Source organism: Erythrolamprus reginae, chromosome 1 (genome assembly GCF_031021105.1).
Source record: "Erythrolamprus reginae isolate rEryReg1 chromosome 1, rEryReg1.hap1, whole genome shotgun sequence".
NCBI lineage: Eukaryota > Metazoa > Chordata > Lepidosauria > Squamata > Dipsadidae > Erythrolamprus > Erythrolamprus reginae.
This window is the reverse complement of record NC_091950.1, coordinates 149231085-149291488: the sequence shown is the minus strand read 5'-3', so window position 1 is coordinate 149291488 and position 60404 is coordinate 149231085. Positions and strand designations below refer to the sequence as shown.

Here is a 60404-nt window from a genome sequence, read left to right as displayed (position 1 = left end):
AATAATAATAATAATAATAATAAAGAACCCTCCTCCTGTCTGGGACAGTTGCTCTCCAACAAAATCTTATTAATGTACTTCATAGTATGATAGAATAAGATGAGTAAAGTTTCTTGACTTCCTTCAGTTATATAAGCCCTATTCCAAAAATAGATCAAAGCACACCATTTCCAAAAGCCTTCTTTATCTACTCAGTCACAAGAAAAGAATTATTAAAGGAGCAAGTGAGTTTAGAAAAAAACAAAATCATTAGTCTCTCACCATCTATGGATAGCCACTTTTTTAGAGGAATTCAATTCTTATCGACATGCTGTGTAATGCAAATAATTTTGTGCAGAACTAAATTATGTATTTTCAGGAGAAAAGACTCGTTTCTTTTCCAGTTTCAGACTGTGTGTGATGTTACAGCAATGACAACCCAAAAGAACATCGACAAGATGCACAATATTCTTAGAAACATAGAAACATTGACGGCAGAAAAAGACCTCATGGTCCATCTAGTCTGCCCTTATACTATTTTATTCTTGTATTATGTACAGTTAGACATATTTTATAATGAACGAACCTGGTTGGTCAATGGAGAAAAAGGAGGCATCAAATATCAGGACAATCTCAAAGACCAGGATTGTTCGTCGTAAGGTTAATCGATATTCATCGATCTGAGCCGTTGTTTCACCTCTTCCAACTTCCCATGCAAGTCAGATCAATTTTACCAAACATCCGAGTGACAAATGAGCATCTTGCTCTGTGCCTTTAAGGGAAGAGGTAAGGCCCTGGGCACGGCTGAGCTGCTGTGAGCTTTTTTGTGTGTGCAAATGCAATTGCTGCGTCAGTAGCGGCTTCAAGTACCGACAGGATGAGGTAGTAGGGCAAACTCAGGATACTTGAAGCAGAAGCCATCATGCTATCCCAGGGCATAGAGACCCTTTGACACAATACTCACCCAAGCTGGGATTCTCTGTCCGCTGGTAAGAGTTTTCATGGAAAGACTGGTGTGTTTAGAGAACAGCGAGACTTTTGCTGCAGTGTGCTATTTTTTTTGAAAAAAGAAAGCGGGAGATCAGGAAAAACAAGTGCTTGAAGACAAATCAGGGCAGTGAGCCTTACGTTACTAAAATAAGAGATGCTGAGCAAGAGTATGCATGAATGTGCTGGAGGGATTTAAACCTAATAAGAGAGAGAGAGAGACAGAGAGAGAAAGAGAGAGATCGAGAGAGAGAATGTGTATATACATGCACAGTTTGGTTAAGGAAAAGAACTTTGCGTGTCTTCAGAGGCACAAATTTATTTCATTTCCTATGGCTTAGTAACAGCACAGGAAAAAAAATATTCTGGAAATGTAAATCAAAATCAGAAGAGGAAAGTTAAATGCTAATGGTGAGCTTATGAGCCTGTGTGTAAGTATAATTGCAGATGCAAATCTCAAGTGTACCAAATGTTTACAACGAGGTGGAAGAGTGCGTTGTGAGTCTTGGATTAGAGCAGGATGTTGTACATCTCATCTCTGCTGCACGTCCAATCGGATTTCTGATTCTCAAGGACAATCCTGGATAAACCAAAGCTGCAGCTATATATTTGGAGAGATTAAATGGTTTCTTGAAAGAAAGTCCTTACTAACACCCGAGCATTAAAATTTCAAAAAGGGTGAGAGACACTGAAGCACTCTGTAAAGGGACAGTCAGTTAATTTAAATATATATTTTTTTAATTGCAAGGAATTGGACAGCCATCATTCTGAAAAACTGTTTGGCTATCTTCTTGTTCTGCTTGTTTTTATGCATTTTGTAGCGTGCATGCATATATCTGATATTTGATCGTAAAGTGGAAAACGAGTCTTCATTCTTTCCCACCAATCCCCACTAGAGATATTTTAGAAACCTTCCTGGGTTTTATTTTAAAAATGTTCTAAAATGTTGAAGTATGTTTACCTAGTTGCTGATCATGACATTGTTTTGCATATGCCTGCAAGTTTAAAGAAAATAGATCTTAAGCAGAAAAGAAATTGGTGATGATGACCGAAAAAGAAATATTTCATGAATGGAAGAGTAAGAAGTAAAAAAAACAAGGGAGGTTTGATTTTATTGTTTGTTGAGAGTGGCCAACTCCAAGAAAACTAATTGAATTTTCCTTGAGAATTCAGTTTATATATTCAAGGAAGGAGACTTAATGAGAGTTGTTTTTTAAAGGTGAATGATGATTTATAAATAACAGCTAAGATTTTCAAAGAAAGTATAGTGGTTTTTTATATAAAGAGAGGTTGAGGAACTTCTAACCCAGTCTCCATCCTGGATATCTTTAGCCCTTTATTGCAGGGGTGGGTTCCAAAATTTTTACTACAATTCTATGGTCATTGCTTAATTTTGTGGGAGTGGCATCATAGTCATGTTACCGGGTGGGAGTGGCTCGATGGTCATGTGACTGGGCAGGAGTGGTTTGGCAGTCATGTGACTGGGCGAGGGTGGCTTGGTGATCTTGTGACTGGGTGGGTTACTTTGTCTCTTTCTTTCTTCTCTCTCTCTTTCTTAATACTCTATATGAGCCCTGCTGATAGATATAAGTGGATTTGATTCATATGTATCATGTGATCTACCTCTGCTATAAAGAGTATGCCAGCAAAGGATTTAGAAGTCTTGGATACCTTAACAGTTGTATGGTTAATATCATGGAGGTAATAAAAATGATGCAGCAGGCACATTAAATCATTTGATTTGGGGGTTTGTTTGTTTTTAGTTTAGGTTAGAGATCAACAACCTTAAACACTCAAAGAGCCATTTGGACCCATTTTCCACGGAAAACAAAATACTGAGAGCCACAAAACCTGTGTGGGTATGACCAACCCAGCATCAAGCACTCCCACCCAGTCAGGTGAACCCCCTTCACGTCCTTATTCCTTCCTTCTTTCCATCCTCTCTCCTGATTTTATCTTCCTTCTTTTCTTTCCCCTTCTCTGATTTTATCTTCTTTCCCCCTCCTTCCATCTTCCTTCCATCCTCCCTCTGATTTTACTTTCCTTCCTTCCTCCTCCTCTGATTTTTTCCTTCCTTCCCACTCCTTCCTTCCCCTCCTGACTTTACCTTCCTTCCTTCCTCCCCTTTCATCTTCCTTCCTTCCCCCTCCCGTGATTTTACCTTCCTTCCTCCTCCTTTCACCTTCTTCTCTTCCCTCTGCTCTATGTTTTACCTTCCTTCCTCCTCCCCTCCTCTAATTTTACCTTCCTCCCTCCCTCCTCTTTCTCTCCCTCCCTTCCTTTGTTAAATAAATAATTGCTGCTTTCTGAGTTCTACTAGTTGCGTTGCTGAAGCAACAGGAACTAGATAGTAACAACTCTGTCAGATCTCAAATGAAAGGCCACTTCAAAAAACTAAAATACTTAGAGATTTTTAAAGTTCAGTTTAAGTTTTCAAGTTTCAAGTTTAATTGGATTTGTATGCCGTCCCTCTCCAAGGACTCGGGGGAGCTCACAACATATACAAAAAGACAAGAGTGGGTCAATCCAATTAATATACATTAAAAAAACCAATCCTTAAAATTCTGATTAAAAAAAAAGTTTAACTAGTTAAGTTTAACTTAACCATTAACATCAGAAGACTATCTCTTTGCCTTAGGTGGTCATTTCTGCTGTTAATATTTAACCTAACAACAACCTGGAGTATTCCGAGTTCTTATTTTACAGACATTAGACTGATCATGTAGCATTAGATCAGGGATGAAATGCTACCAGGTCGGCTCTGTTTGGGCATACCGGCAACGGCAGCTGCCGGTAGTTTGGAGCAGTGTTTTTCAACCAGTGTGCCGCGAGACATGGTCAGGTGTGCTGCGAAGCTCAGCTTCCGAGACCAGAAGCTGAGCTTCCTTCTTTGCGCCTCCAAAGAGAAATAAAGAAAGAGAGAGAAAGAGAGAAAGAAAGCGAGGGAGAGAGAGAAAGAAAGCAAGATAGAGAGAAAGTGAGAAAGAAAGCGAGAGAGAGAAAGCAAGAGAGAAAGAGAGAAAGAGAGAGAGAGAAAGCAAGAGAGCGAGAGAAAGGAAAAAAGACAGAGAGAAAAAGAAAGCATGAGAGAGAGAGAAAGAGAGGGAGGGAGGGAAGGAGGGAGAGAGAAAGAGATAGAGGGAGGGAGGGAGAGAGGAAGAGAGCAAAAAGAGAGAGGAAGGAAGGAAGAGAGAAAGAAAGAGGGATGGAGAGAGAAATAGAGCAAAAGGGATGAAGAGAAAGAGAATTCTTTTGTCCAAACTTTTTTTAGCCCCCCCCCCCCCTGCTCAATGTGCCCCAGGATTTTGTAAATGTAAAAAATGTGCCGTGGCTCAAAAAATGTTGAAAATCACTGGTTTGGAGAACCAGTAATGGTTGCAGCTCAAGGCTACTCCCACCTGCCCTGACATCGCCATTTTCTTTCTTTTTAATCCTCTGTGCATGCACAAAGCCATCTGTGCATGCGCAGAGGGTGAAAAAGCATGTGACGATGGAAAGAGAGTGTATGCAAAGCATGCGCTTTTGAACTGGTAGAGAAGATTTCACACTGATGACAATAAGTGTCGTCCCTTAATTTGTTATCTTTCAGATTTATTATGCAGTGGAGAGATGTTTTTAGGATGCTGAAATTTTTTGAGTACCTTCTAATATTTTCTGCCTTTTTGTTGACAGTCTGCCTTGTGAATAGACACAGTGTGATCCACAGCTCCATCAAAAATCAAACATAGCCATGGGTGCAGTTTCTATTCCCTTAAAACACTCTTGGAGGGCAACTCTATAACATCTTTCAAACCATGTTTCGATAGAGCTTTTTAATTAGGCATGTTCCCAAACGTGTTCTTGCCAAAATTCCATTTCATTCAACCAAAATTCTATCTTCCATCACTGACATATACTTATCATTGCAATGACAACACTATTGTGCAATAATTCAAAATGTGGCTGCAGCTTAGCTGCCTTTTAGTGTCATTCAAAAGCAAAAATGCAATATATTGCTACTTTTACTTGGATGAAAATTCATTTAAGCCCTTTCTATACTAATTACAGTCTTAGACCTTATCTTTAAGTCAGCAGAAAATTGTATCAATTTGATATTTCTGTTCCCATTGCCAATCCATACCATGCCTCAGTGGCCTCTGTTTCAAGTCATTGCAAACACCTGACTTCACTACAAAGTTAAGTGTGAACTAAACAAATTTGATATCTGAATGAATTTGGAATAAGGGGGAAAAGATGCTCAGTAAAGTGAAGGATAACTTAGGGCTACATCAGTTGTGGGCTGAGGGCAAAGCTGCGAGAGCAATCATGGGATTTCCCAAATATGCCCATGTTACACCAACACTTAGAAAACTAAGTATTCTAAAATTAGATGTCTACAAAGCCTTTGACAAAGTTAATCATGATTACCTATTTCAATTATGTAAAGATTTAAATATGGGAGATCCATTTTGTAAAATTATAGAAACAATATACAGTGGTACCTCGAGATACGAGTTTAATTCGTTCCGGACCTGGGCTCTTAAGTCGATTTAAACTTTTAAATTTAAACTTTTAAATTTACATATGTTCAACTTCTCTGCCACCCAATCCTGTAGGACAGAGGTCCCCAACCCTTTTTGCACCAGGGACCGGCTTTAAGCGATCAAGAGAGGAATGGGTGAATGAATGGACGGAGGGTGGGAAGGAAGGAAGGAAAGAGGGAAGGGACAGGAACAGAGGAAGGAAGCAAGGAAACTTATGAAAGGGGAGAGTAAGAGAGGAATGAGTGAAGGGAGGGAGGGAGGGAAGAAGGTGGGAAGGAGAAAGAAAAGAAGAAATAGAGGAAGGGAAGGTAAAAGAGAGAAAGAAAAAGAGAAAGAAAGAAAGAAAGGGGGAAGGGACAGGAACAGAGGAAGGAAGCAAGGAAACTTATGAAAGGGGAGAGTAAGAGAGGAATGAGTGAAGGGAGGGAGGGAGGGAAGAAGGTGGGAAGGAGAAAGAAAAGAAGAAGTTAATCATGATTACCTATTTCAATTATGTAAAGATTTAAATATGGGAGATCCATTTTGTAAAATTATAGAAACAATATACTGTATAAGGATAATACAGCACAAGTCAGAGTAAATGGTAACAGAACAGAAACGATTAAAATTCAGAATGGAACTAAGCAGGGTTGCCCACTATCCCCAATGTTATTTGTATTAGCAATTGAGACTTTAGCAAACAAAATTAGAAATGATAAGGAATGGAGAGGTTATCAAATAGGGAAATTTGAATTGAAATTAAATTTGTTTGCAGACGACGCTATAGTGCTGTCTGAAACCCCAATTGAAATGATGAAAAGAATAATGATATTGCTCCAGGAATTTAAAGACCAATCCGGACTTATGGTTAATATAGAGAAATCAGAGATAATATGTGTAAATACTGGCCCCAAAGAGCAAATTGAGATACAAAAAATATCAGGATTGAAGTTAGGTTGTAAAAAAATGAAATACCTGGGAATTTGGTTGTTCAAGAATCCAATAAAAATAGTAATGGCCAACTATAAATTAATATGGAAAAAAATCCAGAAGCAGATAAAAAACTGGAAGGGTAAAAAGTTAGGAAGAATTGCCAAGATTAGGGCCCTTAAAACGGTGATAATACCAAAAATGATGTATCTGTTTCAGGTTCTACCAGGCATCTTCCCTGAAGCAAAATTAAGAGAATGGGACAGCAAATTAAATTTCTGGATTGAAGGAAACAAAAAACTTAGAATAAGGAAACATTGGCAGTTTGCACAAGAGAAAGAAGGGGGGTGGGGCAGCCCGTGCCTAGTACTATATAGAGAGGCATTTCAAATAGAAAGGTTAATGGAATTAAAATTATGGGGGGGGGGGGAAGAAATGGGTAGAGTTAGAAAAGGAAATCAATAATATAAATAATAAAGAGTTATTATTTAAAAATTGGAGTAGAACAGAAATTAGCAACTTAATTGACCCTCTTAAAGCATGTTTAGAAATATGGTCTAAATGGCAGAGGAAAAGTGGAATTAGGATCTCCAGGCTATCAACGCTATATGTATTGAATAGAGGGGATGACGTTAACTTAAGTAGAATTATCAAAGTATTAAATAGTAAAGGGATAACGAGAATTGAACAATTATATGAGAAAGATGGAAGAATCAGTAGAACTCGATTGGAATGGTGGATTGGTAAACAGAAATGGTTGCATATCAATGCAATAAGCACATATTTAAATAAAAGTGAGAATAAAAAAGCCTTCCTACGAGAAGAAAATTGCTTAGAAAAAATAATAAGAGAAAAGATAAATGAGAGTAAAGCACAAGCCGGTAACATATACAGAATGCTATTGCAGATGGAAGAGGAAGTAACAAAAAGTTTGACAAGATGCTGGCAAAACGACTTACAAATAGATAAAGGGAAATGAAAGAAATAATAGAAAATATATATAAGATTAAAAACACGAGAGTTAGAGAGATGAGAAGAAAAAATTTACATAAATGGTACTATACACCAGTACAAATTGCACACTTCCAGGGGAAAGAGAAGGGTAAATGTTGGCATGGGTGCCAAGAAAAGGGAATCTTTATGCATATGCTCTGGGAGTGCGCAAAAATTCAGGAATTTTGAAATGAAGTACAGAAAGAAATTAATAAAATGCTAAACATTAACTGGATAATTACAAAAGAAGCAGCAATTTTAATTAAATACAGGGAACTAGGAGAATTCAAGGAAATTAAAGCCGCAGCATTGGAAAGTGCCCAAGCGGTGATAGTATTAGGTTGGAAAGACTCTACAAAATGGACACTACAAAATTGGTACTGGTACATGGTGGACCACATACATTTTGAAATTATGGAAACAAGATTAAACAATTTTGATGAGAACAAATTGGAGAAGCTGATGGTGCGATGGAATAAGGTAAAAGAATATATGTTGAGTAGAATCTGTGATGTAAATATGAAAAATAAATTGCAATCACTCTTTTAGTAATATTCGATGCAAGATAGAGCCAAGGAACAATAGATAAACAAATTAAATTCTTTGAATCCTCCTGTATGGGTGGTAGGGGTGATGGGGGGTGTTTTGTTGTGAGGTGATGGGCACATGCACTGTGCACCGTTTTATGTTTGTTTTATGTAACTATTTTATAAAATAAATAAAAAAATTATTAACTAAAAAAAAAAAGCCCTTTCTATATTGATTACAGTCTTAGACATTATCTTTAAGTCAGCAGAAAATCGTATCAATTTGATATTTCTGTTCCCATTGCCAATCCATACCATGCCTCAGTGGCCTCTGTTTCAAGTCATTGCAAATACCTAACTTCACTACAAAGTAACTAAACAAATTTGATATCTGAATGAATTTGGAATAAGGGGGAAAAGATGCTCAGTAAAGTGAAGGATAACTTAGGGCTACATCAGTTGTGGGCTGAGGGCAAAGCTGCGAGAGCAATCATGGGATTTCCCAAATATGCCCATGTTACACCAACACTCCGCAGTCTGCATTGGTTGCCGATCAATTTCCAGTCACAATTCAAAGTGTTGGTTATGACCTATAAAGCTCTTCATGGCATTGGACCAGAATATCTCCGGGACTGCCTTCTGCCGCACAAATCCCAGTGACCAGTTAGGTCCCACAGAGTTGGCCTTCTCCAGGTCCCGTCGACTAAACAATGTCATTTGGCGGGTCCCAGGGGAAGAGCCTTCTCTGTGGTGGCCCTGACCCTCTGGAACCAGCTCCCCCCTGAGATTAGAACTGCCCCCACCCTCCTTGCCTTTCGTAAACTCTTTAAAACTTACCTCTGCCGTCAGGCACGGGGGAACTGAGACATCTCCCCCGGGCCTATACAATTCATGTATGGTATGTTTGTGAGTATGTCTGGTTTAATCGCGGTTTTTAAAAATGTTTTTAAATTATTAGATTTGTCTTGAATTGTTCTATTGTTGTTGTGAGCCGCCCCAAGTCTACGGAGTGGGGCGGCATACAAATCAAATAAGTAAGTAAGTAAGTAAGTAAGTAAGTAAGTAAGTAAGTAAGTAAGTAAGTAAGTAAGTAAGTAAGTAAATAGGTAAATAGGTAAATAGGTAAGTAAGTAAGTTAAGAGAAATTGCTATGTACTACAAAGCAGCTTTTGAAATATATCTGAAAAATATCCTATCATGGTCCTTTGCCAAACCTAACACATGCAAGATCAGGTGATCTACATGCCTTCCCTTTCCTGTGTTTCCACAGCAGCAACAAGCAGTTCATTCTTGTGGCGCTGAGATGAGAGATTATATTTCACTGCTACCCCAGACGGGAACTAAATATATGCTCTGGCAATTTAACCTTCAGCTTAGTATGAGACACATTAGAGAAAATCTCAATTTTTAACGAGGGGATCCCATACATCTGAATATGGGTTTTTCCCCAAGTTTTTAATTTTGTTAGATAAGGATTTTAGACCTTACTGTGCATTGTCAGTTAAATAATGAAACAGGGTTCTGGAATCCAATGTAACAAAGTACAATAGAATCCCTGATCATGAACACTTCTGACCACGACCAAATCGGGTTCCAACCCAAAAATTCACAATTTTGTTTTTCTTCTGCAGCCAATTTCCTCTTCTGCGCCATTTTTTTTTCTAGGTGTCATATTTCCCAAATTAGATTCAGTTCACAGCCAAATTAGTTTGTGACCAAAGTTATGGAATGTATTTAGAATAGAATAGAATAGAATAGAATAGAATTCTTTATTGGCCAAGTGTGATTGGACACAAAAGGAATTTGTCTTTGATGAATATGGTTGTAACCAGAGGTTCTACTGTAGTAGAAACCTGTACTAAAACTCCATCATACCTTGCTGATGTAAAATAAGTCCAGTTATTTGGTATCTGTTTATATCTCAGCAAAATGCAAGATGCATTTTTTATTTTGTAGAAATTGCACAATTACCGTAGTGAAGATGTGAATTCAGCTGGTCTATTTGTATTCATGATAATGTAAATAAATTTCTACTGTTTTGTTTAGTGGGAGTAAACTGTAGCTAAAGGGCCCCCTGGACCAGTGATGGTGAACCTTTTTTGACTCAGCTGCCAAGAGGAGACATGTGTGCATGATAGGGTGTGTGTCCATGCCCACACCCATATGCAATGCAAGTGCACAACCCCTCCACACTGCCCCCCTCCGCCCCCCACATGCACACAGGCCTCACTGAAGCTTCCGGACTTCCAGTAGGCCTATTTGGCTGTTTTTCACTGTCTCCAGGGTTCAGGAAAGCCTCCTGAAGCCTGGAGAGAGCAAAAAACGGCCAAACAGGCCAAACAGAAGTTTGGAAATGAACTTCCAGTTGGCCCATTGGCCCATTTTTCACCATACCCAGGCTTTAGGAGGCCTTCTTGAATCCTGGGGAGAGCGAAAACGGCCAAAAAGAAGGCCGAAAATCAGCTGGCCAGCAGACACATGTGCACTGGAGCTGACATAGGGCATCTTATGTGCCTTCAGATATGGCCCCATGTGCCACCTGCATGCATGCCATAGGTTCGCCATCACTGCTCTTGACTATATACCATATCTTCCCTTTCAACAAAGCAGAGTGAGCCCATTTGTATCAGGTAACAGAGGTAATGAGTCTGAAAGCCGTAAGAAAAAGTACTTGAGGATACAACTATGACTGCCATTCATCCTGTTCTGTGGCCACTTTGTGGCATCCTGGCTTTAAATTTAGTCCGAAATTCTGTTCCAATACTATAGTGTTAGTAATTTTTTTCTGCCGGGCTAGCTGACTTTAGAGATGAAATGTTGATGGCATCTTGTTTCAGGAGGAAGCAAAATGTTGTGGCTGATCTTGACCTGGTGTAATGCATTTATTTTAATTGGAGTGATAACCATATTGATGAGAGAAAGGAATTTGTGGCCTTAGAAATATATCATTTTTATTTCTGATGTGATGGCTCTTTTAAAAATATCTCTATTAATTCATAAATTGCAAGGTAACCAGGGTATCAAACCACTGTACATGTATTTGTTTTAGATCTTGTTTTGGCCAACTTGATTAAAGAAAACATCTTCTAATATCCAGATGGAAATATTAGACTATCTACTGTTGAGTCAACCTTACCCCATTCCTAAGAAGGCTTTGGGGGGGGGGGGGTTTTACATGCATGCACCTGCATGCCTGTCCTAATGTTCCCTTTTACTTTTATTCATTTCATGTGTTCAAATTAGGTATATACTTATATGTATTATCTAAAATGAGATTGAATGAATGAATGAACGAACCAATCAATCAATCAATCAATCAATACCGTATTCTTATATATTAAATATTAGTAATGATTCCAGTAAGCCTCAGAATCTGATGGTTTCTTTAAATCTAAATATGTTTATTATATCATAGATTTAAGAGTTGAATATGATGGCCTACTTGTTCCTTTTATCTATACATATAAAAGCCAACTGCCACTCATGCATCATCACTAAATCTCCAGAACCATAAAGCCTACAAACTTGAAACTTGGCACATATGTTCCTCTTGGTGTCTAGGTGCTTGCTAAGAAAGGATTTTTGAAAATGACCATCAGATCATTAGTTGTTTCTTATATTATTATTAACACGTTTTGGCCGACCAGGAAGGACGTCTTCGTGACGTCAAAGCTCCGTCCATGGAATTCCCTATTGGGATTCCCCACCTCCATTTCAGCCTCCAGATCGGCCGAAAACGCCGCTGCTGATTGTAAAAATGGCGCTCCGCCAGGCGGCACCACTCAGCTGTAACCTTCTGAAACAGCCGGCGCTTCTCCGCGGCCTCCAGAACCCGAACCCGAACTTTTGCCAAACTTCTGGGTTCGGCGTTTGGGAGAATGCCGAGAAGCCCCCCGGCTATTTCAGAAGGTGACAGCCGGGCGGCAGCGCTTCTCGGCGGCCTCCCGAACCCAAAAATTCGGGTTCGGGTTCGGGAGAACGCCGAGAAGCCCCCCAGATGTTTTAAAAGCTGACAGCCGGGTGGCAGCCAGCGGAGCGCCATTTTGCAATTCCCCCCCTGCACGCATTAATCGCTTTTACATTGTTTCCTATGGGAAACATTGTTTCGTGTTACGAACTTTTTGCCTTACGAACCTCCTTCCGGAACCAATTAGGTTCATAAGACGAGTTATTACTGTATTTGAAGAAAGTATAATTGTTGTACATGGAAATAATGATACCGCAGTAGTAAGAAATTCTTGAAAGGATTCACAGTTTGTCTGGTTATGCTGGTTTGTGATGACAACTACTGTACAGTATATAATAAATGTTCTTTTTTTTTTGTTCAGCAATAAATGTGAATTCTTCTTCATTGAAAAAAAAATAAGACATTCCCTGAAAATAAGACGTAGCACATCTTTGGGAGCAAAAATTAATATAAGACGCTGTCTTATTTTCAGGGAAACAGGGTAGGGAAAAAGGAGTTTAGATGAAAATATAATTTCTTAAAGTACTGCATGTATTTTGAGCAGTTGTGCCAAAAAGAAATAAAACCTTTTGTTCCAAAAGCTCGGAGCTCTTCCCAGAAATCTACCGCATCACTCCATTAAATGCATGCCACGTGATGTTTCTTAATCCAAATTCTTGCCTCCGAGCAGGTACAAAATATTCCAAAGAGCATTAAAGAAGAATAGTTTTAAAGATACGATACCATTAAGCATCTCTTTCACTTCCAGAAATAGAATGCCATCCTTCTCCACCTCTACTGTCAATTGGAAAAGGGAGCATTCAATTGGGATAGATTAACGTATATAGATGTGTGATCATTTTAACACTGCAGACAGCTGACGCCTCTGTGCAACTTGGAATGAAAGAGGTCCATTATCAATAATGAGATATGTTAAATTAGCAATATGTGCCCAGATTTGTTCTCCATGGATGGCCATTGGAATCTAATCTTGCTTTTGTTATACAAAGAGTCCTCAACTTACAATCCCAATTGAGCCCAAAATTTCTGTTGCTAAGTGAGACAGTTTTTAAGTGAATTTTGTCTCATTTTATGAGCTCTCGGCAATTGTTAAATTTATAATCCACTTGTTAAGTAAATCCGGTTTCCCCATCAACTTTCTCGTCAGAATGTCACAAAAAGTGATCACATGACCATAGAACATTGCAAATAAAAACCAGTTATCAAATTTTGATTATGTGCTCATGGTGTGTGTGTGTGTGTGTGTTGCAATGATCCTAACTGTGAAAAATGGTCACATGTTATTTTTCTTTTATTTCAGCAAAAAGTTCATAAGGAATTTCCAGTTACTGACAACTGTAATCGTTGTCTTTCTTCTGGTCAAGTAAGTTAATTTTGTTGTCTCTGCAAATTGTGTCATCCTCACCAACCATTCCTCTGGTGTGGGTATCTCAGCATCTTTCTATCTTTGTGCATATAGTGTAATTGGAGGGAGGGAAACAAACCACCCATTGCTTTCTTTAGCCTGTCAGTTCAACATCTACTGCCAGACGCATTCCTATGATAGAGAAGAAATTGGCAATGAGGTGGTTGTAATTTGTACCCACTCCAGGAGTGGGAAAGGGCACTTTAATGTGCTTTGAAGCAGAGTCCTGAAGCTACTGCTTTGAAATTCGCCTTGGATGCATTACTTTCAGAGCGACAGGCACTTTGGATATCTGCATTGATTTTCTCTGTACAGAAGTTCCTATTATTAACAGTGAGATGAGTGAGATAATGTTCGCCCAGGTTCGCCTTGTGCACCAGTTGCGACCCTACTTGGACCGGGAGTCACTACTCATGGTCACTCATGCCCTCATCACCTCGAGGCTTGACTACTGTAACGCTCTCTACATAGAGCTACCTTTGAAGAGTGTTCGGAAACTTCAGAATGCAGCTGCGAGAGCAATCATGGGCTTCCCCAAATATGCCCATGTTACACCAACACTCCGCAGTCTGCATTGGTGGCCGATCAGTTTCCGGTCACAATTCAAAGTGTTGGTTATGACCTATAAAGCCCTTCATGGCACCGGACCAGATTACCTCAGGGACCGCCTTCTGCCGCAGGAATCCCAGCGACCAGTTAGGTCCCACAGAGTGGATCTTCCCCGGGTCCCGTCAACTAAGCAATGTCGTCTGGCGGGACCCAGGGGAAGAGCCTTCTCTGTGGTGGCCCTGGCCCTCTGGAACCAACTCCCCCCAGAGATTAGAACTGCCCCCACCCTCCTTGCCTTTTGTAAACAACTTAAAACCCACCTCTGCTGCCAGGCATGGGGGAATTGAGATCCTCTTTCCCCCTAGGTCTTTACAGTTCTATGCATGGTATGTATGTATGTATGTTTGGTTTTTATATTAATGGGTTTTTAATCATTTCTAATACCAAATTACTATTGTACACTGTTTTATTGTTGCTGTTAGCCGCCCCGAGTCTCCGGAGAGGGGCGGCATACAAATCCAATGAATGAATAAATAAATAAATAATAATAATAATTTAAAAAAACTTTCTCCAGTGGGATAGCCACACTGGAGAAAGTCTTTCTAGAACATCTAGAAGATATTGGGATTACAGATCTCAGAATTTTCAGCCAGGGTTGCCTATTCTGGGAATTGTAATCTCAATACAGCTGGAGAATAACCAGTGTGGAAAAGGGAGAATGTTAAGGATCAAAGGTCACTTAAGAGCAGCTGGTGATGGGGCTATCACAAATAGGCCATTAGTGTTGACACTGCTCCAAAATATCTGTCCTTTTAGCTTTTACATGCATTTTACAAGCAGCTGGAGATTATCATACTTAAATCTCTCTCTCTCTCACACACACACACACACACACACACACTTCCTCCTCCATAAAATAATTGTCTACCCTTACGTAATTGTATTTAATCCAGCCTGTAGAATGATCTCTATTTTATTGCCGAAGCAGGGTTGGGTTCCACTTACCTTCACCACCGGTTACATCGCCACATTTCACACGGGTCCCCTCCTGCAATTCTGCTTCTACACATGATCAGTAGCTATAATCAGCCCGAAACACATCTGAGGAGCTGATCAGCTGTGCTTCGGGCAAAGGAATAAAGGTGAGTATAAAACCGGAAGGTGGGTGGGTGGGCCTTTTTCAAGCAGCAGCAGAGGAAAAATACTTCCAAACAGTAAAAATTCAGAAAAAAATTAGAAAAAAAAGATGGTGGCACCCACAACTGAAACTGGATCTGTGACACCAGCAGATTGTTACCAGTTTGGGCGATCTGATCTGACCCAGCAGGAACCATCTCCGGGACCGCCTTCTGCTGCACGAATCCCAGCGACCAGTTAGGTCCCACAGAGTGGGTCTTCTCCGGGTCCCGTCAACTAAACAATGCCGCTTGGCGGGACCCAGGGGAAGAGCCTTCTCTGTGGTGGCCCCGGCCCTCTGGAACCAACTCCCCCCAGGGATTAGAATTGCCCCCACCCTCCTTGCCTTTCGTAAGCTACTTAAAACCCACCTCTGCCGCCAGGCATGGGGGAATTGAGATACTCTTTCCCCCTAGGCCTTTACAATTTTATGCATGGTATGTCTGTATGTCTGTTTGGTTTTTATTATAATGGGTTTTTAATTGTTTTTAGTATTGGATTATTATTATATGCTGTCTTATTGCTGTTAGCCGCCCCGAGTCTCCGGAGAGTGGCGGCATACAAATCCAATAAATAAATAAATAAACAAACCCCTGTACAGAAGATATAATACAATACAATATTCTTTATTGGCCAAGCGTGCTTGGACACACAACGAATTTGTCTCCAATGCAGAAGCTCTCAGTGAACATATAAACAACAAAATAATAAAATCGTAAGATACCAATAGTAGAAGGTAATAGGAAAGATGAGAAGGATATGATAAATATCCCTAGACATAAGTAAGTGCTATGGGAATTAGGTGTTCAGCTGAGTGATGCAGAAGGTATGATCATGCCTTGAGTTTAAAATGCCATTATTTATTTTATGTGTTACTTAAATAGATTTATCTGTTCACCCACCTTGCACACAGTGACTCCAGGTGGCAAGCCACATTGAACAACACTTTACTCAAGTGTTGTTTGCAGGAAAACAGATTTGTATGCATGGGATATAGAAGCACTTGTAAATCATGCAGTGCCTTTGTGGATATAGAAAAATTGCACCACTTGTTTTGTTTATAACAGTATTGTGTAAGAGCTACTATTAAGAAAATCAGTAAGCACCCATGAGACCATTAGATTTTAAATTTAAAATTTCCTAGCCATTCCAGTCAAACAGCTTCGGTTATCTGAAAGCTTCATAATCTTATTCAACAGTCTCTGGTGAATACTGCTAACCACAGGAATTTGTGATAGGACAGTTGTAATTACTGAATTATAATTAATGGCTGAAGGAATAAACTATGTTAATTTAGAGCAAGCTGGACCTTTTGAGCTTTGGTTTGATTTAGTTTTGGTATGATGCTATTTAATGAATGATGCTGGGTTTTTGTTTTTTTTTTAAAGAGCATTTGCAGCCTTTGTTATACATTTTGTTTATTTGTCCTCATGACAGAACTGATCCTATCTTGGGAACTTTTGTTGCTTGGAATACTATAAATCATATACTTTGCTAACACTTAAAAATATGATGAAGCTGGTATGTCCCTAAGCTCAGTACAAAAGAAAGCCTCAAATTTGCAGAACTATCCAGTTAGGAAGGGTGTGAAGTAAAGATAAATAATGTTTGAGAGTTGGAAGTTTTATACTCATAGTTTGCAACTTTAGCTACGATCAATATATGCCAACCTTTCCTCTGGGAATTCAAAGTGTCACATACATATTTGCTTTAGTTTTATCCCTTGTGAGGTAGACCAGGATAAGAGATGGTTCCTAAGTCACCCAATGTGTTTCCATGACTATGAATTTGAATCTGGGTCTTTTTCCAGTCCAATTTCATAATCAGCCACTGACTTAATCTGTGACTTTATACCATTTCCCAAACTGATGTCCTCCAAATATATTGGTCTGCAACACCAACTGTACCCACCAAAAAGCAATACTCAACACTGTTAGAGAACATGAAACTCATAAAAGGTGTTCTGGTTCAATATATAAGTGCTACCATAGTGTTGGAAAGATAAGGGAGAATCCAGCATCTAAAGAGGACTAACTTCTACATCTTTCTAGTTAAAAGTATGCCTTATTTGGAATAATTTTCAAGTAAAGGTACATAAGAATCCAGGAGGAAAATCTCCTTTCAATAGAAATGTTTTTGGAAAGCCAAAAACCCACTTGTTGCTTTTCTTTTAACTTCCTTCTACTTTCTTATGTTATAGGTGTCAATTTTTCAAAGCTAAAGGAGAAAGAACCATGTCTTCACTTCTCTACAGTCCTCGTAAGTATTTTCTGGAATCTCTGAGAAGCTACTGGTACTGGCAAGCCATCTACAGTGGGCCTCCATAATTCAGGCCCACCCATGAATTCAGTCCTCGTAGCCATTACAAGTGTCTACTTGCTTTCTGATCTCTCTTGGAGCCCAAGGGTTACAGTTATGTTGCTACCATCTCATCTCATCTCATCCCAAACTATACTATAACTTGTTGCTAAGATTTTTATTAATATTGATTGTTTCTTCACTGCTTATTTGGCCCCTGTGACAATCATTAAGTGTTGTACCGCATGATTCTTGACAAATCTATATTTTCTTTTATGTACGCTGAAAGCATATGCACGAAGACAAATTCCTTGTGTGTCCGATCACACTTGGCCCATAAAGAATTCTATTCTATTCTATTTAAAATACATAAGTAAAGGCCAGAGGCTGCCTTAAGTCCTCCTTAGTTGCTCCAACTTTAACCCTGCTGTTATGTTCGAAAAAACTCCCTAATATTATGTTCCCGGGTCTATTTGACCCGGACTGCAAATTGATCATTTTAGGTACTTATATTTGGTCTTTTTGAAAGCTTTTTTCACCTGGAAACATGTTTGAACATTTCTGCACACAATGGAATGAAAATTGAACTGAAAAAATTAATCCTTATTGGTTTATTTTGCACATAAATGTGCCCCCCCCGTTTTTGTGAAGGTTTTTTCAATTTATGGATAGTTTTGCTTGCAAAATCCATTCTATTTTACTAAAGTTGGTGTGGGATTGGTAGCTTGAACATTTCTGCACACAATGATATGAAAATTGAACTGAGAAAATTAATCCTTATTGGTTTATTTTGCACATAAATGTGCCTCCCCCCCCATTTCTGTGACATAGTCTTCACTTTATGGATAGTTTTGCTAGCAGAATACATTCAATTTTGCTAAAGTTGGTGTGGGATTTGTAGCTTGAACATTTCTGAACATAATGATATGAAAATTGAAGTGGAAAAATTGATGCATATTGGTTTATTTTGCATATAAAGTTATTTCAATTTATATAAAAATTATGCTGTTAATTTCAAAATTACATACTTTTTTTTAGTAAAATGGATTTCTTTCATAAAATTAGTTATCTGGCTACAATGTGGTTGATTTTCAAAAGGATATTCCAAATATTTCTAGACAAATATGTATAAACAGTGACAATAATGGCACACAGCAAGGCCGGGGGGGGGGGTGTCCCTTTTGTGGCAAAAATAAACCAATAAGAATCATTTTTTTCAGTTCATTTATATTTTTCTTATATTCAGAAATGTTCAATTTAGTATATCAAACCTTTTGGGGGGAAATTCCTTAGGGATTTGTAGCCTTAAAAAATAGAAATTGACACGAAATTCAGAAAGGATGGGGGGGGGGGGTTTTGATCAAAATAAAAATATAAGTCTCAATTTTTCCAGTTCAATTTTCATATCATTATGTTCATAAATGTTCAAACTAGTTTTCCAGTTGAAAAAGTTTTCAAAAATATCAAATTCAAGTACCTAAAAAATATATTTTTGGTCCGGTCATATAGAAACAGAAACAGATTCGAAGTTATGATTTTTTTTTGCCCAGAAAACAATTAGCCACCACCCCAAAAATATTTTTTGATGATCAGCATTGTTAAATTGAGTAAATGGATGCCTAAGATTTTAAAGAATATTTCGGATTTGGAGCATAAAAAAATAAAAAGTGAAAATGGTTGCAAGCAGCGGAGGGGGGGAGGCCTTATTTCTGATGTTAAAAAACCAGTAAGAATCATTTTTTTCAGTTCCTTTATATTTTTCTTATATTCAGAAATGTTCAAGCTACCATTCCCACACCAACTCCAGTAAAATAGACTGCATTTTGCCAGCAAAACTATCCATAAATTGAAAAAAAACTTTCACCAAAACGGGGGGGAGGCACATTTACGTGCAAAATAAACCAATAAGGATTAATTTTTTCAGTTCAATTTTCATTCCATTGTGTGCAGAAATGTTCAAACATGTTTCCAGGTGAAAAAAGCTTTCAAAAAGACCAAATATAAGTACCTAAAATGATCAATTTGCAGTCCGGGTCAAATAGACCCGGGAACATAACATTAGGGAGTTTTTTTGCCCAGCAAAAACTAAGCCCCCCACCCCCCCAAAAAAATTCTCATAGAGAGAACCCCTGAAATGATGAAAAGTCATGAAATTTCAAGTTTCAGATATGCAGGGAAAATTTTTTACAGGGACTCAAACATGGCTTTCAGGTCACATACGACCCGAACAGAACATTAAAGTAGGATGTTTCCTCATAACTAGCCCATAAACAATACCAGTTTTATCATAAGTACAGGATTGCAGGATTCACAGTGTGTGGTAGGAGGGAGACTCCCTCGATACCATGGAACCCCACCATTGTGTGCCTATCGGCTGTAATATCTAAAAGGGTTGTGAGAGGTGGCAGGACAAAGGAGGAACTGACCCTGATGTACCCCTGGATATCAGAAACTTGAAGCCATTGAAGAAGCTACGGCACCTAAAACACGATTTAAGTATTGCCCACAAGATCATATGCTGCAGCATCCTACTGGTCAATGACTACTTCAGCTTCAACCGCAACAACACAAGAGCACGCAACAGATTCAAACTTAATATTAACCGCTCCAAACTTGACTGTAAAAAAATGACTTTAACAATCGAGTTGTCGAAGCGTGGAACTCATTACCGGACTCAATAGTGTCAACCCCTAACCCCCAACATTTCTCCCTAAGACTATCCACGATTAACCTCTCCAGGTTCCTAAGAGGTCTGTAAGGGGCGTACATAAGTGCACTAGTGTGCCTTTCATCCCCTGTCCAATTGTCTTTCCTTTATCTCATATATCATATATATTTTCTTCCTTTCATATATCTTCTCCTCTATTTTTACATATTATCTTTATATATATTACTTCATGTCTATTCTCTTCCATATGTATTGTGCATTGGACAAATGAATAAATAAATAATAAATAAAAGCTAAGTAGCACCTCTCATCCGATCTGCTGCTGCGAACTTGTGGAAGGCACAGAATATGTTTTGACAGATGGCTGGATCTGCAGATTTGCTATTTACTTAAACCCATTAAGCGACTGTGATGAAAGGAAAACATCAGCCTCCTTCTGAGTGAGTCACAGCAGCAGAATGAGAGTGTCTGCAAACTTGGGACCTGCCGAGCTTAAAAATTGCCCCGGGGTTGAAGAAGAAGGTTGAGGAGACAACAGATGCTAGAGGTTAACAAAGAGACAGGTTACGGAGAAAGTGCTTATTAGGACTATATATATTAACTCTTCCACCCTCCTCTACTACTTGTTTGGGACTTAGCTCTTTTCTGGCTGAGAACAGAACTGGTTCCTCAAGCAAGAAACCTTTCCTCAGAGGGAGGAAGGGACCAGAAACTGTTATGTTTGCATGCTGTTAAAAAATGAAGACCCCCGATTGGACCAGACGCAGCCAATAGGAACCCGCAGGCACGACCAATAGAAGGCCTGCAAAGCGCGACCAACCGGGAGCTTCAGTGCGAAGTCTTGAAACAATGTCACCAATCCCGGCACTGGCAACAAAGTATATAAGCGCGGGTTTAGCCGGGGTTTCTCTAACTTCGCTGCCAGCCTGCGAGCTGGATTCTTGGGGTTAATCCTGACTGCCTAATAAAGAGCTGTTGTCACTTTCCTTGCCTCTTGCCTCTGACTTAACAGTGGCGACGAGGGGTTTCGAACCTCTCCGCAAAAGACCAGAGATGGCTACACCAATACCCCACGCTTTGCCTTTCTTCAACCCCGAAGAGGACACATGGATGGCCTACATGTCCACAGAAACTTTTCAAGTAAAGAGTTGCTCCTAGGCCTAAATCTGATGCTGAAATGATTATTGAGATTGCTGGCGCGAGACCAGAAGGAAAAGCCTCCAACTGTTGCTGTGTGAGACCTCTTGTCTTCGTAGGATGGACTCTTCTTATTTTGGACTGCTGAGGTTCTAAAAAGTTTTATTCTTCTTCTCCTCAACTCTTGTCCCTGAACGCTCAAGTGATTGAAGGGATTAAACTTCAGCAAACTCCCTACATCTTATGGAGAGTCTAGAATTTGCTTTCCATTCTAATAATCAGCTCCTCACTCCTCTGTCTATAAGGATCCCTGCCATATCCAGTTCCAGCTCCAGTTTGACCCTTGGTTAAGCAAAGTGATTGGTGGATATATTCTTAGATGCTCAACTGCATATAGGAAATGTTTGGAACCTGCTGAGTATTGAGTGAATTGCAAACCACTGAGTATTGCAAAGGAGTGAGTGACGGGATATCTAAATTTGTGCACCTCTTAAATTTACTGTTTTCTTTTATGGAAACAACCGTATTCACAAGTACTGCACACAAATAATAAATATGCATACCACTTTGGAAAAATACGACACTTTAAATGATGTATCAGTTTGTGTTCACTTAGGAAAACATTGAACCACAAACATTAACCAGAATGCTTAACCTTTGCATTTTAAAATATAATCTTTATTACAAATAAATGGGGGAAGGGAATACAAAAAACAAAAGGTCCATTTAGTCATTGGTATAAATTCGTGCAGCTTTAAAGTATGCAATTCTAAAATAGTATACATATTTACATCTTTGCATTTAATGGCATATAGTTGTTACTCTACTAGAACTAACACAAACCCTGACTTGAAATATCCAATCCTCTTCTCAGGTATGCAACTGGATGACAATCTTGTTCAAATGCAACAAGGAACAATGATGCGCAAGGTGAAATCCAAGAATTGGAAGAAACAACGATACTTCATGTTGCAACAGGACTGTATGACAGTCTGGTACAAATCTAAGATGTCTGGCAAAGCCAAATCAGCTTGTGAGTCTGATTACCTGCACCATATTATTTGCAAGAGCGCTGATTCTCAATAGCAATGCCTTTGAGCGTGGGCTTTCAAATAGTATAAGTGGGAAATATTGTACAAATTTACCCACAAGGCTATATAAAAATGTTTGTGAGTATCAATCCTGAAAAGGATTGAGGGCTCACAATAAGAGCAGAAAGACTACTCTTGGTATTGGTTTGCATGGTTTCAAAGAAGAAGATAAAGTTTTGCATAATATTATGGGGAATGTAGATGCGTATGTCCATATGTGCGCTCTCAAAGCCTCACAATTTCTCATGATATTTTGCAAAATAAATTGTGTAGGCTTTGTTTAAACTGTTTATGTTTGGGAAAACAAGAGTTTGAGATGTAGATATTGTCACAAACCATCCTCTACTACCATGTCAGAAACAGCCTGTTTGGACTATAATAAATCATTTCTGGAGGTCAATGGATAAAGAAAAGAATCTGCTTTCAAACAAGGTTTCTTTTTATTATAAAAGTAGAAAAATAACGTATGCCATAGGAGGCATATAAAATGCGTCTTTACATCATGGCAGCTAACAAAGGACTAACAAGGGCGGCATAAAAATTGAATAAACAAATAAATAAATAAATATAAAATGGAGAATCTGGAGAGGGCGAATGTGATGCATTAATGATGAGGCAGGATTTTACATAATAATAGAAGGAGTTAATAAAACACACACTGTTAACTATTTAATTACTTAATAACTTTGAATGTCTCTGAATGTCTCTGGGGCTGTCAATACTCAGCGTGACAGGTATAGCCATCCCCATGATTGTCTATGTAGTGGAAGTCCCATTGCTACTTAGTGGATATTATGCAATTGATCTCATCTAGAGCAATATTTCCCAACCTTGGCCACTTGAAGATATTTGGACTTCAACTCCCAGAATTCCCCAGCCAGCAAATGCTGGCTGGGGAATTCTGGGAGTTGAAGTCCAGATAACTTCAAGTGGCCAAGGTTGGGAAACACTGATCTAGAGCATACCAACTTAAGAGAAGAATGTTGAATAGAATAAATTCAGCCATCAAATGTATTGTATCAAACTGCCAATTAAGAATATTTTTATGGCATGTTGTTGTATCTCCCATAGAGGCATTGAATCCCTTATTGCAGTGATGGGCTACCAAAATTTTTACTACCACACTATGGCCGTGGCTTATGCATTTTGTGTCAACATCTTTCAGTGCAAATTGGGGTGGAGCTCCATTTTCGCTACTCCACTGCGTCCCCCCCCGGTCTGGGCAGTAGCCCACCCCTGATTATCTACTATATAGTGTGTATTTACACACACGCACACACTGCTTTTCTAAAATTATACACATTCAACCACATTTACTGTGATAGAAAAAACAGAGCCCAGAAGGGCCCAGAAGGGAAAAAAAGAAAAAAATTCAAAATGTTGCTACCAGTACTGTGTACCTGACCAAAATTTTGCTACCGGTGCTGTGTACCAGACGGTACCCATAGGAGCCCACCACTGCCTTATTGGCATTTCTCTGCTTGCTGCTGCTGAATAAGTGGCATCCTGAGTGCAGTCAGCTTCTCTTCAGCCAGGGGTAAAATTCAGTAAGTTCTGACAGGTTCTTGAGAACCAGTAGCAGAAATTTTGAGTAGTTCAGAGGTCTGGCAAATACCACCTCTGCTGGCCCCAGAGTTGGGTGGGAATGGAGATTTTGCAATATCCTTCCTCCGGGGTGGGGAGGGAATGGTGCTTTTGTAGTATCCCTCCACTGGAGTCAGGTGGGAATGGAGATTTTGTAGTTTCCAAGCCATGCCAACCAAGCCACACAGTGAAGGGCTGTTAGTCTTTGGTGCTACAGTGCGCCCTCTGTTGGGGGGATGCATCCAGTGCATGTGCGTGCCTGTTGGTGTGTGATTTATGTTCTGTGCAAGTGAAATCTCATCCGAGGAAGTGCGTGCGAGTGAGATTTTGGCGATTTTCACCGATATTTTTGCATCCGAGCATGCGCAGCAGTAAAAAAATCGCTGAAAATCGCTGAAATCTCACTTGTGCAACTGTCCTCAATTGAGATTTTACTTGCTGCACATGCGCAGGAGCCAGATCTTATGCGGGCGCACAAGGGGGGCATATCAGGGATGCGCAGGTGCATGTGCCTCCCAAAATTTCCTACCAGGTGTTCTGTCGGCGTGTCTCAACCGCCCGTAATTACAGGGTAATTAGTCCAGGAAGACACACACCACACGATAAAAGGAAAACCCAAAAGTTTTTATAAACAGAAAACCAGAAACAGCTCCCTTTTTAAATGTCAAATGGTACACACAAGGCACAGGTTAAATGCAATTCAATTGCTCACCCAATAACTAGGAAATTGACTCCAATTCTAAAGTCCAGAGAGTTCACACACAATCTCGAACAGCACAAAAACCACGATCTTGACGAAACAATGAATCAGATAAAGTGCCATGAGGCTAAAACACCAGGCTGCACTTTTATCTGTAGCACTAATTACAGCAGCCCCACCCAACCACAGGTGGCCTCATTTTCTCTTGTTATAATCCTTCGGTTGTTGTCTCCTATGCATCACTCTACGCATGCGTGGATGTGTCATTAATTCTTGTTCAGAATCCAGGGATGATACAAATGATTGATCTCCTCCTGGGCTGTCTGCCAAGCTCCCCTCTTCCCTATCACTCACGCTTCCTTGGTCAGAGGAGGCTTCGTCGGCAGATTCCATCGGGAGCAAAACAGGCCTGTGGCACGTGGATGTTTCCCCCACATCCACCTGCACATTCCTTGGGGCAGGAGCTGGGCCAGAGCTAACCACAACACCGGGGTAGAGCACCTGATCGCACCGGCTACTGCCACCACTGAAGCCACACCACACCCACCAGACCACGCCCACAGAACTGGTAGTTAAAACAACTATCACCACTGTATTCATCTAATAATGAGAATCCTGCTCTGGGATTATGCCGGATATATTTTTATTCATATCATTTACAGTACAGTGTTCCCTCGATTTCTGTGGGGGATGCGTTCCGAGACCGCCCGCAAAAGTCGAATTTCCGCGTAGTAGAGATGCGGAAGTAAATACACCATTTTTGGCTATGGACAGTATCACAAGCCTTCCTTTAACACTTTAAACCCCTAAATTACCATTTCCCATTCCCTTAACAACCATTTACTCACCATTATTAATTAATTAATTAATTATTTATTGGATTTGTATGCCGCCCCTCTCCGGAGACTCGGGGCGGCTAACAGCAACAAAAAAACAGTGTACAATAGTAATTTGGTATTAGAAATTATTATTATTATTATTATTATTATTATTATTATTATTATTATTATTGGTACTCACCATTGAATAAGACACTTAGTGATCCTGATATTTATAAACATAATTATTTATTAACAATAATTATTTTTTTGTTATTTATTTGCAAAAATTATTAGTTTGGTGATGACATATGACGTCATCGGATGGGGGGAAACCGTGGTATAGGAAAAAAATCACAAAGTAATTTTTAATTAATATTTTTTGAAAAACCGTGGTATAGGCTATTCACGAAGTTCGAACCCGTGAAAATTGAGGGAACACTGTACTTTATTTTCTTGGCTCTAATTTTAAAAAAGCAACAACACCCAATCACTTCAATTCCTTTGTTTGTGTTTGTGTTTATGTTCAGTCCAGAAAGAGAAGCAAGGAATGCTTTTATAACTTAAACATAACCTTCTATGTAAGGGCTTATCTTTTCTATTTATTCTCCTCTCAAGTTTCTGTAAGTGATGTGGAGACGATGCGTGAAGGACATCAATCAGAGGTGCTGCGAAGTCTGGCTGAAGAGTTCCCTGCCGAGTGCTGTTTCACTGTTGTCTTCTATGGGCGGCGTAGCAATCTAGACCTCATTGCCAGTTCTGCCGAGGAGGCTCAGTGTTGGATCCAAGGTTTGAGGCGCCTCATAGAGATGGTCATTAACATGGATCAGAAAGAGAGGCTTGATCAATATCCTTACTTTTAATTATCTGCCATTCTTTTCAGAGCTTTTTTTGCAAAAAAGTGGGGGGGACTCAGCTTGAGTCTAATACTAGAGACACACTGACATGTCTATGTTTATTCCAGAATGACAATTTAAAGGAAATGTCTTTATTTATCCTTGCTATTAATTTAAAATATAAGATTTAATTTAAAACAGAGGTCCCCCAATCTTTTAGACTTCAGGGACCACTAAATTCATAATTATAAATCCCGCGGACCACTAATATGATCTGCCTAATGACTGATGTGGTGGGCGTGGCTGAGTAGTCATGTGACTGGGAGGGCATGACCAACTTGATGTCACTTATGTCGATGGGCACCTTGCCTGCCTCTACTCGCCCCTCCCTTCCCAGCCACTCCTCACCTGCCCGCCCAGGCTGCTTAGGACCCCAATAAGAAGCAGTTGCAGGAGTTACCGTAAGCAGCCACCAAGAGTGTTGGCAAAATGGGTGGCTCAGTTCAAATTGGAGGCTCAGCAGAAGCACCTCACTAAGGATTTCGACCATAGTCGGAAGTTCTGTCCCCTTCTGACCCATATAAAAAGACCCCAAAGGGGGAGACTTTCTGCAGCAACACAAACTTTCATTGCACATATCCGCCCCAGGGCCTGTAGTTTAAGTGTATATTGCACTTAATCAGGGGTTTCCATCCTTTGATTCAGTGCTATTTAAAAAAACACAAAATAATTTTACTGCAGACCACCAAATTTTTCACTTGGACCACTGGTGGTCCCCAGACCACCAGTTGGTGACTGTTGGTTTAAAATGTAATACTTTCCTCCCTTTATAAAATGTAAGAAACAAACAGCCAAAAAGAATTTTCTCTTCCATTGCAGTTCCTGATCACTTCCCATAATAATTAATAATAATAACAACAACAACAATAACAACAACAACAACAGCAACAACAACAAACAAAATAATAATAATAATAATAATAATAATAATAATAATAATAATAATAATAACAACAACAACAACACCCCTCTCTGAAGACTCGGAGTTATGATGAGTTCTGAAATAACAAGGTGTCAAATCAATGCATGCTCATCTCCAGTGTGTTTTGTTTGGACAAAAATATATGTGGTGTCATCGTTCCGAGTAATGAACTAAGGGAAGGCAGAACTCCGACACTTTGTTTGGGTTCAGGAAACCCTTTATTGGGTACATCATATCGGCACTTAGAAAGGTGAAGCTAGCTCTAAATAGCTCCTGCTTCGGGGATAGTTAAAAGAATAGGATTTTCCCACTCACCCCTGTTTCTTTAAGTCACATGGGTCAATCAAGTCAGCCACAGTTTCTCGCTCAACTCCAACAGCTGTCCATTCACAGGGCCTTGGTTCACACACTGGCTGGTAGATGTTTAGACTAGCAACTGAGACACCACATTCCTAAATTTCCCGCATCTCTCGTTCCCACGAATGGCAACGAAGAAACAATACAGGAGTAAGCATGAGAAAGAATAGCTTCGGCTGAGGCCGTTTTGCAGGTTGACCCGTTGTTGACCTGATCCTATGAGTCTGTTTTCCTTAATCCACACCTGGGTTGCACATGGATCTGTGACTGGTTTTTAAAAGCTGATAAAGATAACGATGGGCGGATGAACTTCAAAGAGGTCCAGCACTTGCTCAGGATGATGAACGTGGATATGAATGAAGACCGTGCCTTCCAGCTCTTCCAGGTAAATCTCTATGAGCCAAAGTGGAGAATAGGTGGAACTAGGGCAGTAATGGGCAGCCAAAATTTTTACTGCCACACTGTGGGTGTGGCTTATTTTGTAGGTGTGGCTTAGTGGTCATGTGACTGGGTAGGAGTGGTTTGCCAGCCATGTGACCAGGTGGGAGTGGCTTGAATGATCATCATCGTTCAAGTGAACTGTTAAGTCCTCGACTTACAACCTTACCAGTGTTGCTCGCTGGGGTGACAGTTTGCTTCCCATTTCCCGCGCTCTCCTTACTGGGTCACCCCCCTGCCTCAAATTGAGTAGCTAGGTGAACGGGTGCTGCCAGAAGCATAAATGCTGCCAGTGCCGCTTCCACCCACGCCTTCTGCTTGCACCTCGGGAAGGAGGTGGCTGCGTGAGGCTGGAGGGAAGCCGGGCAGGAGAGAGGGAAGCTCGTCTGAGGCCAGGAAGGAGGAAAGAGGAAAAAAGCAAGGAGCACAGATGCAGCAGTAGCAGCAGGGGGAAAAAGGAGAGTCAAGCTGAGCCCAGTAATCCAGGAAGTGACAGCCACTGATCAGCTGGAGCTGCGCACGCATCTTCATTTCCACCAGTGGAACCCCGTCCTGCCTGCTGCCCACCCCTGAACTAGAGTATGTAAAATAGTGATTCCTTTGCTAGTTCATAAGAAGGCAACACAAAGTCACATTGCCACCATCATTCACTGCTGAGAGTACAGATATATTTCTAGCCCCTCTTGGTCTCTGCTTATAATGTTTATCTTCAGACTTCGATTTGTTTTCTATTTATACACCAATGGACTATCCATTTGGTTGTGGCCCCAAATGCTTTGTTTTCTGGAATACAATTACTCAGGCCAACCTGACGCTGTCAGTCATCAGTTTAATCTTCTCTTCCTCAGTCAGCATGGTGGATAAAAGTAGCAGGATTTGTAGCCTGGCACTTTTTGAATACCATAATCAGTTGTAAAATTGAGTGATAAAAGGGTTAACCGATAATTAAACAGCCTCTGTTTTCTTAGCTTGTCTGCTTATAGTAAATGCAAGCCCGTTAGATGAGGCTCATGCCAAACACTGCAACAAATCGTCCATGTAATAGCAACTGCGGTATGCATCTTCCTCTGTTGCTGAATTGAACTGCTCTGCACCCATCCTTGCATTAACAAAAAAAGGATGAAATGTGTCTTCTCATTGCCATTCTCTATTCTCCTTTCTATTGCTTCATATTGGATTTCCCTCCAAATCCTAATAAATGGTACATAAGCTTTCTTTGGAGAGCATCAGAATTGTTGAAGATATAAACTCAGTGGTACCGAGTCTTCAAACTCAGAGGTGAAATTCAGCAGGTTCTGACCAGTTCTGGAGAATAGGTAGCAGAAATTTTGATTAGTTTGGAGAACCGGTAAATATCACCTCTGACTGACCCCGCCCCCATCTATTCTCTGTCTCAGCCGATCAGGAGGAAATGGGGATTTAGCAGTAACTTTCCCCTGGAGCCACACCCACCATGCCATGCCACGCCCACCAAGCCACACCCACAGAATAGTTAGTAAAAAATTTGAGTCCACCACTGTTCAGAATCTCATGATCCACTGTCCATGAGACAACTGTGGGATGTAGATAGAAAATTTAGAATATACTCAGTGGGCTCTCTATTTTGTGAGATTGCTTAGTTCAGATCACTTTTATTTTATTTTATTCATTGGCACATGTGCACAAACTCACACATGGCCATATAGTTTTTGATTTAGTGTCTGGTAACATTCATTAGTTATGTGCTACACTTTGCCTATCTTATATTTCCTGAAAAAGAAACCTTTTTTTTTGTTATGGAATTTTTCGGAGTATAAGACATACCTTAATTTTGGGGGGAGGAAAACAAAGGAAAAAAATTCTGCCTCTGCTTCCCAGCAAATAGCAAACAGTACAGACGATATACACAGTTTGCTATTTATTTCTGTGCTTGTGTGCCTGACCCATAGAAAAAGCAAAGAATTGGGACTTCCGGTTTGGAGGAGATCGCGGCGGGACGTTTCTGGCAGGGCTCTGCCAGGCGATCCCTTCTACCCCCTCCGAAGGTCGCATTTGCGATCGGATCGGGCCCGGATGGCCCGATCCATGAACAGGGGGCTCTCCTCTGCCCGAGGACCCATCGCCAGGACTCCGGAGGCAGCGGTTCGCCCCGCAGCTTCGGAGACGGGAGAACCGCTCCTCTTTGCTTAAGAGGACCGGCCAGCGCTTTCTCCCCTCACCCAGCGGGAAGAAGGAAAAATCCAAGAAGTGAAAGTACAAAATATCTTGATTGAAAAAGAATATAGCAGAGAAAGGACCTAAGGTAAAAAATTTCCATTGTGTTTCGTGTTCAAAAGCAGAAGATCGTGAAAGTTTTAAGTAAAAGTCTTTTTTTCTTCTGGGCGAAAGTGAAAGTTTTTCCCTGTTTGAATTCATCCGCAAATAACAGCCGGATCTAATTTTTTTTTACTTTTACTTTTCCATCTTGAACGTGAACTTTGGAACCTATAAAATAATTTCTTGACTTTATGGTTTAACAAAATAGCTTAAATTTGACATGACTATTTAGAAAATTTTAACTGCTAAAGGAAATTACTAGTGATGTTTAGAATTTGTTTTTGATAGACTGTTAAAATCATAATGTTCTGGGCTTAAATCTTGAAGCGGAGGAACACAGTCTTGCTGCCTTTTTTTTTTTTCTCTCTTGTTGCTCTTTTTCACAACATGAAATAATTTAATAACTATGAACTAAATGGAATCTAGAAGAGATTGAAATCACTTCTTTTTTGGATTACTTACTATTGGATTAACCTATTTGGATTACTTGCTGAGCCTTTCTGGATTATCTGCTGACTCCTGTTGGATTATTTGTTGAGAATTCTTTTGTTTAACATCTGCCCTGCTGCACGGAAATTAACTTGACTCCATCTTGGGATTTGTTTCTTTGTTCCTGCCTTGAACTTGGAAAATAAACTGACTTCATTCCGAATACAAGCAAGCTTTTGATTTGTCTTACTCTTTGAACCTTGAATTGAAATCAAATACAACTTCACCCTCTGAGACTTGGATCTTCATCTTTACTTTCTAGCAAAATTACAGGATCTATAAGAAGAACTTAAGTATATAATATTGCTATTGTGTCTTTGAATAATTATTTTTTTCTTCCTGACTTTCCTTTGACTTTTTTTCTATTCCTTGTGCATTCTTATTATTAGAAGAAGTTTAGCTTGAACTATATGCATTGTTAATAACCCTTGGGTTCCTGCTCTATTTTAAATAGTTGAATTAAAATATTACCCTCCTTTTTTTCCCCTTTGAACAACTCTTTTCACTTTTCCTTAATAACTTTAATAACTTTTATTTTTTCCCTTTCTCCTCTTCCTTCCCTCCTCCCAAAGTTTCCCCTCCAATGCTTTTCCTTCTGTTTTCTATATATAGCTGATATTTCTTTCCTTCTTTTATTTCTTGTCTCTCTCTTATTTGCAAAGGTTAATACCTGTTCTCTCTTCCTGTGGCATTGAATAATAATATTTTTTTTGAATTCTGTTATTAATTGAATTGGTATTGAATTGGTATAGTTATATTATAAGGGAATTTCTTTTTTTAACAAAATACACTGAACAGATTTGGAATTTATAGCAATTTTTTTCTTTTTCACTATATATAAATTGAAACCAATTTTAAATTTGAAATAGTGGATTCTAATTTGACAATGTCCCATACCTCAACCCTTGTTAAAACAGCAAAAAAACAAACTACACCAACTACCCTCTCTCCACAAGTGTCACCGCATTCTTCCCCCTCGCACCAGGTGTTAACCATGTCCACCAAAGATAAAGACAAAGACAAAACAATGCAGTCTAACCTTGCAACTATACATGAGACTTTAAATACTTTGAAGGACTTCATGGTTAAATCACAAGAAGACGCCACTCAACAAAGAGAGGCCATAAAGGAGGAGGCAACACAACAAAGAGAAGCCATAAAGGAGGAGGCAACACAACAAAGAGAAGCCATAAAAGCTGACTTGGCAGAATTCAAAGTGGAGATGGCCCAAATGAAAGTTGACATGGGTGAGATGAAAGACCAGATAAAGCAGATCCAACAAACACTTCAAGAAAGTGATGACCGAGTTAAAAAAGTTGAAGAGCAATCTGATAAAAATGAGAAAAGAATGGACTACCTTGAAGGGAGAGCTGATGAAAGATACAGAAGATATGATGAATCAATCATCCAGCTGGAGATGCAACGAGCTTCGTACGGACTTCGATTTCAGAATATAAAAGAGGAAAAAGATGAAGATTTAAAAATGACTATGGCGGAAATTATTGGAGGTATACTCCAAGAGGACCCTACAGCTTTACTGAAAGAAATCGATGAAGTATACAGAATCTCGAATAGCTATATCCGTCGACACAACCTCCCAAGAGAGATACATATTAAGTTTACAAGAAAAGCGTTGCGAGATGAGATACTTCATTATTCAAGAAATTCCCAGCCCCAACGACATGGAGTAGACATAAAGATACTAAAACAAGTTCCAAGAAGTGTCAGAGAAAACAGAAGAGCTTATCACTTTTTAACGAAAATTTTGATCAAAGAAAATATCACTTACCGTTGGCTTATTCCACAAGGACTTTCTCTGACATGGCGTTCTACAAGGTACAAACTGGAAAACGTAGAACAAGCCATGTACTTTCTTGAAAAGAGTGGCATCGGCCACTCCGATCACACAAGTAAGCAACAAGTGGTCCAACTACAACCAGCTCAACAGCAACCAGGGGAAAAATTACCAACTCAGCAAGAAGAAGATCTGGGAGCTACTGCTCAAGTAATAGAGCAGGACCAAGGTTCTAGAAGAGTTCAACCTCAGCGAGAAACCAAAAAAACCCATTAAATGACAACAAATAAAGACTTAAAAATCTTTTCCGTAAATGTCAATGGACTTAACGAACCAAGAAAAAGGAAGCAAATTTTTTCTAAAATTAGAAATCAAAATGTTCAGATTGCAATATTACAAGAAGTTCATATTAAAAAAGATAACCAAAAATTACTGTTGAATCCCAAAATTGGAAAAATGTACGCTGCATTAGCAGACCAAAAAAAAAGAGGTGTAGTGATGTATGTTAAGAATTCTATAAATTCCAAACAAATATATAAGGATAAAGAGGGTAGGATACTGATTGTACAAGTTGATATTGAACCTAGACCTCTAGTGGTTGTTTCTATTTATGCTCCCAATGAAGATCAAATGACATTTTATAAAAATTTACATCAAATAATAATAGACTTAGCTATCGACAATGTATTGATAATAGGTGACTTCAATGCTATCGCGAATAGACAATTAGACCATTCAGGACGGGGAGGCAATAAAAAAAGGGAAAAAGGTAAAAAAACAAGAAGGAATTTGCTACCTAGTACTTTCCAAAAAATGAAAGCGGAATTATTACTAAGTGACATTTGGAGGGAAAGACACCCTCACAAAAGGCAATTTACCTTCTACTCCAACCCTCACAAAATTTGGACGAGAATTGACATGTTATGGGCGCCAAAAACGGTGGCAGAACAAATAAGAGAGGTTGAGATAGATGTTAATACATGGGCTGATCACAACCCAATAGTGGTCTATATGACGATGAATAATAAACAGAACAACTGGCGGATGAATAGATATATATTAAATGATAAGAAATATAAGGATTGGATTGAGAAGGAATTAAAAATATTTTTTGAAATTAATAAAACATCAGACACTACTCCACAGAATTTATGGGACACAGTTAAAGCGTATATAAGAGGCTTAACAATATCTTATACAGCAAAACATAATAAGGAAAAGAAATTAGAGTACTTACAATTAACAAATGAACTAAAACAATTAGAATCCTTATCGCAGCAACACATTAAGAACAGAGATTTAAAGACAGAAATAAATGTAATTAAACATAAAATTAGAGTTATAGAACAAAACCAACTAACTGAAAAGATCAAAAGAGCAAAGCAACAATATTTTGAACACGCAAATAAACCCGGCAGATGGCTAGCGTATAAACTTAGAAAACAGAGCCAATCAAAATTAATCCAAAAATTAGAAGATAAAGACGGTATAATAAAATATGATACAGAAGGTAAGGCAGACATTGTGTATAATTTTTATAAAGAGTTATATGCTAAAGATCATGTTACTGAAGATGAAGTTTTTAACTATTTAAAAGCTTCAAATTTACCACAAATAACAGAAGACCAACAGGCCACCATGGATGGACCAATAACAATGGAGGAACTCCTAACAACAATTAAAAAACAGAAAAGTAATAAGGCCACAGGCCCAGATGCCATACCTGCAGAATGGTACAAGATAGAGAATGAAACAATAAGAAACCACATGTTAGAAACCTTTAATTTATGTAGACTTGAGGGAAAAATCCCCAAATCTTGGTCAGAATCACTGACAACCTTAATACACAAACAGGGTACAGAACCAGAAAAAATTAAAAACTATAGGCCTATATCATTATTAAATGTAGACTATAAGATATTTATTGCCATCTATGCAGAGAGACTCAAAAGAGTTATAAATGGAATAATACACCAAGACCAAAATGGGTTTCTTCCAGGGAGACAAATTAAAAATAATCTTAGAACTGTAATAAATATACTAGAGTACTATGAACAACACCCAGACAAGACGGCATCTTTAATGTTTCTAGATGCTCAAAAGGCCTTCGACAACGTTAATTGGATATTCATAAAAATGCAATTAAATAAAATGAGATTTGGCCCAAAATTTGTTAACCTAATAGATACTATATATTCAAAACAAACAACGAACATAATACTGAATAACAATCAATTACCAACACTTGATATAAACAAGGGAGTTCGTCAAGGTTGTCCTATATCACCATTGTTATTTATCATGACTCTTGAAACCTTATTAATTAAAATAAGAGTGGACCCTAAAATAAAAGGTTTAACTGTAGGAGACGAAACCTACAAACTCCAGGCCTTTGCAGATGATCTAATGTTCATAATTGAAGAACCGACAACAACAGTTCCTACTTTACTGCAAACCATTGAACAATACGGAAACGTAGCAGGTTTAAAGATAAATAAAAGCAAAACACATTTCTTGACCAAAAATATGAATAAAACACAAGAAACTAAATTAGAAAGTATTTCTGGAATAAAGACTGTAAAAAAAGTAAAATATTTAGGAATAAATTTAACAGCGAAAACAATAACATTAAAAAATGATAACTATATAAAATTATTAGCAGAAATTAAAAAAGATTTAGCAATGTGGAATAATTTGAAAATATCTTTTTTAGGAAGAATTGCAACAATTAAGATGAATATTTTACCCAAGGTTTTATTTCTTTTTCAGGTAATACCAATAAACCCAGGGGGAATTTTTTTTAAAACTTTAACAAACCTAGTTAAAAAATTCATATGGCAAGGGAAAAAAGCAAGGATAAAAATGAATTGCTTAGAAGATATTAAAGAAAGAGGAGGATTTGGCCTTCCAAATTGGAAACTATACTATCAGGCTGCTGCATTAACATGGCTTAGAGAGTGGATAATCCTAGATAACAAAAGAACACTTAACCTAGAAGGACATGATTTAATGCTTGGATGGCATGCATTTTTATGGTATGATAAGGACAAAAACCATTCATATTTTAAAAGGCATACATTAAGGAAATACTTATTAGAAGTATGGAAAGACATAAAGAAAAATCATTTTTTAAATATCCCAGAATGGCTAGCTCCTTTAGAAGCAATAACGCATCCAAAGTCTATAAAGGACAAGAAAATAACTCATAGATATAAAGAATTATTAAATGATCAGATGAAGCTTAAATCTAGAATTGAACTACAAGAAGAAGGGATAATAATAGACTGGTGGCACTACGCCCAGATCCGATCTAGATATCAGAAGGATAAAACTCTTTACATTTTTAATAAAAGTAAGAATCCTTTAACTACTTTAATTACCACTAATTCAATAAAAATGATAGGGAAAATATATAAACTACTCATCGCTCATAAAAATATAGAGTTGACTTTAAAAGACACTATGATAAGATGGTGTAGAAATATTGGCAAGGAAATAGACATAGATACATGGGAGAAAGTGGGGATTAATAATTGGAAAATGACTAAATCAGTTTCATTAAAAGAAAATCAAATTAAAATGTTTTATAGATGGCATCTCCCACCAAATAGGATAGCAAAAATGTTTCCCAAAACATCCCCAGTATGCTGGAAATGTAAGAAGGATATAGGAACTTATTACCATCAATGGTGGACATGTGGTAAAGCAAAAACATATTGGAAGATGATTGAAAAAATATTAAAAGAAATAATAAAGCAAGATATAGATAACACCCCGGAATTTTACTTACTAGGTGTTACAAATCAGACCTACAAGAAAGAAATTCTTTATTTAATTATACACATATTAACCGCGGCTAGAATAATATATGCGCAAAATTGGAAAGGGGAGGAAATCCCCAAGGAAGAAGAGGTTATAGCCAAAATATTAGATTGCGCTGAAATGGACATGATGACAAGAAGATTAAACGATCAAGAAGATACTAAATTTTATGAAACATGGAACAATGTTTATAAATGGATAGATAAGAAAAAATAAGACATATAGATTGATTTTTAGTTATTTTTTTTGTATTTGTTTTTACCTAGGTGATAACAATATTAATACTAGTTCAAAAGTACTTTTTGATGATTATGATATAGTAGTGTATGCACAAGTATAAGCAATATATTAAGATCTTTGATGTATAATAGTTGAAATTAGCTTAAATGTTTGGATTGATGGTTTGACATTATTTTATCATAGTAATTAGGATTATATTAAAGGTATTTTTTGGCAACTATGTTATACTAATCCTATTTAACATCTACATCGAATTCAAGATTTGTAAAACTTTAACTCAAACTTATTAACTTTTTTTCTACAATAGTTAACATATATTTAATTACGTATTCTTTTTCTATATTTGAATGTATACTTTCATAAGAAGCGGGGGAAATACACCCCCACTTTATGTTTATTGTTTGTATGTATTTGTTTGTTTTTATGAAAATTAATAAAAAAATTTAAAAAAAGAAAAAAGAAAAAGCAAAGAATTGGAGAAATGTATCTTGTGGCAGTATATTAATGCCAGAAAGTTTTTAAAATGTAGTCACACTAACTCCTCCCAATTATTGAAATAGATCTAGTCCAAACATGACTAAGTCAGGGTCGAACTCAGCTGTCTTATCTTAATACTAAAATGGGACACTGTTACATTTCAGACTATTCTTGTACAGATGCTGTTAAAATTGATGTGGCTTTCTGGAAGTATAGTTATTCTCTGCTATTTAAAATAAGATATAATAGTACTGGGCCTCTTCAGATGGAGCATTTATTTTGCTAAGTTGTCTAGAACAATAATAAAGCAGTCTTTAAAAATTAAGTGTAACAATTTGAACATTCTATAGCAGTGGTTCTCAACCTTTCTAATGTTGCGACCCCTTAATACAGTTCCTCATGTTGTGGTGACCCCAAACCATATGTCTAGCAACAATTCTCCCAACAGATCTTTAAGCTGATTGGCAAGAGGTCAGAGGGACACCTCCCCTGTAAACGCCTGATTGGTTGGATTATAAAAATATGTTCCAAGGCGCCAGAATAGAAGCTTTAGTTCCTAACACAAAATTTGTCTTTTCCCAAGGTCTTAGGTGACCCCTGGGAAACAGTTGTTTGACCCCCAAAGGGGTCCCGGCCCCCAGGTTGAGAACCACTGTTCTATAGGCATTTATGGTTATTATTATATCTCCTTGCAGCAAACAACAAACAGCCATTTTTGGCACAACCTCCTTAGCATAAGAAAATAAAACTCTGCCTCTCCCTCCCAGCAATATGCCTCCTTGTAGTTTTAGTTTCACTTTTAGTTTTAGCACAAGCAGCTAACAGTTTCATGGCCTATTGCCGCCTGTCTGCAGCCTGAATCAGTTGATGATCAGGAGGCAGATAATCAGTTGCTTGTGTTAATCAGGCTCTGCGCTGTTTGCTGCAAGGAGGCAAATTGCGGGGAGGCAGAAGCCAAAGGGTGGGGGTGACTTGGCAGGGCTACACCCAAGTTTTCACCCTCTTTTGGGGAGGGGGAAGGGAAGATGTGTCTTATACTCTGAAAAATATGGTACTTCGTTAATATTTATTCAAATCCAGGTTTCCTAATCTCAGGAATCATCACACACACACACACACACACACAATGATTCAATTTTTAAGAAGATGAAGGAAAACATTAGTTTAACCTCAATATGAGTGGTTGAAACTTGTCTCATTCATGGATTCAAGATGAGATGAAAGCAGCATTATGGAAACTAGTAGGGGGAGGGGGAAGACATTGCCTGGAGATATTTGCTCTTAAATCCAAGTGGAGAAAGGCCCTTAATTCCACTGGGTCCCACAGTGGGCAGAAGGCCTTGTTTGCCTCAGTTTGATTGTGTTGTTGTACTTCCTGCACAAGGAAACTGTTGGTCATAGCCCTCCATTCCCTACAGATGGCTGACAAATCGGAAACAGGGTCTCTGGAAGGAGAGGAATTTGTGCTGTTCTACAAAGCACTAACTCAGCGGGACGAGGTGCTTGAGATTTTCCAGGAGTACTCTGAAGATGGGAAGAAGCTGACCCTCTTGGAATTTGTGGACTTCTTGCAACAGGAGCAGATGGAGGCTAATGGCACCGATGAGCTTGCAATGGAACTGATTGACAGATACGAACCATCTGAGACTGGTGAGTGGGTGGGGAAACAAAAGGAGAACGGATGGCTCACTAGCTCAACATCCAATAATAAGTTGTCGCTGAAGTGCTCAACGGAGGGGTGGGTTACACTTACCTTCGCCGCTGGTTCACATCGCAACGTTTCCCTCGTGCAAATTCACTTCCGTGCATGCTCAGAAAGTGGTTACAGCCTGAAACACAGCTGAGGAGCTGCTCAGCTGTGATTCAGGTGAAGAAATAAAGGTCGGAATTAACCTGGGGGTGGCCGGAAGGGCTTTCTGCAAAGCAGAGGACAAGGAGAACCATCCGAATAGAGGGGGAAAATGGCCAAAAATTCTGAAAAAAAGATGGCGGCATGCACAGGCTGGTTCGGTTCGGGCGATCTGGTCCGGACCGAGAGGAACCCAACCGTGACTCAATGATACATCCAAGGTGTGACTGTCTAGCGTTCCCAGAATTCCTCCAAACCAGTGTTGCTGTTTTGTAACAGTTACATGTCTCCACTGTCATAGAGACTTCTAAGACCTGTTCTTTCCTGCTTTGTACTCTTTATTTAGTTCAATATAATAATAATATTATTATTATTATTATTATTATTATTATTATTATTATTATTATTGGGAAATAATATTTATTTTATTTATTTATTAGATTTGTATGCCGCCCCTCTCCACAGACTCGGGGCAGCTCACAGCAACAATAGAAACAATATATTACAAATCTAATAATGAAAAAAATCATTTAAAAAAACCCTTATTAAAAAACAAAACAAGTGCATAACTTGTATAGGCCTGGGGGGAAAGGAATATCTCAATTCCCCCATGCCTGATGACAGAGGTGGGTTTTAAGGAGCTTGCGAAAGGCAAGGAGGGTGGGGGCAATTCTAATCTCTGGGGGGAGTTGGTTCCAGAGAGTCGGGGCCGCCACAGAGAAGGCTCTTCCCCTGGATCCCGCCAGACAACATTGTTTAGTTGACGGGACCTGGAGAAGGCCGACTCTGTGGGACCTAACCAGTCGCTGGGATTCGTGCGGCAGAAGACGATCCCAGAGGTATTCTGGCCTGATGCCATGCAGGGCTTTATAGATCATAACCAACACTTTGAATTGTGACCGGAAACTGATCGGCAACCAATGCAGACTGCGGAGTTCCTTAGCAGGGCCTTTGTTTTGAAAGGCCTATCCATTTCTGTTCCTCTCCACCAACCTTTTCTTCCGACAGGTAAAACCCGACACATCCTGAGCCCAGATGGATTCCTCATGTATCTCTGCTCACCAGATGGCTCCATCTTCAACCCTGAGCACAGGAAGATCTTCCAGGATATGTCTCAGCCTCTCTGCCACTATTTTATCTCTTCCTCTCACAACACATATCTGATTGAAGACCAGCTGCGAGGACAAAGCAGTGTTGAAGGATACATCAGGTATCAAAATGAAAGGAGGGAGGAGAAATCAGCTGCATCAATAGTTTTTTTAGTGATATTAGTTTTGTTAATATTTAACAAAAGAATTTGATTTGATTTGTTTGTTTAATTTTATTTTATTTCTATGCTACCCTACTCCCGAAGGACTTCAGGCAGCTTACAACAGGATGTAAAATACATTTAAAAACATCATAAAAGTTTAAGATAAAGACAGTTTTAAAAATTATTCAAGGTGGGACCTCGTAAAATTGCGAGATCAAGGGCCCCAAGCCTGCCGGAAAGCCAGGTCTTCAATGCTTTCCAGGAGGTCAATAGAGTGGGGGCAGTTGGGATCTTAGGGGGTAGTTGGTTCCAGAAAGCCAGGGCAGCCACAGAGAAGGCCCTTCTCCACGGGCCCACCAGCTGACACTGTTTACTGATGACACCTGGAGAAGACCAGCTCTGCGGAATCTTATTGGTCACTGGGAACTATGAGGGAGGAGGCGGTCTCGGAGATAACCTGGCCCAGAGCCATGTAGGGCATTAAAGGTAATAACCAACACCTTGAATTGAGCCTGGAGACCAATAGGGAGCCAGTGCAGCTCGTGGAGGATTGACGTTATGTGAGGTGCACTCACAACCACTCACGTGGCTGCATTCTGGACCAAATTACTAAATTTCTCAGACGTTTTCAAAAGTGGAACAATTAAGATAATCTCCCCACCAGGCATCTGATCGAACCAGTTAATTTTTTTTGATTGGCACTTGGGGATTTTCCCAGTGTTTTGCAGGGCAGTTCTATCATGCCGTTCCACCGGCTGCCTGTAGAATAGGGAAGCAAGAAAGGTGTTAGGTATAGATTAAAAAAAAAAAAAGAATAACATTTCTCCATGTTCACTCTCCAGTCAGGTAGCAGCTGGGGAAACTGCCAACACTGCATTCTGTATCTCAGAGGCGAAGGGCCAATTAATTGCTTTCCCCTCCTTGCAGGGCTCTCAAACGGGGCTGCCGGTGTTTAGAGGTTGATTGTTGGGATGGATCGAATGGAGAACCAATTGTCTATCATGGCTACACATTCACTTCTAAGATCCCGTTCCGTGATGTTGTGACAACTCTTGAAAAATATGCCTTCTGGGTACGTTGCATGCTTCTATCAAAAGCAACCCCTGTAGGGGGCAAGCAGGATGGTAATGATAAAAGTATGAATTTATTAGGCTTGAGCAGAATAGCATAGAACAATGCCATTTTGCAAGGTAAATTCTAGGTTCAGCTCTTTTTGAACAAGTGTTTAAGTAGCCTTGGAGATCTAGTCCATATTATTGTTGTTGTTGTTGTTATTATTTTATTTATTAATCGGATTTATATGCTGTCCCTCTCCAAGAACTCGGGGCGGCTTACAACATATAAAAAAAGACAGTGTACATCGAAATCCAATTAATTAAAGTTAAGAATTAAATCTTAAAAACCATTCCTTATAGAGGAAAATGCCTAGGTTTCCTGCATTTTGGGGTAACTTTTAGTGAAAATGCTTCAATTTGCAAAGCAAAACTTCTTGTGCTTCCTACTATGTGTTAAACATAGAAATCAAATCAATAAACAAATAAACAGACAGACAGACAGACAGACAGACAGACAGACAGACAGACAGACAGACAGACAGATAGATAGATAAATAAGCAAACAAACATTTTTAATGCTCTCTTCAGTAGCACTGAAGAACTTACCTAGTCAGGTAATGAAAAGTCCACAAGCAAACAACCAACTACAGAGAGGGGCGGCATACAAATCTAATAAATAAAACCAAGCTCAGAAAGCACTAAGGACTCCACAGTTCAGCCCTAAACTACATATTCTCTTCTATTTCTCCAATCAGAAGACTTATAGTGAAATAATTATGTCACGTGAAGCCCCACCAGGTTCTAAAAACAACTTCTTTAAATTAGCACCTAGGTTTAGAGAGCCATAATGACAAAGGCCCCTATCCCAAGACTACTGTTGTCCCTAATGCAAACAATTTCAAAATGATGGGTGTTGCAATGTCCTTACACAAATACATACAGAATAGAATTCTTTTATTGGCCAAGTGTGATTGGACACACAAGGAATTTGTCTTTGGTGCAGATGCTCTCGGTGTACATAAAAGAAAAGATGCATTTGTCAAGAATCATCAGGTGCAACACTAATGATTGTCATAGGGTGCAAATATCATGGGGTGGAGTTTGTGTTTAAACATCATAATGGACATTTTGTTATTTGGCTTCTCTTGCCCACTCTGTGAACATCTAAGCAAGGTTTCACCACAGATCCTCCAGTTACAGTTGACTATAATTTTGTAACTTTCTTGCAATAACATCATTCCATAATCCCAAGGATCTTCATGAAATTTGGTTATCTTCAAATTTCCTGAGTAAAAAGGCAGCTTCGAGTAAGGGGAAGAGCCTTCTCTGTGGCGGCCCTGGCCCTCTGGAACCAACTCCCCCCAGAGATTAGAATTGCCCCCACCCTCCTTGCCTTTCGTAAGCTACTTAAAACCCACCTCTGCCGCCAGGCATGGGGGAATTGAGATGCTCTTTCCCACTGGGCCTTTACAATTTTATGCATGGTATGTCTGTATGTATGTTTGGTTTTTATATTAATGGGTTTTTAATTGTTTTTAGTATTGGATTATTATATGCTGTCTTATTATTGCTGTTAGCCGCCCCAAGTCTCCGGAGAGGGGTGGCATACAAATCCAATAAAATAATAATAATAATAATAATAAATAAATAAAAGGGATATCCACCAGTTTCCAGTAATCTTTACAATAACTCCACTGTCCCCTTTTGATATCTGTGCTTCAATTTTAATCTCCCAGACACCTGACTATCGTTCCCTTATTTATCCAGGTTTCTGATTACCCCATCATTCTATCCATTGAGAATCACTGCAGCATAGAGCAACAAGACATCATGGCACAGCTGCTGAAAGGCATCCTAGGAGAACGTCTCCTCATCAACACCATTGATGACCTCGTTCCTGTGCAATTGCCTTCACCTGAAGTAAGAACATAGAGTGATTAAGAGCTTCCATCTAATGATTTATCCAGGCCGGCCCTTTACTAAATTTGATTGTAAAATGAGGAGGTGTTTTCAAATTCATAAATAAGCAGGTGGATATTGAGCAACTAAATACAAGTTATTGAAGTTTTCAGAATTCTTCATCAGGCTAGCTAGATGGTACAAAAACCAAGAGAGGAAGAAGAAATAGAAATGCCCCAAATAATGTCAGAGTTAATTCAATATGATATAATTTAATTTATTTGATTTATATGCTGCCCAATCTCATAGGACTCAGGGCGGCTTACAACAATAAAATAATACAGTAATATAGTAAAAAGTCAAATATTAAACAGTAAAATTCCATTAAATGAATCTATCAATTGTAATAATAATAAAAACCCCTAGACTAAACTATAGCAACAAAGTGAGCTTACACAGACCCTTTTTTGATTTACATCTGCAGCAGTGCAAATATCCACAACTAACACAAACCCGACACTTTCCCCCCTGCTACATCATCATACTGTGTTTTTCATACTGTGTTTTTTGTCTCATGTCCAGTTCATATGAGACAACTTGAAAATATCCTGTTTTCCCACCTTATATAATTTTTCACTGAAAAAATGCATTTAACAGAAAAATGAATCAGCAGTACACTCAGGTGACCCAGTTGATATAGCATCAGGATCACATCTCTAACTTTAAGCTGTTGTACAACATTAAGCTGTTGTAGGCACATTGCCTTCCTGGACTTGTTTTCCATGACTGTTGGAAATTTTCCAGGCAACAGGAAATTTCAGGTCTTTCCAACCAGTATCTCCATCTGTGCCTTTCCAGGCTCTTAGGTGGCCCTCCAATCAAACCAGTCAGTTTGGAGATCTGTATCAGCTTGAACCAACAGTTGACTGGTGGTGATGACGGGACTGCAGAGGGGAATGGGACTTTTTGCCTCCGCCAGTTGGATAAAGCTCTTTCCTCCGCAGCAGCTCCTCGGCCGCTGCCTTCACTCCCTCGCCCAAAGGCCCCTAGCTCTTGGCCCCAGCCCTTTGGCCACAAAAATCCAAATTCAGCCACAGCCTTTTGGCCACATGGGACACTTCGCCACCATCCAATCAGAACAGTTGTTACAAAATGCTACTTTTGGAAGGAAAGAATAGGACAGTTTGCTGTTTCATACACAAACACACACATTGAATGATAGAGAGGGAAGGGACCTCGGTGGCCCTCTAGTCTGACCCCCTTCTCATTCAGAAGACTTACAGAATGATAGAGAGGGAAGGGACCTTGGTGGCCATCTAGTCTGACCTGACCCACCTTCTCATTCAGGAGACTTACAGAATGATAGAGAGGAAAGGGAACTCAGTGGCCATCTAGTCTGACTCCACATTCTCATTCAGGAGACTTGCAGAGTGATAGAGAGGGAAGGGACCTCAGTGGCCATCTAGTCTGACCTGACCCACCTTCTCATTCAGGAGACTTACAGAATGATAGAGAGGAAAGGGAACTCAGTAGCATTTTGTAACAACCATTCTGATTGGATGGTGGTGAAGTGTCCCATGTAGCCAAAAGGCTGTGGCTGAATTTGGATTTTTGTGGCCAAAGGGCTGGGGCCAAGAGCTAGGGGCCTTTGGGCGAGGGAGTGAAGGCAGCGGCCGATCAGCTGCTGCGGAGGAAAGAGCTTCATCCAACTGGCAGAGGCTAAATGTCCTAAACCCCTGCAGAGTGGTTCTCTGCTGCTTCATGGAGCATTGCTTCTTGAATTTTTAAACCAAGATTTCTCAATCTTATCAACTCTAGATATGTAGACTTCAATTCCCAGAAGTCCCCAGCCAGCATGCTCTAAGTCAGGGGTGTCAAATTGGCACCCCACAGGCTAGATTATCTACGGTTGACCTTTCCAGATTCCTAAGAGGTCAGTAAGGGGCGAGTACAAGTGCACTAGAGTGCCTTCCGTCCCCTGTCCTATTGCTCTCCTATATCTCCTATACCTTTCTTCTATTCCTATATCTCTTCTTCTATTCTTTCATTGATATGTTCTATTACTATACCTTCTTTTCTATTCTTTCTTAGATATATTTTACTATCAGCATCTCCTCTATAACCTTCATCATGTATTTTACTATGTGTACATAGATATATACCCATTAAACATAGAAACATAGAAGACTGACGGCAGAAAAAGACCTTATGGTCCATGTAGTCTGCCCTTATACTATTTCCTGTATTTTATCTTACAATGGATATATGTTTATCCCAGGCATGTTTAAATTCAGTTACTGTGGATTTACCAACCACGTCTGCTGGAAGTTTGTTCCAAGGATCTACTACTCTTTCAGTAAAATAATATTTTCTCATGTTGCCTTTGATCTTTCCCCCAACTAACTTCAGATTGTGTCCCCTTGTTCTTGTGTTCACTTTCCTATTAAAGCTCTCATTGTGTATTGGACAAAATAAATAAATAAATAAATAAATAAATAAATAAATAAATAAATAAATAAATAAATAAATAAATAAATAAATAAATAAATAAATAAATAAATAAATAAATAAATAAATAAATAAATAAATAAATAAATAAATAAATAAATAAATAAATAAATAAATAAATAAATAAATAAATAAATAAATAAATAAATAAATAAATAAATAGATGCATCACATGCAGGCCACATCTATTCCAGCTCTATGAAGGGGAAAATTGTTGTGATACGTCAAGTGACGGCAATGTGACGCCACAAGTTTGACACCCATGTTCTAAGTAGTACTCTAAGTTGTGTTTTGGGTTGCTTTTTAAGAGGGATTTACTACTTTTCTGGAAAAATGCAAAGTCTGCATCGAAAACTATCCAGGAAATAGTTGGATGTCTTTTGAATGCACCGATGCAAAATGCTTGTCATAGCAAGCTTTGACAGGTATCTGAACTCAGCAATCTTGCCATCCATCAAAACTCATTCTTGTGCAAATGCTTGGGGTCTTTGCTGAGCTGCTTCTGACAAAAGCAATAGAATTATCTTCCTGTTCCAATTTGGCTTACATGTCCACGTGCAGGAATTGAAGGGCAAGATCATTCTAAAGGGCAAGAAGATTGGATACCTGGAAGATTCTCTGAGTGAGCATCCTGAACGGGAAGAGGTTATTGAGGAGGAAGGAAATGAGATAGAAGAAGAAGCCTTGCGCAGTGAAGACAAGAGAAAAGAGAAGGTACGTGGACACTCCCCTGGATAGCCTGCTATTTACAATTAGAGAAGGCAACCTGGATCTCTATTTTGTACCTTCCACAAAGTGCCACCTAAATTCATTGGTAAATCTTAGAAATAGCAATATTTCTGCTGATTTCACCCTCAAATGGTCTCCATTCATTTAACTATTAATGTTTAATCCAGGGGTAGAATTCAACATTTTCCCCAACCGGTTCTGTGGGTGTGGCTTGCTGGGTGTGGCAGAGGAAAGATATTGCAAAATCTCCATCCCTACCCTACTCTGGGGTCAGCCAGACGTAGTATTTGTTGGTTCTCTGAACTACTCAAAATGTACGCTACCCGTTCTCCAGAATGTGTCAGAACCTGCTGAATTTCACCCCTGGTTTAATCCTTCCCTTCTCGCCATGACAAAATTTTGCTTCTCTCTCACTTTTGGCCAAATGTGGCTTCTAGCCAAGTGTCACTATCACATTTTAACAAGAGCCATTTTGGATACAATACTTGAGGAGCTGGAGTGTGTGTGTGTGTGTGTGTGTGTGTGTGTGTGTGTGTGTGTGTATGTCACATGTTTAAGCTGAATTTGAAAATTAAGGGAGACTAGGATAGATCTATTTCGGCCTTATTTTGGCCTCATCAGCTAGCCGTACCCACTGGGACTTGAACCTGCAACCTTTGCCTTGTAAGGCAGAGAATTATCCTCTAGGCTACAGTATCCAATCCCTTCAGCTCTGTACCAGGGAAGGGTTACATTTTGTGTCGAATCACCCTGGTATATTGAAGGAACATCACAGCTCCTGTTTTGCCTCTCGGCCCAACCCAGGGCCATTTCCAAGGCAGTTAATTTTATTGATAGCCGACAATTCTATCTGTATGTGTCACATGTTTAAGCTGAATTTGAAAATTAAGGGAGACTAGGATAGATCTATTTCGGCCTTATTTTGGCCTCATCAGCTAGCCATACCCACTGGGACTTGAACCTGCAACCTTTGCCTTGTAAGGCAGAGAATTATCCTCTAGGCTACAGTATCCAATCCCTTCAGCTCTGTACCAGGGAAGGGTTACATTTTGTGTCGAATCACCCTGGTATATTGAAGGAACATCACAGCTCCTGTTTTGCCTCTCGGCCCAACCCAGGGCCATTTCCAAGGCAGTTAATTTTATTGATAGCCGACAATTCTATCTGTATGTGTCACATGTTTAAGCTGAATTTGAAAATTAAGGGAGACTAGGATAGATCTATTTCGGCCTTATTTTGGCCTCATCAGCTAGCCATACATATATATGTCACATGTTTTTTTGCTGAATTTGAAAATTAAGGGAGACTAGGATAGATCTATTTTGGCCTTATTTTGGCCTCATCAGCTATCCATACCCTCACTGGGACTTGAATCTGCAACCTTTGCCTTGTAAGGCAGAGAATTAACTTCTAGGCTACAGTATCCAATCCCTTCAGCTCTGCATCAGGGAAGGGTTACATATTTTTGTGTCGAATCACCCTGGTGTATTGAAGGAACATCACAGCTCCTATTTTTGCCTCTTGGCCCAACCCAGGGCCATTTCCAAGGCAGTTAATTTTATTGATAGCCGACAATTCTATCTGTATGTGTCACATGTTTTTTTGCTGAATTTACACTGCTAGAGAGATCAGTTCTGTAAAAGCCAGAACTTGAACACATGAAATTACAAAGGTGATAAACTCCATATGCAAAAAAAAAGGGAGAGGATACTTTTCCCCATTTTTGGCAGGAGTATTATTTATTAATAATTTGCAGATAAACTTTGTATTTTTTTATCCAGAAAGGTAAAAATTCCCTCTCCAAGGAGCTTTCGGATTGCATTATCTACTGTAAGAGTGTACCTTTCTGCAGCTTCCAGCATTCTTGCAGCCACTACAAGTCATATGAGATGTCTTCCTTCACGGAATCCAAAGCTCGCAAACTCATCCGAGAAGCTGGTGAGAAAGTGGGAATGAAATCTGCCGGCAGGCAAAATGTTTGGGCCAAGGATTAATGGGTACACAATTCTACCAAATGCTATTCTTGCTCTTTCAACTTCCTCTATACTGTTAGAATACAGCAGATATAGGCAGTCTGCAATTCCAGTACAGTAGAACCACTGGTCACATTTTAATGCTTTTGACCACAACCAAATTAGGTTCTGGCCAAAAAAATTAACATTTTCCCCCCAGCTTATTTCCCCTTCTGCACTTTTTTTTTTTTGGTAAGCATCAAATTTCCAAAATTAGGTTTGGGTTTGCAAATTGGTTTGCAACCAAAGTTATGGAACGAATTATGGTTGTGACCCGAGGTTCTACTGTAATTTTGTATCAGATTGAAAATTAAAGTATGTAAAGTGCCATAAATAAAGGTAAAGGTTTCCCTATCAGTCATGTCAATCAGTCATTCCCTATCAGTCATGTCATGTCATTGCACAAATGATCCATTGAAATTTATGCCAAAACCATAACCATCCATACTACTATAAACTGGTGGGAACACAAGCCTGAAAAAGTCGCTGAAAATCAGTTGGTCAAGATCTTGTGGGTTTTTCGCATACAGATAGAAAAGGTACTGGCGCATAATACACCAGGCATTATGCTGGTTGAGAAAAATAAGATGGCTATCATCGACATTGCAATACCAGGAGACAGCAGGGTTGATAAAAAGGAACATGAAAAAATTGCAAAATATCAGGACTTAAAAACCGAAATTCAACGATTATGGCACAGACAAACAGTGGTAATTCCAGTGGTGATTGGAACACTGGGTTCTGCCCCAAAAGCACTTGAATCACATTTAAACAGCCCAAAATTGACAAAATCACCATCAGTCAAATGCAGAAAGCCACACTACTCGGTTCTGCACATAAAATATATTAAGATGTCTTAAGCCCTTGGGTGGGGCTTGACTAGTAATTAATGCCAAATCTAGTGAAACAACTGACTGCTGTGATACAATTGTAAATAATATTATTATATTAATATAATGATGATGATTGTGATGATGATAATTGATGATCATCCTCAATTTATGTAAACTGAGAACTCTCACCATGTGTTTGTTATTCATCCATGAGGTAATTTCAGCCCTAATTAGACTTACAGCACTGGTTAAAATGAATTTTTACTAAAACTGGAAGATTCTGCAATTTACAAGTAACAGTACCTATCAGGCCTTGGAAAGGATGCAAGAAATATGTAGTTTCTTTCTTTTGTTATTAAATATGTATTTTACTATGTGTATATAGATATATACCCACTAAAACTCTCATTGTGTATTGGACAAAATAATAAGTAAGTAAGTAAGTAAGTAAGTAAGTAAGTAAGTAAGTAAGTAAGTAAGTAAGTAAGTAAGTAAGTATTCTCCTCACATTAAGGTTTTCTACATACCCTTTCTCAAAGCTCCGATAAGAGGGGGTCTCTTTTTGTAAGTTTGTCCTGAGGCCTAGCATAGCACATTGGGGGGGGGGGGCTTTCTCAACAAATGCTAGGTATTCCAGTATTAAAATCCTGCTAGTATTTTTAATTAATTATCTAAATAATCATTGTTGCTTTTACCGAATTCCTAACAATTGGTGCACTATCTCTCCTAGGGAATGACTTTGTCCGCCATAATTCTTGGCAACTGACACGGATCTTCCCCAGTGGGCTACGGACGGACTCCTCCAATTTCAACCCCCAGGCGATGTGGAATGTGGGGTGTCAATTGGGTATGAAAAAAGAGGAAAGGGACAAGGAGAAGATGAAGAGGGTGTAATGGTGAGGTTGCTTGAAAGCCAGTATAAGGCACACTGACACTTTTACCAAGACCAGGGGTAGGCAAAGATGGCTCTTTTATGACATGTGGACTTCAACTCCCAGAATTCCTAAGCTAGCAAGATTGGCTCAGGAATTTTGAAGTCCACAAGACATAGAAGAGCCCACTTTGCCTACCTCTGACCTTGTTAAGATGCCCTTACTGAGTGGCCTTCAAACAGCCTCAATAGATGATCACAAGAGATGGTAAAATGATCGGCAAGGTAGGCAGTTTTAAAAGAAGGTAAAGACCTCTCCAGGTTCCTAAGAGGCCAGTAAGTGCACTGGTGTGCCTTTCGTCCCCTGTCCAATTGTCTTTCCTTTCTCTCACCTATCTTATATATTCTCTTCCTTTCATAAATCCTCTCCTCTAAGTTCACTTTCACCCTCTTTTATATTATCACATGTCTATTTTTCTTCCTATGTATTTGTGTATTGGACAAATGAATAAAAAATAAAATAAAGCCACGAGGCTATTAGAAGCCATTAGTGGTTATCTACCACTATCAGGGTGAATACACCCTACCCATGAATATAATTTGATGGAGCACAGTGGAAGGAGCGGGCTATTGTGCCATGTCCTTCATATTTCTGGTCTCCTCAGACATGAGATGATGAACGATGTTGGCATTTGATCCGACCCAGTGTCTGATTTCTTCAGCTCTTATTTACAATTATCCATCATAAATGACATCTCCAACCATTTTACCAGCATTTGGTCCTACTTTGTTGAAAAACAAATTATGAACAGTTTCCCCCCCCCCCCTAGGCCTAGGGCAAAGTCATTCATTTGTGCTACATCATTTATATTATACACTGAATAGATTAGGAATATCATTTGTGAAGGTACTGTATATGAAATTTCACTCTTTTCATATTATTTGTTTTTGCACTTTAGGGCCTGAGTGAACAGTGCTAGACTAATTTTTATAGAGTTGCTTTTTATATGGGAAAGGAACATCCTCCTTTTCCTCCTCTCCCTCCCACCTTCTCCTCCTCCTCCTTTTTTCCCTCTTGTATGTATAGATGAGCAAGACAAGGGCCAAGGGGAGTAGAGTTTAGATCAGTGATGGCGAACGTTTTTTCCCTTGAGTGCTGAAAGTGTATGCGCACTTGTGATAGGGCCAGTGAAGGGCCACAAAAAGTTTTACTACCACACTGTGGGTGTGACTTACTTTGTGGGTGTGGCTTAATGGTCATATGACTGGGTGGGAGTGGCTTGCTGGCCATGTGACCAGGTGGGAGTGGCTTGGCAATCTTGTGACTGGGGTGGCTTAAAGGTCATGCGATTGGCTTAAAGGTGGTCAACTTGACGTCACACATGTCAAAGGTTTGGCCTCTCCTCGCCTCAAAGAGATACAAGATATTTACTATTACTGAACATCCAAAATATACTATTTAATCCTATATGTATATATGTCATCACATATTAGGCATTCAAAAATATACATTATCTACTATATGTAAGCTTCATTTTTGCTACCCCCACTGCATTTCCTCCCCCCCCCCCACATGGGCAGCAGCCCATGACTGGATAGGGTGCACATGTGTGCCCACACTCATGATTCAATGCAGATGATTTCACATATCATGTGAATTATTCTCTGCTGCATTATGGTTTATTGAACCATAAGTTGCCTGGATTTGCATAGCACAAGAAGCAATCCACATTAGGGCTTAATATATTGTGTGAATTTGATCAGTGTGTTAGACTGGGACTTAGTTTGCATTGCAGAGAAAAAAGTGATGTTCCTCTATTGTTTTTTCATTGGTCTCTTCTCTCAATTGATGCTTATGTGGAAGTACTATGGAGCCAGTAGTAACTTGGCAGCCTGGGTTGTTAGAACCGGCAGGGACCCAGGCCTGTCATGCCCCTGAACTGACTCAGTGGCGCCATAGGAGCCGCCCTCTTGCTTTTTGCTTCTGCTCATGCACAGAAGCTGTTTTTTGCTTCTGCACATGCACATCAAGGAGCAAACTAGAAACAAAAAAAAACAGAACCCACCTCTGAGCAGGGGTCTGCAACCGTAACAACTGTAAGACTTGTGGACTTCAATTCCCAGAGTTCCTCAGCCAGCGAGGAACTCTGGGAATTGAAGTCCACACAAGTCTTAAAGTTGCCAAGGTTGGAGATCCCTTTATGGAGGATAGGTCTGAGGTTCTAAGGTAAAAAGTAAATAACAAAAAATAACTGTTCTTTCTGATCTTCTTCATTTCAGTGGCCCTGAATTTTCAAACGGCTGGTACAGAGATGGACTTGTATGATGGACTTTTTAGTCAAAATGGCCACTGTGGTTATATACTGAAGCCAGGTTTCATGAGGGAAAAAGAGACGCTCTTCAGCCCCGAGGACCCCCAAAGCAGGGGTGAAGGTAACCCCTTGAGCTTAATAATTAAGGTACTGTATGTGTCTGTACCCACACTTTAACTTTAAAGATTTGGGGGAGATTAAAAAAAATATGTATCTTCCTCATACTCAGCCAGGCCAATGATCATAGAGTTCCGCCCAACCGCAGATTCTTAAAATTATATTTATACATATTTGTCACTATAGCGTTATGGCTCAGTAAAGTCCACAACAACCAATAAAATCAATACTGTAGTTATACTTTAAAAGAATTTCGCCTTAAATTTCCCCGATATATGTGCAATTTCTATTGGGGTGTCCTTTCTTTTACATGAGAAAATCTACATATGAGGAAATTAACTAAGGAGCTACAGTAAATTTGGGGAGAGCTTTATTTTATGTTGACTGAAATGGGGGAGTGGGGGAGAAGTAACACATGGCAAAAGGCAAAAATGAAAACAGTACCTAAAGGGAAGAGTACCTTTTTTTCCATCTTCTCTTTTCTTATTACTGCTACCACCCTACACCTCTCTCTCCAATCAAGTCAGTCATTTACTTTTGTTTGTTTACATCTCCTCTTTCAGGAGTGTTTGCTAGCAGCACAAAAGAATACAGTGGTACGTCCTCTACCTAAGAACTCCTATACTTAATGAACTTTTCTCGATAAGAACCGGGTGTTCAGGATTTTTTTGCCTCTTCTCAAGAACCATTTTCCTCTTACAAACCTGAGCCTCCAAAACTATAACCAGAAAAGGCAGGGAGAAGCCTCAGTGGGGTCTCTCTAGGAATCTCCTTGGGGGAAACAGGGCGGAAAAGGTGGGGGAAAGCCTCAGTGGGGCCTCTCTAGGAATCTCGTGGGAGGAAACAGGGCTGGAAAAGGCAGGGAGAAGCCTCCATGGGGCCTCTCTAGGAATCTCGTGCGAGGAAACAGGGCCTCCACCCACCCTATGGTTTCCCCAATTGCACACATTATTTGCTTTTATATTGATTCCTGTGGGAAAAATTGCTTCTTCTTATAAACTTTTCTACTTGAGAACCTGGTCATGGAACGAATTAAGTTCGTAAGTAGAGGTACATAGAAACATAGAAACATAGAAGACTGATGGCAGAAAAAGACCTCATGATCCATCTAGTCTGCCCTTATACTATTTCCTGTATTTTATCTTAGGATGGATATACAGTGGAACCCCGACATAAGAGCTGCTCTACTTAAGAGCAACTCGAGATAAGAGCTGGGAGGGGAGAGATATTTTTGTTCTACTTACAAGCCCAAATTCGAGATACAAGCGCCAAGGAGCTGTCTCCTGAAGCCAAACGCTAACTTCCGCGTTCGGCTTCAGGAGACAGCTGCGAAGCGGCGCGCATTTTTTAAAAGGTTGCAGCCGGCCTGGGGGGCTCGGGGGGGTGCTTGCAGCTTTCTTTCTTGCTCTTTTTCTTTCTCTCTTTTACCTTCCCTTCCTCTATTTCTTCTTTTCTTTCTCCTTCCCACCTTCTTCCCTCCCTCCCTCCCTTCACTCATTCCTCTCTTACTCTCCCCTTTCATAAGTTTCCTTGCTTCCTTCCTCTGTTCCTGTCCCTTCCCTCTTTCCTTCCTTCCTTCCCACCCTCCGTCCATTCATTCACCCATTCCTCTCTTGATCGCTTAAAGCCGGTCCCTGGTGCAAAAAGGGTTGGGGACCTCTGTCCTACAGGATTGGGTGGCAGAGAAGTTGAACATATGTAAATTTAAAAGTTTAAGAAAGTTTACAAGTTAAGTGAAAGAAACTTCATTATTCATTTATATGTACATGTACATTTCTTCATTAAAAACATGTCTTTCTGCATAATTTAGACTAACTTTGTGAGTTTTTTGAGGGCTGGAACCAATTAAAATTATTTACATTAATTCCTATGGGGAAAAGTCGTTCGAGATAAGAGCTGCTCGACTTAAGAGCCCAGGTCCGGAACGAATTAAACTCGTATCTCGAGGTACCACTTATCCCAGGCATGTTTAAATTCAGTTACTGTGGATTTATCTACCATGTCTGCTGAAAGTTTGTTCCAAGGACCTACTACTCTTTCAGTAAAATAATATTTTCTCATGTTGCTTTTGATCTTTCCCCCAACTAACTTCAGATTGTGCAATTTATGCACGACCATTCCAGTGGCAGTCCTATGGCCACCGCCATCTTTTTTTCCCAATTTTTCATAATTTTTACTTCGTTCGCATGTGCAGAAGCAAAATCTCGCGAGGGGACACATGCATGGAAGCAAAAAATCACCAAAATCTTACACACACACGTGTCCTCTCATGAGATTTCAGCTCATTTTTGCATCCTGTGCATGCACAGAAGCAAAAACACACTGGAGATGCACATGCATAGCGCATGCGCACATGCAAGATAACTAAAGCTGCATGCACAGCATACTGGTAGCAGTGGTGATCATAGCAATCCGCCCCTGATCTTGGCCCAAGTATTGTCCCCATACCTATGCCAGAGAGTGGGTGGAATTCCTGTGAAGAAATCTAAGGCTCTGGTTTCTACCTCTTCCGTGTAGAGATTGGCCACACTGGGGGACACAGGTGAACCCATGGCATAACTATGTTTTTTGTCTATAGAAACCTTCATTGTATTTAAAATATGTCATGGTCAAGCAGAGGTTCAGCATGGCACATATGTGGTCTGGGCTGAGATTGGTTCTGTCACCTAAGGTGCTGTCTTGTAGCAGTCATTTTCCCACTAACCTGGCAGCTTCAGTAGTTGAACTGCAGGTGAAGAGCATAAATCCTTCCATTTCCCACCATCCCATCAGAGCTGAAGAAGCTTCCTGGATGAAAAGCAAAACACCTTCAAAGAAAAACCAGAACGTCCAGTTGCCTCTTGAAAAAGCACCTTTAGGACCTGGGTCTCACAAGCAACAATTCCAGCGACTGATTAGGTCCCACAGATTTGGCCTTCTCCGGGTCCCGTCAACTAAACAATGTTGTCTGGCAGGTCCCAGGGGAAGAGCCTTCTCTGTGGCGGCCCCGACCCTCTGGAACCAGCTCCCCCCAGAGATTAGAATTGCCCCCACCCTCCTTGCCTTTCGTAAACTCCTTAAAACCCACCTCTGCTGTCAAGCATGGGGAAACTGAAATAACTTCCCCAGCCTATATTGTTTATGTATGGTGTGTTGTGTGCATGGTTTTAAATTATGGGTTTTTAGTTTAAATTATTAGATTTGTATTACATTGTTTTGCCACTATTGTTGTGAGCCACCCCGAGTCTATGGAGAGGGGCGGCATACAAATTTAAATAATAATAATAATAATAATAATAATAATAATAATAATAACAACAACAAGCAAGCGAAGCTTTATCTGCCCATGCAGAGGATCTAGGTTGTATGTGAAACAATCCCCTCCCAGTTTGTGGGAGACAATTTTTCCTGCCAAACTGGTCCATGGTACCAGAAAGATTGGGCACCGCTGATCTAGCAGACCCTCCAATTTCTGTACTCAAAGGAAACACTGGTGTAGACCTTTGAGAGCATTTGCCAAAGCAATGGTTGGTTCAGTAACATCAATGCCAATTCAAAAGAGGTACTTCTGGGGTCAACCGGCAGCTGGGTACAAAAGACGTTTTGGCGATTCTAGGATTCCTGAAGAGTTGCTCTCTTTGTGGAGCAGCATGTTGCAAGTGTTAGCAGTTAGTGCTTTGCAAGTTCTGCCTTGTAGCTTTGACATGAGTTTCAAGATCGCTCGATCTTCTCTTTCAGATCATTAGTGGGCAGCAGCTGCCCAAGATTCCCAACAGCAAAGAAGGCTCCATTGTGGATCCATTTGTGCGCGTGGAGATTCATGGCATCCCTTCTGACAGTGCCAAGCAGGAAACCAGATATATTGACAACAATGGTAAGCCAGTCTTACTGTAGAGATGAAGGAAGCTGGGCTTTAGATCTTACACAATTCCCTTATTTTGATTTCATTTCATTCAATTCATATAGTTGCCCACCTCTGGGCAGTTCACAACCATCAGTTCCTGAGAACAACTTCTTATCACCTTCTCAGCTTGAGGTTCCCATAATAACCTTCACACCTGTGGATTGTTTCACCTCAGACTGGACAGAGGGGAGGGGTTTCTACAATGTTTAACCTAACAATTTTGAGCGAGAACTTCAGATCCTGCCTATTCCTCTTACTATCACTATCTTGCTCCTCCTACCTCTCCGGTCGGTCACAGTCGGTGTTAGTGGGGGGTCAGAGGTCGACCTCTAGGTCTCTTCCTTGTGGGGTGCCTCAGGGGTCGGTCCTCTCCCCCCTGCTATTTAATATCTACATGAAACCGCTGTGCGAGATCATCCAAGGACATGGGGTGAGGTATCATCAATATGCGGATGATACCCAGTTATACATCTCCACCCCATGTCCAGTCAACGAAGCAGTGGAAGTGATGTGCCGGTGCCTGGAGGCTGTTGGGGACTGGATGGGTGTCAACAAATTCAAACTCAATCCAGACAAGACTGAGTGGCTGTGGGTGTTGCCTCCCAAGGACAATTCCATCTGTCCGTCCAGTACCCTGGGGGGGAATTATTGACCCCCTCAGAGAGGGTGTGCATCTTGGGCGTCCTCCTCGATCCACAGCTGACATTGGAACATCATCTTTCGGCTGTGGCGAGGAGGTTTGCCCAGGTTCGCCTGGTGCACCAGTTGCGGCCCTATTTGGACAGGGAGTCATTGCTCACAGTCACTCATGCCCTTATCACCTCGAGGTTCGATTACTGCAACGCTCTCTACATGGGGCTACCTTTGAAAACTCCAGATCGTGCAGAACGCGGCTGCGAGAGCCATCGTGGGGCTTCCCAGATTCGCCCACGTATCTACAACACTCCGTGGCCTGCATTGGCTGCTGATCAGTTTCCGGTCACAATTCAAAGTGTTGGTCATGACCTTTAAATCCCTACATGGCATTGGACCAGAGTACCTCCGGAACCGCCTGCTACCGCACGAATCCCAGCAGCCGATAAGGTCCCACAGAGTTGGCCTTCTCCGGGTCCCGTTGACTAAACAATGTCGTCTGGCGGGCCCCCGGGGAAGAGCCTTCTCTGTGGTGGCCCCGGCCCTCTGGAATCAACTCCCCCCGGAGATTAGAACTGCTCCCACCCTCCTTGTCTTCCGTAAACTACTTAAGACCCACCTATACCGCCAGGCATGGGGGATTTGAGACACCTTTCCCCCAGGCTTATTATAATTTATGTTTGGTATGTATGTGCTGTTTGGCTTTTAATTATGATAGGGTTTTTGTTTTTTTTTAATATTAGATTTGTGCCTGTATAATATTGTTTTTATCGTTGTTGTGAGCCACCCCGAGTCTTCGGACAGGGGCGGCATACAAATCTAATAATAGAATATAATAGAGTATCTACCAAAAAAGGTTCCTTTTGAAATGCTGCCTGTTTCAAGAGTTCTGCTTTCTTGAAGGGATAGAAGAGGGAAGTTTCAGTAACTTTAAGATAATGAGTGGATGCTTCTAAGAGTTGAAGTCCACACATTTTAAAGTTGTTGAGTTTGACAAACACTGGTCTAAGGAAGAGTTAAAAGAGACACTGAAATACCATTTAGTGATGGCATCTTCCCTTTTGTTTCAAAATTCTTAAACAGGTTTTAACCCACTTTGGGGTGAATCTTTTCGGTTCTACCTATGGGTCCCGGAACTGGCCCTGCTACGTTTTGTGGTGGAAGATTACGACAAGGCATCTCGGAATGACTTTGTGGGGCAGTATACACTACCTCTCACCAGTGTCAAAGCAGGTATGGGACTCCATATTACACTAGCCAAGAGGTGGAGTTACTTCACACCAAGTCCTGGGGATAAAAATAATAATAACCCTTGTGACAAATGGGTTGGGGGAAATCAATCCCTGTGAAACGGTCATTCGACCCCCAAGGGTTGAGAACCACTGTGTTAGACGGGCAAGACAGAAAAGGAAATTGACCTTGTCCTACTTATAACCAGCCTCTTTTTTTGCACGTTCTTTTCCCCATACAGGATACCGCCACATCCATCTTCTTTCTAAGGACGGCACTGGGATCTCCCCAGCATCACTCTTCGTCCACATTCAGATAGGGGAGTTGGCAACCGAGAACGATTAAATTGCATTTCTGCATCACACCAATGCAACTCTTCCTTCTCTGCCCCCTTTGGTTTGGAGAATGAGGGTGAATGAAGAAGAATTAAGATATTATTTTTCTACCAACCATCTCTTACTTCTATGCAGAACAGGATTTGGACACAAACATTGTTTTCCACTAGTATATTTATTATTATTATTTTTTAAAGAATACTAATTGTATTATTTTGCTTGTTTATTTATTTTTACGACTGTGATTTGCTCAGGTCTCACCTTATAATCTACCTCTGCCTTGTAAGGAATCCAGCCTACCCCGACAGAGCAAAATCCTTTTAATGTTCTCTATCATCGTGGACTTCCCAGGAGAGCTTTGTTAAAGTCCTGTTCACCTTGAGCCAGCAGCAGGAATGCATGCTGGCTTAAACTGTGCTGCTTTTATTGCTGATCCGGTATTCTGCAACAGTAAAGAAAAGGAGGCCGATAAAAGCTTTGCCCTATTGTGGGCCAAGTCTAAGAAAAGAATTGATGTATCTTTTTCTTCCTAGCCTGGTTTTCCTGACAGGTTTCCAGTAGGAAAAGAGTCACTAATCATTCTCCCTTATATAGGTCAGAACTGGGTGACCCAAGGAAAGGGCTTAAAATGGTGAATTAGCCACCTGTCAGACAGGGAGGGATATATGGCATGAAGCAAGAGGGAGGTCCTCTAATCTTCCTGTTTGGTACAACTCTTTCTCTTCAACTGTGACATGGCAAGCAAAAACAAGACTACTACACTACATTGTAGGAAGAGAACAACCCCCCTGTCCAAACATAATGGGGCTGAGATGTATAGAAAGGAAAGAAGATGACCTTGACAGGATCATTAGCCTAGCAAAAGAAGCTGAAGTGCTTTTTTTAAGCCTTGAGAAAGAAGAGCAGATGGTCCCTAATTATTGGATTATAAGGGAGGGGGAAAGGGGAGTACGACACCGTCAGACTTGCAAGAGTGATGTCAACCCCACTAAGTAAAGCCAGAGAATGAGATCAACTCTGTAGGAAGACTAGAACTATCTTGGTTGAGATTGGCTGGAATGGGTAGTCCTTGCTTATTAATCACTTCTTTGGCAACTATGCAAAATTATGACAGAGATGCAGGAGAAGACTTCCAACTAACTAGTTCCTATAACATTGCACAGCTTTTGTAGCGTCTTCATGGTCGTGACTTGGGCATTTGGCAACCGTCAAGCATTTAAAGCGTTTAAGATCGTCACAGCATCCTATGGTCAAGTGATCGCTATTTGAGCTCTTTACAAACCAGCTGCCAACAAACTCAGTCTCTCTTTCTCCCTCCCTCCTTCCCTTCCACCCTCCCTATCTCCCTCCCTTTCTCTCCTTCTCTCTCTCCCCTATGCATGATTAGGGGTTTGTCAAGATCCCATTGGATCCCTTCCAATTCATGAGAGACAAACTTTTTTTGAGTTAGGATGCCCTTGGTAAAATCTTTAAGATATGTGTGAACCTGACTTGCGTAATGCTTGTGATCTGTATTTTCCACATGGAAGCAGTTCATGTTTAAATGGATGTCATCCAGCATTATACACTGCTCAAAAAAATAAAGGGCACACTTAAACAATACAATATAACTCCAAGTAAATCAAACTTCTGTGAAATCAAACTGTCCACTTAGGAATTGATTGACAATCAATTTCACATGCTGTTGTGCACATTCAACTTTGTACAGAACAAAGCATTCCTTGAGAATATTTCATTCATTCAGATCTAGGGTGTATTATTTGAGTGTTCCCTTTATTTTTTTTGAGCAGTATAAATACATGAATTTGAGTGACTTCACTTTCAGGCAAGAAATAACAGGAATA

General features: G+C 39.9%; 1 protein-coding gene across 1 annotated transcript; it reads left to right on the top strand.

Moving 5' to 3' along the window:
• Positions 1–795: 795 nt before the first annotated feature.
• On the top strand, positions 796–59067 carry PLCD4 (phospholipase C delta 4). Its single transcript, XM_070736717.1, has 17 exons — positions 796–968; positions 13186–13248; positions 17216–17274; positions 21993–22151; positions 25930–26158; positions 27742–27871; positions 38461–38692; positions 39900–40101; positions 41071–41215; positions 42966–43118; positions 46167–46319; positions 48116–48272; positions 49910–50026; positions 52331–52509; positions 56197–56332; positions 58079–58228; positions 58467–59067. The coding sequence occupies exons 3-17, from the start codon at positions 17250–17252 to the stop codon at positions 58568–58570; spliced, it is 2271 nt and encodes a 756-aa protein (XP_070592818.1). The 5' UTR covers positions 796–968; positions 13186–13248; positions 17216–17249; the 3' UTR covers positions 58571–59067.
• The last annotated feature ends 1337 nt before the right edge of the window (positions 59068–60404 follow it).

What these genes read in the sequence shown, in the direction of transcription:
- PLCD4 (XM_070736717.1), top strand. Translation starts at nt 17,250, where the DNA reads ATGTCTTCACTTCTCTACAGTCCTC. An exon ending in ATACGAACCATCTGAGACTG is followed by an intron (nt 38,693 to 39,899) that starts GTGAGTGGGTGG and finishes TTCTTCCGACAG; the next exon opens with GTAAAACCCGACACATCCTG. An exon ending in CAGATATATTGACAACAATG is followed by an intron (nt 56,333 to 58,078) that starts GTAAGCCAGTCT and finishes ATTCTTAAACAG; the next exon opens with GTTTTAACCCACTTTGGGGT.